At 32.7% G+C, this 72,089-nt stretch overlaps 1 protein-coding gene across 2 annotated transcripts; it reads left to right on the plus strand.

The window, feature by feature from the left end:
• Positions 1-1,249: 1,249 nt before the first annotated feature.
• Positions 1,250-60,201, plus strand: Mtx2 (metaxin 2). Of its 2 annotated transcripts, XM_047546704.1 has the most exons (10): positions 1,251-1,491; positions 26,286-26,333; positions 27,314-27,360; positions 44,778-44,850; positions 49,318-49,394; positions 50,599-50,691; positions 51,191-51,229; positions 51,616-51,741; positions 52,722-52,798; positions 57,883-60,201. In XM_047546704.1, exons 1-10 carry the CDS (start codon positions 1,452-1,454, stop codon positions 58,052-58,054), a joined length of 792 nt encoding a protein of 263 aa, XP_047402660.1. In that variant the 5' UTR covers positions 1,251-1,451; the 3' UTR covers positions 58,055-60,201. The 2 variants fall into 2 exon arrangements, with proteins under 2 accessions (XP_047402661.1, XP_047402660.1); XM_047546705.1 differs by lacking the exons at positions 44,778-44,850; positions 49,318-49,394 and having other exon boundaries at positions 1,250-1,491.
• The last annotated feature ends 11,888 nt before the right edge of the window (positions 60,202-72,089 follow it).

The raw sequence follows: 72,089 nt of genomic DNA on the forward strand, positions 1-72,089 counted from the left end.
AAAAAGAGGGAAACTTGGACACAAAGACTCATAGGGAGAATGCTATGTGATGATGGAATCAGAGACCAGAAAGATGAGTTTATAAGTCAAAAAGTGCCAGCAATCCCCAGAAACAATTAAGAGGGAAGGATTCCTCTTTAGAGCCTTGAGAGAAAGGGTGGTCCTACTAATACCTTGATTTCAGACTTAAGGTTTCTAGAACTGGGGAAATAAATATCTGTGGTTTAAAACCATCCAGTTTGTGGTAATCTGTATGGCAGCTTTGGAAAACTAATATACTAGTTACTAAAACCAAAATATGAACAATAAGCTGTGATAGAGGTTCAGAGATACATGGATATGAAGAAAGGAGGCATAGCTTTCTCAATGCCATGGACAGTAATTCTTAGAACACCAGGTTTCCTTTGTACAAACTTAGTAATCTATCTGACTCTTTGATATATGTGTGATTTAAAATGAATCACCTCACCTCTCTGAACCTGTTTTTAATCAGTGAAAGGGGGCTTTGGCTCAACAGATGACTTCTGAAGTCTGCTCCACTTGTAATCTTATATGTTTCTAAATCTGTAGCATATATGATTTTTTTTTTTTTTTTGCCAATAGTGTATATATAATTTAAGCAGTGGCTGGGTTATGGGGGAAGGATTCACTTATGGGATTTAGTGACCCCTCCTTCTCCTGCCCACCTCACTCTCAAGAGGTGAGAAGCCTGTGAAAGCAAAGCATCCTATTCTCCAAGATGAGAGTTGAGTCGAAGCACACACTTTCAAATTACAAGCAGCTTAAACATCCTTCTTTCTGGCAAGCATTTTTGAGTAAAGAAATAATTAACACTAATGTCTGTCTATGGACCAATCAACCCGGCAGTTTAGTGGAATAAAGGGAATTAATTTGGTTTCTGGGCCGTCCCTGAGCAGGCAGTTTAAACTCTCTAAGCTTGTTTCCTTATCCTTAACAGGGCGATAACAATATCATCTTGATGAGTTGTTGAAAGGACGAAATAAATATAAATACACACTTTTTGAAGAGCCTGCTGTCTAATGGGAGCATATAATTGTTATTCCTTGCTTAACAAAATCGTTGCTTGAAGAAAGGACACCGAAACTTCCGGATCCTCCGTCCCACACCAGCTCGCGGGATAAGCAGGAGCCAAGTCCGCATGGTGCTCTCACCCGCCAGGCACTGGCAGGGAGCGTAGCGCAAGCGGGACGGGCGCGGGGGCGAGACGGCGGAAGTACTAGCGCGCCGCTGTCAGCTGCACCGGAAGTTCCTGACCACGTCTGGCGGTAACCTTGGGGGCCTCGCAGCAGCGGCTGCAGTTGCTGGGTGGGTTTAACGAGTCTGCGCCTCAGCTAGGTTAGGCTCGTTAGCTGCCAGAGCCGCGGAGTTGCCTGGGAGTTCGCTGACGGCCGCCGGGAGCAGGCACCCGGGCGCGGGGCTGCCCAGCCGACATGTCTCTGGTGGCGGAAGCTTTCGTCTCCCAGATCGCAGGTAGCACGCGTGGCTGGGGACAGACGCTGGGACCGCGCGGGGCCATTGCGGGAAGCAGCGTGGGATTTAGGGCTGGACAATTTCCAGCCTTGTGGCATTAGATGCCGAACCTCGGCCCCGAGGGTGGAGGTGTCCACCGAGTACTAGTCTCACTTTACGGATGAGAAAACTGAGGAGGGCACAGGGGCCAAGGTCACCCTGCAGGGGCATGAGCCCAATCTGCTTTCCCGGGGCGGTGCTTTGTCCAATTCCCCATTCCTTTGGGAGCGCCTGGGGTGGGTGGAGGAGGCGGTAGGTTGCGCTTTAGTGGGGGGCGTGGTCACAGAGCCGGTTGCCCCGAGGCTTCAAATGGGGGCGGTGTTTTCGGTCGTGGGACCCCAAGTTTAAAGTGACTGTCAGTGAGTTGTTCTTGTTACTTGTTGTCATTGAGCCCCCCCACACCCCGTTCTTACTTCCTCTTCCATAGACACAATACTGCGGTTAAGTCTAAGATCCTTTGAAACAGCTTTAAATCTACATGTACTTTAAAGAAATACCTTTGATTTGTTGGACCGAACGTGACTGCTGTAAATAGATTTATCATATTTATTTTCTTACTGAGGATTTTTATTTATTGTATTGAAAGAAATTAAATATTGTTGAGAAAGTGAGAAGACTAGACATGTGTATGTAGGTGTAGGTTAATGGAATAAACTTTAGCAGTGTTTTCAACTTGACAATAGTAATGAGACAGTTATCAGGATAAATAGTACATTTGAAAGAAGAAAGTAACATTTTGGAAATGGGAAGTAAGAATGCGTTATACTTTGCCAAAGTGTTTTTCTCTGCATTTGTGTGAACATCCGTTTCTTTTTTTTCTTTTCCACTTAAAATGAATACATTGTTTTCTAAGAGAGATAAACACCCAGTAGATGGTAAACGTCATTAAAGCAGAGGTCAGACTGACTTTGATCTCCATTGTATCCAGAACCCCTGTTAAAATATCTGTAACGAATCAATGAATACTCTTGAGATTTCAAGCAAAAATTATTTTATTTTTGCCACTTTAGTTGAAAAAATTAAAAAAATCTGGCTCATATAGTTAGATCAGTGACTTGGATTACTATTATATTAAATCATTTCATAGTGTCTGCTGATATTGATATACTGTATGCACGTATCTCAATATGTGACCACCCCCTGCTATTAAGGATGGAACCCAGGGGCACTCCACTACTGAGCTACATTCCCTTTTACTTTGAGACAGAGTCTCACTAGGTTGCCCAGGCTGACCTTGAACTTGCAATCCTCCTGCCTCAGCCTCCCAAGTAGTAGAGATTGCAGGCATGTGATTGTAGATCACTCCCATCTGTGATTTTTATTTTAAAGAGAAAATGATGAATGTCTTTGAATAAACTTATAGTAAGTGTGAAATTCTTCATCAATTAGTTTAAGAATTACTATGAATTTTGTCTGCCATTTTAAGCTATTTATAGTGATCTATTATCCTAGGAGGAAGCATTTAAAGATGGATAATTCAATAAATGGTGTTGGAACAGCTCCTAAGTCATAGCACCACATAAATAAATTCCAAATGGATTAAAGATTTAAATGTCAAATAGCAACACAAATCAAATTGTAATAATATAATTGGAAGAAAATAAATAGGAGAAAATGCAGGAGATTATTTGGAAAATATTGGATAACAGAAGAGTCCTAAGCAGGTCACAGAGCCAGATTCCATAAGAGAAAAAATTGACAGAGTTGGTTGTGGAAAAGTTTTAATAGCTTTGCATGATGAAGGACATCATAAGTTTCTACAAATTAATAAGAAAACAAATTTAATTGAAAAAAAAAAACTCAGCAAAATCAAGGGCAAGGAACCTGAACAAGCATTTCACAAAAGGGGAAAATCAAGTATATAATGAATAGGTTATCCATCATTAATAGATAATTTTCTCATCTTGTTAGATGAATAAAAATGAGTATGATAATTTCTAATATTGATAAGGGCATGGGGAAAACAGTTACCCCAAAACTGTTGGTGGGTCTAAATTATTATCTTTAGAAACTTAACATAGCAGTATTTATTAAAATGCCATCCTCTGACCCAGAAATCCCCCTTTTGGGAATTTGTGTGATAGAAATCTGAGGACCAGTATGTAAAGAAATATAACTGATACTAATTGTAGCACTGTTGGTACTAGAAGTGTCCTAAATGTATATGAAATTAGGGTACTGATGTAGCATTCACACTTCTGAGTGTCTGTCCAGAGGAATAGAAATTGGTATAATGAAGAGTTATATGTACTCATGTTCATTGCAGTGCTATCGTAATAGGCAAGATAGGGAAGCAATCTAGGTGTCCATCAACAGATAAATGGATAAAGAAATGTGGCATGTTGGAACTAGGACTATAGCTCAATGGTAGTGTGCTTGCCTGTTATGTGTGAGGCCCTCAGTTCAATTCCCAGCATCAGAACATGCGATATAAAAACACAGTGGAATACTGTACAGCCTTCAGAAAGGAAGTGATTCCATGATTTCTGATAACATGGTTGGAATTGGAAGATCTTAGGTTAAGTGAAATCAGGTAAGCACAGAAAGACAGTTACTGTATGATCTCACTTATGTCTGAAATGTAGAAATGCTGATCTTGTAGAAACAGTAGGGAAGTGGTTACCAGAAGTGGGGAAGGGGTGAGGTGTGGGGTAGGAAAGAAGAGATGTTGATCAAAGAGTACATTTAACTGGATGAGTAAGTTTTAGTGATTTATTGTATTGCATGATGACCACCACAGTTAATGTATATTTCAAAATGGCTAAAAATAGATTTTTAATGTTCTCATCACACACAAAAAGTTCATGAGGTGATGGCTATATTCATTTTATTTAATCTTTTTACAATGTATACATAGACCAAAACATCATATTTGTCAGATGCTAAAAATGAAGAGGTACACCCTGTTAAATATAATGACTTCAAGGTTAGAATCATATTAAGTAAAAAGTTCTTCAGTGGTATATATCTTGTATGAACTCATTGTAACTCAAATAAACCTTATGTAGACATGTTTATGTTTACATAAACAGAAAAACTTAGAGAAGAATATTCAACTAATTTTCACTAGGAATTTCAGGGAAATAAAGATAGGCTGTTGATGGAGAGTGTAGGAACTTTATTTCTGAATTGTTTAAATTTCTTTAATAGCATATTTTACTTTTTTATAAGCTAAATGAGTATAATTTTTTAAATTGAAAAAAATTTTTTTTTATTATAAACGAATGGGATACATGTTGTTTCTCTGTATGGCAGACTAAAATAATCATTCATCCAAAATCTTGGGTTTGACTTTTAAGTAAGTGACTTAAATATGACTTAGAAGCAACAACTGTTTACAGTATTCTATTTCTGGTAGTCATATGGTTTTCTTCAAGTTATGAACCTCAAAAAGGTTGAGATATTTAAGTACACATATGTATATATTTATATGTACATATATATACACACATATATACATATGTAAATTAGTTTATATGTATATTTAAAATTAGTTTAGTCCTATTATAACTAAATAAGTCATTAGGAATTGGTTTTGTTTGGTGAACACTAATTTTTAGCATACCTGGCATTTACTTTATTATTCTTTGAATGAACATGAGATAACATGCTTTTTATATTTCTTTTGGAAACATTTAAAGTCATCTTCCATCTATCTGTGATTTTTTTTTAGTGCCTTCCTTGAGAACCTCGTTCATAAAGACATCTTTTTAGAACTGTCATAGTCTGTATCTGAAATGGTCCCCAAAGGTCCACATGTTAAAGCCTTGGTTGATCCTCAGACTTTGTGTTTTGGGAAGTGGTGGAAACTTTAAGAGGTAGGGCCAAGTGGGAGGTCTTCTGGTTATGCCCTCAAAGGGGATTGTGAGAACTTCTCCATCTCTATTTCTGAGATGTTCCCCCAAAGAAGGAATATTCAGAGGTAAAATTATTAGATTATGAGTGCTGTGACCTACTCAATTCATCCAGTTGGAATGGACTGATTGAGTGGTAACTGTAGGCATAGTTGCAGGAGTTGGGTGATTTGGAATGGGCTGTGGGAGTGTGCATCTTCCCTGCAGCCCCTTCTCCTCTCTGTTTCCTGGCTGCTATGAGTTGTTTCCCTACCAGGCCTTCTGCCTTGCTGTCCTGTCTCTTCATAGGCCTAGAGCAATGGTGTTGACCAGCCATGAAATGAACTCTGAAACTGTGAGCCCAAAACAAACTTATCCTCTTTTAAGTTGTCAGGTATTTTGGTCATAGCCATGAAAAACTGACTAACACACACTCTTTTGTCCTGGCCATGAGGTGAATGACTTTGTTCTTTTGTATGTTCCCCACCATGATATATGGCCTTGCTACAGGCCCAGAAGTATTAAGGCTGCCCTACCATGGACTGAAACCTCCAAAACTGTGAGCCAGAATAAGCCTTTTCCTCTTTATAAGTTGATTTTCTCAGGAATTTTGTTGGAGTAATGGAAAGCTGACTAACAAAGAAGCCTTCTTAGCATTCCTCAGTTTAGTGAACCATTTCTGTTTCTTCAGTACCTTCTCAGAATTTCCCAGTTTAGTGAACCATTTCTGGTTCTTTAATACCAGTGCATTCCCTACCAAGTTTTCTTTTCTTTTCTTTTCTTTTCTGGTACCAGGGATTGAACTCAGGAGTGCTTAGCTACTGAGGCACATCCACAGTGTTTTTTGTTTTATTCTGAGACAGAATCTTGCCTAGTTGCTTAGCACCTCGCTAAATTGCTGAGGTTGGCTTTGTACTTAAAATCCTTCTGCCTCTGCCTCCTGAGTCCCTGGGTTTATAGGCATTTTACCACTGTGACTGGCCCTTTACCAAGTTTTCTGTTCTTACTCCTTAGTATGACTTACTTGCTCTATCTCTACTGCTATTACTTTAGTTCAAGGCTTTGTTATTTCTCACTTGGATTTCTGTATTAGTCTCTGAATTGATTTCCTTGTTTTAGGTCTGGCCTCCTTCCTAAAGAGTCTATATTGCAAACCTCAGTGAGTTTTTTTTTTTTTTTTTTTTTTTAATTTGCTTGTTTGTTTTATTTCTATTTTCCTAAAATATTGGTGTAACTTCTCTTGTTTTAATACTTTCATTGATTTCACAGTGTCAGTAGAATGAAGTGGCATATAAAAGTCTCCATTACTAAGTCCTGTTCTATCTCTCTAGCTTCTTCTCTTGTCATTCCTTTCCTTGAACTCTAACCTTCTAAACTATTTGTAGTGTCCAACCTTAGCACATATTGTTCTTTGTCCAAAATGTTTACTTTATTTAGACAATTCCTGTTTCTTAAGATTCTGGACACCATTTGAATGTATAAGTAACATTTTTTCCCCCCTCTCAAATAAGAAAGATTTATAGTTTTTTTCCCCTTGAAAATATCAATATTAAGCCTTTTTTTTTTCAGTACTGGGGATTGAATTCAGGGCCTTGTGTACATTAGGCAAGTGTCATAACGCTGAGCGATAGCCCTACCTCTTACATTAAGATAAAACTTTGGTGAACAAAGCTGTATCATTCCTCAATTAAAAATACACTAACATGGATAATATATAAAGTGAATACCTTTTTTGTAACCTGTTTACCTATTTGTCATATAGCATATTGGGATCTCTTTTTCATGTCTGTGAATGGAATTATACATCATATTTGAATGGTTATATAGTATTTAATTGTAGTGATGGAACTGTAATTTACTAAATGAGGTCATATTAATGTGGGATTTTAGGGTGTTGTATTAGTTAATTCAACCTGAGAAGCAGAAGCAGTAGGTTCTTCATCTCTACTGCCCCATACTCCCTCATTCATACACAAGATATTGGGTCATGCTATTATTGTGCAGCTAGCCAAGTAAGTTCAAAGTGCATAAGGCAGGAAGTCAAGATGGCCCTATTTTAAAGGCTTATAGTGGATAAATCAGGTCACTCAGCATAATCTTCCTTTCGAACAAAGTCAATTAATTAGGACTTTTAATTATGTCAACAAAATTCCTTTATAACAGCATCTACATTTGTGTTAGATTAAGTGGGAGAAAGAGTTTATACGCTACAAAATGACTGTCTCCTCTTGTTTATCTTCCTGACACCTGCTGTAAAATATCCCTTGTGGCTACCTTAACTAGAGACTTATTAGAAAGGGAATTTTGGCAAATATAGCCAGTCTAGTCAACTTGATGTGTGCCAAAGCCATTACCTGTGCATATGATTTTTCTGTTGTAAACAGCACATGCATATACATATTTTTGCAACTATATGATAGCAGTGTGTGTATGGTGTATCCACATGGGGTTCAGGTTCTTGGCATCCTGAACTTAGAATTGAGCAAGACACATGGAAGTAACAGACAGCGTAGATTTATTGAAAATGAAAGTTCCCTCCATAAAGTAAAAGGGAGGCACCCCAGGGAGAGTGACTCAAGGAACCCGTCTCAGTGAGTCTTGTCCTATGTCTCATTTCCTTTCCACAAACCTGATTGAAAACCTTGTACTATTTGCTCCCATTGGTTTTGCCTAATCAGAATACAGAACTTGTGGTGGAAGTAACTATGGTAAGTCATTTATGGTAGGAGTTACCATGGTAATGGAATTATATCATAAATAGGGACATGATGACTCATCTCTTTGTCCTATACTCTGGAGGCATTTTTCTTCCACATTGCTTCTACCGTCTTGACATCCCTAAACTCCTACCTCATATCCAGTAGTTTTTTTGGATAAATTTCTTAAAGTGGAAGAAGAATTTGAATTGTTCTTTTAGCTTTGCAGAATGGAAAGGAATGGTAAATTATGATTTTGAATGAATAGTTTGACTCTCTTGATGATGATAGGCTGAATTTAGAATTTTAAAAGGAGAACAAAAATGGATATTGAATTGTCTTAAATTTTTTTTCTGAACAACCTGTGTATTTTCACTTTCACCTGATTTGTTTTTCTAAGTGGCGAGCTTTTCCAGTAAATAAGTTTTTGTCTTTTGATTTTTTTTCTTTTTACAGTTAGTTGGGTATGAATATGTCCTAGGGGAGGATTGAGTAACACCATTTGGATTTCATGACGACTTCTGGAGCAGCCACTATCCAAAAGGGGTGGAGTATTGTGGTTGACAGACCTGACTTGCCCATCCTGTGCCAGGAGTGGCGCTAGGTATTAGGATTTCACAAGGCCAACAGATATACACGAAAGAAGAGAGAGAGATACTGAAAAATCTCCTGCAATATCAATCACTTCCTTCCCCCCTTTTTTTTGTCCTGGGGATTGAACCCAGGGGGTGCTTAACCACTGAACCGTTTTTATTTTATATTCTGAGAGAGAATCTCGCTAGTTTGCTTACGGCATCACTAAGTTGCTGAAGATGGCCTTGAACTTAGTGATCATCCTGTCTCAGCCTCCTGAGCTGCTGGGATTAAAGGTGTGTGCCACTATGCCTGGGATTTCCTTCACTTTTTGTGTTCCTGGTGGATCATAAAGTGAAAGTCAGATCTGGGTTCTTATTCATTTACTTCCTCTATGACCTTGGGCAAAAGACCTGCCTTTTTAAGCCTTAGTTTTCTCTTATAAAATGGTAAAGATAATAGTATATATATATTTTTAAAGATAAGATGAAGAAATATCTAAAATGCTAGGCATTGTGTCTGGCATATAGGAAGTACCTAATGTTCATGAATATTATTTTTAGCTCTTTCCTGTCATTTTTTTCTTCTTGGTTTTGCCTCCAACTTCCTGTGTATAGATGCAATTTCTGTAAAGCTTTTAAAAGTTATTTGTAAACAGGAAACAATTTATTTCAATAACATGAAACATCGACAGTTATTACGGTTACTAAAGTTGATCTTAGTAATTTATCCTTGGGTAATAAATTACTATGGGATATTTATTTCATGATTTTATATTTGATGTGCTTTAGTCATATTTATCTTCATTATAAAATTGAATCTCGGCATAAGTTGTACTGGAGGCCTGTTAATTAGACATAGCTGGTTACTAATAAGAGTAACCTTCCTTTTTTTTTTAAAGCTACAGTGCTAAAAGATTTATTTTCATGATTGCTAATATTAGCAATTTAATCTTTTAGATAGGTGTTATTCCTTTATAGTTAAGAAAATTGAAATTCAGTTAGATACTAGAGTATAAAGGTTAGGGAACAAAGTCTTTGGAGGAAACTGAGGTCTAAGTTTAGCTTTGCTTCTTGTTCTGTGATATTGGGTAGTCCTTTCTAGTCCTCATTTTCTTCATTTGTATAACGAGGATACTATATCTTATGATGTATATTAATCACCTCGTATAAGGTGATACATAATAAATACTTAGTACATGAAACTTCCTATTATTTCTATTATTGTCCCATAGTAAAGGAGTCTTTTGAGGATGTTACTTTCGAGTGTCTGGTATTCCATTACCATTTTGCATAGCAGGAAATACTCAGAGTATTCTTATTTTTATTTTTTCCTATATCATCTTTTCTGAATTAGTACTTCACCAGTACCTTGCAAATGATTGTCTTTCTATCTATCTATCTATCTATCTATCTATCTATCTAACTAGAGATTTATTAATCTATTTTTACAGTACTAGGGATTGAATCCAGGGGTACTCCACAACTGAGCTATATACCACACCCTCTTTTTGTTTTTATTTTGAAATAGGTTCTCACTAAGTTGCCTAGGCTAGCCTTGAACTTGGGACTCTCCTGCCTTAGCCTCAAGTCACTAGGATTACAGGCATACGCCATTGTGCCCTGCTAGCCTTGCTGTATTTGAAGCCTATCAGTTAAGTTACACTGTAATTTACTAACCTTTTGAAATTTGGACAAATATTTGTTCTGGTTTTGTGTGTGTGTGTGTGTGTGTGTGTGTGTGTGTGTGTGTGTTTAGTTCTTTTTTCTTCTTCTTCTTTTTTTTTTTCCCCCTGTGGTGCTGGGGCTCAAATTCAGGGTGTCATACATGCTAGGCAAGTGCTCTACCACTGAGCTATATACCACAAGTTCATGAATTTTAGATTTAAACTTAAAAGATTTTGGTGATGAGTGCCCTGTAAAATTTGTCAGTTTTACTTTTATGTATACCTTTGAGTTATTTATGTTAGTTCAAGTCTTGCATATTTGAATGAAAATTGAAAGAAAATATGGTCAAACTACTTAACATTTTTCAAACTTTTAAAAATATCTTGATCAGCAGTTAGTTATCAGATAGACTGAAGATAGCAAATAGAGATGAGATCTTGAAAATCCAGGCAGTCATTTTTGTTTAAAGACAGAATTTATAATATTCAGCAATTTAACTATAGACATTTATATGTAGAAGAGAATCGTTTGCCTTGCCAGTAAGAGAAATGCATACTTTAATTTTTTATTGCTTTGTAAATGATCGTCTACACTGTTCTTGAACACTTTTCTTATTTTTGTATGCTCTAAATGAATCATGGGTTTGAACTTTTTTACATCAGTAATAAAAATGAAATTTGATTGGTTAGTAATAAAGAAGGTTCTTTTCATAAAAGCAATCATTTTATCATGACAATTCCCATTTACTGTGACCGAGTTAGCAAAATAGAAACCATAAAATGCGTTTCATTGAGCTTGTTCACTTAGCGGTGTTTTTGTGCTGATTGTATATTTTTATCCTAAGAAATTTTATATGTCAAAAGAAATTTTGGATTTAAAAATAAGACTTTTGTGTTTATGTTTATCCTAGTGGATACAATATTCTTAGATACAATGGAATTTCCCCTCATGTATTATTTTCTTTACGTGGTCAACCTAGAGCACTGACTAGAACTTTACTCAAATAAGTTGTGTCGTTTGTATAACATGAAGAGGACATGATTACCTAAGTATTTGTTTCTGTAAACTAATGAGCAGAACTTTTGTTAACCTTCTTTGTTTCTGATCATTAGTCTTTATCAGAAAGTGTTTTGGCCTTGTGAATTATAAATAATTCCAACTTGTTTATTTTATGAATTTAAAAAAGAATGTCAGTAAGAAACAACAAAAGTAAAAGTTGCTGTCTGTGTTTTCATTAGATATTATTATCATTATTATTTTTACCATTACTATTCATCAATTTAAGATTCTTATTTGGCTAGTGATGAGAACTAGTTACATTAGATTAACTGGTAATTGATCTTTCTTCTTCAGTTGAGATCTGAATTATTCTTTATGTATTTTCTCTCTCTTTTGGCACTGGGGATTAAACCCAGGAGTGCTTTACCACTGAACTACATCCCTAGCCCTTTTAATTTCAATGCAGGGTCTTGCTAAGTTGTTTAGGACCTTGCTGAGTTACTGAGGCTGGACTTGAACTTGTGATCCTTCTGTCTCAGCTACCTGAGTTCTTGGCTGTTTTCTCTCTTTATTAGCAAGGGTTTTCCAGAGAGATTTATTAGGGCAATTGACTAACGTGATTTTAGAGGTTGAGATGTCTACAGTAGGCTGCAAGCTATAGACCTTGGGGTGCTGATAATGTGACTCAGTCTCAAGGCCTCAGAACCATGGTAGCCCATGTTTTAACCTTCAGTCTGAAGATGAAGGAAAGAGGACCCAGCTCCAGGAGAAAGAGGGGCAATGCAGGTGGTAGAGGTGGGAAGAGGGGACCTAACTCTGTCCTCTGTCTTTTTATTTTATCTGACCCTCCAACTGATTGAATGGTGACTGCCCACATTGAAGACAGATCCTCCTTACTCAGTCTTTAGACTCAAACACCAGTCTTCTCTGGAAACACCCTCACAGGTACACCCAGAAATAATGCTTTACCAGGTCTCAATATTCCTTGATCCAGTCAAGTTAACAACTAAAATTAACCATTATACTCCCCAAAGAGATTTCTTCTTGCCATATATTTGTATACTGATTTTCCCATACAGTTGTTTGGTGACTAGAGAATATAAAATTATTTTAGTATTAAAAAACATTTAAAAAGGGAGATATGTTTTAAAAATTGGGGAATACAAATTAAAGACATATTTATGTTTTATTTACTGCTTTGGATTATCTTTATATCATAGGTAATTGGCCTTATTGGTCTGCTTTTTATGAAAAGATGTAAGATTTGAGTTAAGATAATCATTAAATCATATTTTTTATTAAATTGTTTTTTTTCCTTACTCCCTGAGTAATATGGCAACTGCCATTCAGACCAGTTTTTAATGATATAAGTAAGGCATTATAGTCACTGAGTACCAAATTCTGAAGACTAGAGGCCAAGGAGTTTTAGTGATTTGGGTAGGAAGTTAGAAATACATGTTTAAAAATAATGAATTTGTAACATGAAACTGGAGGGAAAGTGGAAATGTCAAAATCATGTCCAAAGCAGCAAAATAGAATTTATAAACATCATGTGGTCAAGAGTTTGATAACATTTAGGTGAACAGGAACTTCTGTGGCTTTAGATGAATCAGCACTTAATTTTATCTTTAGTGATAAACATGTGACTAACAGTAACTATCAAAACTCTTAACTGTTAATTTGCCACTGCAATTTAACAAACCACCCCAAACTTAAGGGTGCAGAACAGCCATTTTATTATATTCATGAATCCTGTAGGTCAGTAATTCAGATAAGACACAGGAAAGAGGTTTACCTCTACCTTAGGATGTCTGGGTTCTCATGTGGAAGACTCAAAGAAGCGATCAGTGGACTGGAAACATCTGGGAGCATCTTCACTTTCATGTCTGACTGTTGATTTTGGTTAGGACTTAAACTGAGGCTGTAATCTAGAATGCCTATACAAGTCTTCTCTCTTTATCTGCTTCCTCATAGCTTGATGGCCTCAGAATAGTCAGACTTTTTATGTGATGATTCAGTTCTGTAAAGGCAAGTGTCCAAGCTAGAAAGATAGAAGCTGCCTTCGTATTTCATGATCTAGCCTTGGAAGTCATTAAAGCATTACTTCCATCAAATCATTGGTGACAGCAGTTACAAGTCTATTCAGATTCAAGGGGAAGAGAATTAGATTTCATCTCTTGATATGGAAGTGGTAAGGTTCTATCTAGAAGGGCTTATAGGACCAGAGAAATGTTGTGGCCATTTTTAAGAAATATAATCTGCTATAGTAAGCAAGGCAGTAATTTACTGGTATAGAGGGCTCAGCTAAACTACTGCTTTATTTAGAGATGGGGGCTGATTAGTCTCATTCATGACAAAATAGAGGTTCTAAAATGGGGTGGGGGTGGATGGGAAGTGAGAATGAATGGAGTATTGTGTATGAGTAGTATTGCCTATTAAAATCAGTTATCTTGAAACTCTCTAAAACTAAAGAGGCCTGCCTTACTTGGTACCCCTGCCCCAACATGTGTGCATGCACGTAATTCACTTTTGTTCTCACCAAAGTCTCCCCCTCCCTCCCTCTTTTTTTCTGTTTTCTTTCTGTTATTGTGCTGAAGATTGATCCCAGGGTCTTATGCATGCTAGGCAAGTGCTCTATGATTGAGTTACATCCCTAGCTCATCAAAGGATTATTATATGGAAAGGTTGAGGGTGGCACTAAGGCAGGTTTATTTTTCAAATATTCCATAGATGAAGAAAGTAAATTCTTGAGTTCATACTATTGAATTTAGTTGTTGAGATATTATCATTTCTTAATTTGTTTCAGTGTTTTTATTTTCAGAGTTATAGCAAATTTTTTCAAGGTTAAGATTGTTTCAGGCTTTAGAGAGAAAAAGACCTGCTTATATTTCCTAGAAAATATATGTATTGAATACCTGATTTGTGGTAGTTGGTTGGCCAGATGTTGGGGCTACAAAATTGAGTGTCACAATTCTTGCTTTGATGAACTTAGAGTCTTGTGTAGGATATATCTATCAAAATAGGTAATTTCAGTATAAAGTGGTGTATTTTGTAGAAATACCTAGAGAATTAATTCAGGAACCTCTGCTGAGCATTTAATTTCTAGAATTAAATTAGGGGTGTTAGGATTTTGGTAAACATCTCAACTCTTGTTCCCACCCCTTACCTCCTGTCTCTAATTCTTCCAATTATTTTTTGGACCCAATTCGGATTTCATCTCCTCTTAGGATTGCATTCCTGTCTTCCTCAGGCAGATGTAGTTATTTCTTCAAGCCCCTATAGGGCTTTATACACATTGCTGGTCTATTGTTTATGTTAATAACTATTGATTGAATACATTCTGTGAGCTGGAGACTGTATAGGGCACTTACATAGTTAATATAATTTTATTCTTTCAATTACCTTAGAAAATATTTCCTCCTTTTATAGTGAGGTTATTGAGGCAAGAAGAGTTTAAGTAACTTTGCCAAAGTCATTCAGATGATGTAGGGAGAACTCATATGTGTGTCTTCAAGACCTCAATTTTCCCCTGTACCACCTGTATTTACCGATTTGTGTTGTAAGTGGTTGTTACCCTTTCTTCCCTTCTCCTTTTCTTGTACTTCACCCACTCAACAAAATTAGCTCATAGAGTATGATGACAGTTTGACATTCACCTTTGTCTATTTCATTATAGTCACAGTACATCTTGGACATTTAATAACCTGTTTGTTCGGTTAAATGCCTTTGAAATTTTTAGGGGGAATCTTTGAGAATTTTCTACCCCTGTTTATGTATTTATGAAGGAACAAATAAGTCAGATCATAAATGACAGGTCATATCCTCTATAGGGGATCATTTCTTTCATACTAGCCTAAGGAGTGAGGGAAGAGGAATAAGTTTTTTGTTACCTAGCTTGAGATTAGATAACAAGTATGTATGTAAAGTACTTAGAACACTGAGCACATAGTAGATACTTAATGAAACAAGGGCTGTTAGTACAATTATTGTATTTAATTTTGAGTAGTGGGGAGAACTACTTAATTTGAGGGATATCTGTTTTCCATTCTCTAGGATTAAATTCAGAGAACCACAGAACTGTATCACTGTGAAGGTTAAGATTGTTGTAGATGTGTGGATCTGGTTTTTTTAATGTCTTTTTTTGACCAGATATTGTACTTTTAATCCTAACCAGCTGTTTTTGTGTAGTTCTGCTATTGATTTCATACTATTTTCGACTTCTGAGAGAGCTCAGTAATGGTGTCTTAACAATTACTTTTTTGAATTTCAGATTTTATTTTAAAAAAGAGAATTCAGATTTTAAGACCTAGCTTCAAGGTTCTTACTTTCTAACTGAAGATGAACTATATCTGCAGGCATTTTTTTAATTTTTTTATTTTGAGACAGGATTTTGATAAGTTGCTCAGGCTGTCCTTACACTTATGATCCTCCTGCCTCAGCCTCCCAGATCCCTGGGATTATAGGTGTGTACCACTCTACTGACCAACTTAGGACCTTTTTATGCTGAAATAAAGTCTAAACATAACCATTTGAGAACATGATATTCATACTTTCTAAAAAAGAATGGAAGACTTTAAATTTGGCTCTGGCCTGAATTATTGTCTTATTGATACTATGAATTTGTTTTCCTGATCCTGTTAACCTCCAGAAGTTTGTCAATATTATTAAATTGATCCTTGAATACCGTTTGGAAATTGATCTCTACTTTCACTTAAATAGGTTTAGATGGCTCATGTTCAAGTCTTACACTTATTATTTTTACTTTGCTTATTGATTATATGTAATATAAAAAACTCATTTAGTCACTTTGGTTCTAAAATCTTTGTAGGTACAGTTCATTAATCTTAAAAGCTTAATCTTGAAGACTACAAACTAACAACATGTTTTTGAAGTTTTCTTAAAGCACACCTTTAAACCACATCCACAAATAAAAGTCAGAAACCTTTTGAATAAAATTTATCTACACATTAATCTACACTTTCTTCTTTTAGCCAAATGAATGAAAGAAATGAAAAGAACTTAAATCTTATTTCAAGTGCTATCTGTGTCTCTTGGACAGTCCCCCCCACCCCGCCACATATGCGGTTCACAGACCATCTGTATCAAATTTACTGGGAATGATTGCTACAGTATGATTCTCTGTCCTGATGTCTACAGTATCAGAGTCTCCTGAGTTTTGGGTTTGGTGGGAATATATGACTTATTAAGTTCCTCAGGTGGTTCTTACACAGTGAGAACTGAAAACTGTTGGAATATGATTTCAATTGCTTTAATTTTAGTAATGATGACCCAAGAGTTTGTTAGTTTGTATGTTCACTGATCCTGGAGCCAGGCTACTTAAATTTAAATCCTGTCATTCATTAGCACTGACTTGTCAAATTACTTGTGTTTCAGTTTTCTCTTTGTAAAATAGAGATGATGACAATAATAATAGGGTCTACATTATGAAGTTGTTATAGTTCTTACGTGTCCAGCACTTCAGTATATTATAAATGCAGAAAGTTCTGTTTATCTCAGCTTTATTGTGGTATCATTTTCATACCCTTCAGTGTATTATTTAATGATTTTTTAAAGTTTATTTACATTGTTATCTGTTTCCACAATTTAATTTTAGATTTCCATCACCTCCAAAAGAAATTCCTTGGCCATTTATAATAACCGAGCTCCACCCCCCATTTCCATTTTTAGCCTGAGTCAACTAGTAATCACCTTTCTGTTTCTATAAGTTTGCCTATTTTGGATATGTCATATAAATTAAATCATATTTTATATGTGTATATGTACTTTTTTTGTCACTGGCTGTTTTATGGGCATAATGTTTTTGAAGTTTTTCATGTTTCAGCATGTATCATTGTTGTAGCATGTTCATTTTTGTAGCATGGATGTCATGTTTTGTATATTTATTCAGCAGTTGACTGACGTTTTGGTTGCTTCCACTTTTTGGCTATTGTTACTAACAGTGTTGTGAACATTCATGTATGTGTTTGTGTGAATATGCTTTCATTTTTCCTGAATGAATAGTTATGAGTGGAATTGTTGAGTTATATAATAATTCTGTTTAACATTTTGAAAACTTTTTATGGTCCAAACAGCATTATGAGTTCAGCTTTCTCCACATCCTCTAAACATTTGCTATTGTCTGTGTGGTTGATTCTGCTCCTCCTAATGGGTGCAAAGTGGTATGCCATTGTGGTTTTGATTTGCATTTCCCTAATAAATAATGTTGAATATCTTTCCTGTGCTTATTAGCATTCATGCATCTTCTTTGAAGAAATATCTATTCATATTCTCTGCCCAGTTTTAAAATATGGGTTACGTTGTCTTTTTATCATTTTGTATAAGTTCTTTTTATGTTTTTTGAATAAACTGTAATGAGTCTTGAGGAATCCTATGTCCTTTTGTTGTCATCATTAGCCCTGCCTATATAGAATTCTAGGAAGTATTTGATCATAAGGAAATTGATCTTTATTCTTACCTAGTTTTATTTGGCCTCTAGCTTGGGTTGTGAAGGGGAAGTTCTGCCCTGTACTAGTTTTCTTGCATGTTTAGTCTGTTTTGCTTTGTGTCTTCTGCTTCCAGAGGGGCAGGGTATTTGGACCCATCTGTCCTGGTTATTAATTTGCTGTATCATTCATTCATGTGACTTGCTTTGGATCATTCTAACCTTTTGTTTATTATTTTTTCTAAATGAATGGGTGGTTGGAGATATTGATGAGTGATTTGAGGAATATTATTTGAGTTACTTGCCAGTAAAGTGACATTCATTTGATATTTTGGAGATTGTGCTCTGTGGGATATATTTTTCTTTGTTCTTATGTTAATGTGTAATCCAAACAAGCCTTCTTATAGGTATGCTGAGAATATTTTTTGTTGTAATGAGACAGACTACAGTACTGTTAAGAGTTTTTAAGTTGAGACATTATAAAGGTAACATGTGGAGACAGGTTTCTAATTATAAGTTCCTTAAGGGCAATTTGTTGTTTTTTTTTTTTTTTTAATAAATTGTATCTTTAGCACTTAGAATGGTGTGTGGCACATGACATGCAGTGACTATATATTGAATGAGTGATAAAATTGATTTGAGACTGGCTAAATTTATTTTCTGAAATGAGAGCTATGTATAATATACTATATGTATTTATGTATAACAAGCCATAATGGTTCTGCAGTGGACTCTGATGTCAGCCAACAAATTTCTTCTTCTTAAGAACTTAGAATAACTTGTAGCCAAGGGAATAGATCTGATCTGAATCTTCTTCCAGAAGAATCTTCTTTCAGAGTTAGGAATCCTTTTGGATTATGCTTCTCCAGATTGTCTTAGAATGTCACCTTCTAGCTCGAGGGACCCGCCCTCACCCGTTTTAACCTAATGTAGTTTTTTATCTTTGAATCTACACTTAATTGCACTACATTAAGTTGTCTGATCACTGTGCTGCATAAGACTACCTGCCTGTTTGGTAAGGTTTATGGAAATGACAGTGTGACACTGTATTTCTCCATTCTCCATCATGAGCCACTTTCTGACAAACTGATCTCTGTTGAGGTGATGGGAGAATGATGATGAACTCCTTTTGTGGGAAAAGTCACTTTTTCTTAAGCATCCTATATAATATCTTTAAACATCCCCTATGAAACAGTAGCTTTGGCATTATTATTTAATCATTTCATGATTATTAGTATCTGGAACACAGTGTTATCTTTGATTTCTACTGTAGTTTGCAGGTTAAATTATTGAATCTAATACATAGTTCCTAAAATTCCAATTTTGATGGTCCTGTATCATATTTTAAGCCTAAACATCTTAAAAATTTATTTTAAATGGTGTCTTAATATTATAATTGCCTAAAACTTGGTGGGTTTTAGAGTTATCGTCTATGTTGATATCATTGAGATCATCAGTATAGTATCTGTGTCAAGTTAGCAAATTTATTTCCTTCTTGTGTGTCTTGCAGTAACTTGTTCATGTTTAAGAGCTGCCAAATGCTCTTTGAGCATTTTGTTATATTAGTAGTATTTGCATTTACACCTTTGGCAAAAAGCCATCTAAATTTGAAGATAGGTTACGCATGTTTCTTATTCTTTTTATATAACACTGTCTAAATAGTCTTGCTAGGCTGAAGAGATGACATCTATGAGCTTTTAGAATCTAGTTGCCTAAGGATAAACTGAGTTTGACTTCATTAGTGCACAAATGATAGGTTTGTGTAGAGTTATTATAGCATTAATCAATTTGATGGATTGGAAAAATGACAGAACTGAAGCAGCGTGTAATATTAGTGCCTATTATTCTACAAATTATGTCTTCACCTACATTCATATGCCAGAGGAGTCATGTTGTACATTAAAAATGCAGAACTTAAAAAAAAAAAAAAAAGAAGGTAACAACAGAGGGCACCTCTTTTCATGGCCCTTCTCTTGTCTTCTTAGATTAGATCATCAAGAAATAGACTTTGAATCTAGACTTGTATATTAGGTCATAGCACTTTCATACTATGACCTAATAGTTGAGTGGGATAGAACATCTGCTACCAAAATGACTCATCATCTAACTGGATACGGAAGAGTATATTGCAAGTAATATATAGTCTTTCAGAGATGCTGGGGGGTAAACATGTATAAATTCATTAACTAGCAGTCATTTCACTAAAAAATATAATATATAGTAATAAAAAACATATGTTTGTGTTATTATTGGTTGATGAAGTTTTAAAATCGGCCTAAAGACAGTTAAAAGGAATGAGACAGTATTTCCTGCAATCAGTATATCCTCTTTACTGCTTTGTATTTGTAGTAGCACACATTTAAACTTCTTTTTGTAATAAAAGTAACTTGTACTTACTTATAGATTACTTAAACCATCATATAAAAAGAACATTTGTAAATAAGAGTCACAGTTTTGTAATTGCTAGTGTTGGGGAATCTGCCTATCCTTTAGAAAGATAATCTTTTTCTGGATACTATTCAAATACAGCAGATATTTTCATGTGGGAAACAAGGAATGAGAAATGTATGTATTTGGGTTGTGAGTGTTGCTTTACCATGCATGCGTTTCTAATTACGCATTATTTTTTTTGTCTTACAACTTTTCAAAAGTCAAAGAGTTTATGTCCCCTTTTAAATTTTACTTTGTTTCCTTAACATAAATACTTAAAAGAATATACAAAGTTTCTTTGAAAGGTTTAAGAATTACTCACTTGGTTAAAAGAACTCTTTATCTCGCTAAAGACTGAAACCTAAAGAGGTATCTCTTTTGCATCTGGTAAAGAAGACACCAAATGTAAAATAATCAGGGTATAGGTGTAGGCAAAATTAGAAAGTAGGTCAAGGACTAACTGGATTTTTAATAACAATTGGATTTGTACTTAAGGTTTTAAGGTGCTCCGATATTTATTTTGAGGTATTCTTTGTGGAAATGATAGAAATTGAATGCATGTTTTGCTAGTGAATACTATTAGAATAGTAACTGATTTTAAAGAGTGAATTAATATGTCAGAGTATCTTAGAGTAAGTTACTGCTTTGACATGGAAAGTATTGGTAGTTTTCTGTATCACAGATGAATTAATTTCTGAAAGGTAGGCTATTTTAATTTGGAATTCTTGCAATAATGATATTAGCACATGATAATTAGATAAAACATTTAAAGTTGATTAATTTAGATTTCACATTTTGGCATATGTTATAATTTAAATGCCATCTTCAGTTTGGAGCAATTGAGAAGCAAAGATTTTAATAAATAACTTCAGGACTATAGAAATTTTCACATTCTAGGAATTTACCTCCTAGAAAAAGAGATAAGAAGTCAACAATATGATAGAGTAGAAAATAATATATGGCATAAGACAAGTACAAACTGCTATGGACTAGTATAGATAAAAGAGAAATTAGATTCATTATAAAAACCTTCTTGATGGAAGTGGCATTTAAACTTGGTCTTAAAAAGGTGTAGGGTTTGGGTATGTGGTTGTAAAGGAGTATTCCAGAGGGAATAATTTGAGCAAAATCACAAAGTTGAGGAAATATTAAATGTGCACATGAAATTTGATATACTCTGATTGGATAAAAGGATCTTTCTGTTAGGAAGGTAGGTCTGTGTGGATCTTCTCACTAATTTTTTTTTTTTTTAATTTTTAGTTGTAGATGGACACAATACCTTTATTTTATTTATTTTTATATGGTGCTGAGGATTGAACCCAGTGCCTCAAACATGCTAGGCAAGCACTCTACCCTGGAGTTATAGCCCCAGCCTCTCCTCAGTAACTCTTGTATATTCTTTCCCCCTGTTTTTTTTCCTTGGTCAACAAAGATAAATTTTACCAGGAGAGAGGAGGATTTTTCCTTTTTCGAGAGTATATAATGTCTGGTTCCATGCTCCAAATAAGTTGTTATTTAATTAGACCAGTATTCTCCAAATTGGTGCTGCATATGTGTACCCTATAATATGCAAGACAATCCTTTGAAGTATAGGAAGAAATTATCTATAAATTAGTAATATATTTCTAACCCTAAAACTGAAATTTTCTTTCTATTTGGTGTTTTGTATCAAATATATAGTTTTCATTAGATATTATTGTTGGACCACTTCTAAGCCATTAGGCTCTAAACTTGACAAACCATCCCAGTGTCCTCCTTTCTATATTCTCTGACTCTAACTTAAGGTTCACCATTTTTAAAAATTTCATGTCCCTATTAATAAAGTATTTGAGCATGCAGGCCCAAGTACATTTAGAAATCATATGACTGCTAATTCCTGAGTATTAAAAAATTAGACCAAAAAAGAAAATTGGAAGTTAAAAAAAAGAAATTGAAATCTTAAGTTCCAGCTGTTTTTAGGCAGCTGTTTGTATTGTTGGTTGTAGTATTAAACTTGTCTGGGGAAAGTTTATTTTGATTTTTATGTTTTGCCTTGCAGTATATTTTTCTTATCTTCCCTGCTGCATTCCCAGACTAAATCGTAGGGAGCATTAACAATAATGATAGTGATAATAATAAAAATGAACATTTATTCAGTCAGTATTTACTAATTACCTGTTGTGTTCTAGGTTATAGGGATGATGTGGTAAGTAAAACTTCAGATATGAAGGCAGAATTCATAGTGCTTATTTTCTGGTGGCAGAGAAAAGCAATCACTCATTTCATAAAAATGTTGACTGAGATAAGTGGTGTGTGTGTGTGTGTGTATGTATGTGTAAAGGGAATATTTGGACCATTCAGGGAGGTCAGTGAAAACTTTCTGGGCATGGGACCAGCTGCATAATTTTGTAGGACCTAGTGCAAGATGAAAATTTGAGGCCCCTTGTCCAAAAAATTACTAAGACTTTCTAGACCGACAGCAGAACACTTTACAAGCATGGAATCGTTTTAAGTGCTGGTTCTGTGAACTGTACAGGTTACTCGTCCATGAACCTGGCTCTCCCTGAAGAAGTGATGCTTGAACTGAGATGTGATGAAACAAGGAGAAGATTGCTCTAGGCAAAGGAAATAACATGAGTCTCAGGGCGGGAAGGATTGTGGTGTTTTCAGAAATTGGATGAAGGCCAGTGTGGTTGGAGTGTAGAGTGGAGGGTTGAGGAATTGTGTGTGAGATGAAGTAGAAAGGGTGATGTGTAAGGCCAAGTAGAACTTGATAGACTATGTTCAAGGAGTTGGTCTTTATTCCAAGAACCACATATAATTATCAGTGTGTCTTAAGCATAAAATTTACTTGTAATGTGCTAATAGTACCAGTAACTTGGATCTTGATAGTATTGGACAACTTTCTCCCTCAACTTCATTTCTTACCAACCTCTTTTTCAGAAAATTTCAGCCTGACTTGCTGTGATTATTCTAAGGCTGTGTCTTCCCTAAGTCGTGTTTGAAACAGCATTCACATCAGGGAGTTCTTTTGGTAGAAGTTGAAAATTGATAGGGTAGGGTGAATCCTGAAATTTTATTTACTATTGAAGTAGTTTGTGGTCTAAAACATTTCAGGTCAGCTGAAAAAAAAAAAAGATGAAAATTTTCTTTTATTGTTTGAAAATGACTTTTCTTTTTAAATGCTACAGATATTTTAAATGGCTGTTGTCAGAACCATGATTAAAAAGTTTGAATCTCCCTTTTATATATGCTAAAGAGCAAGGAGTGGGGGTATTTACTTGTTTTACCTTGGGAAAGAGAGGAAGGGGAAGAAGTTGTCATTTTGGACTTCATCTTTTTCTAATAGGTATTCACAATAAAAGACTTTCATTAGTATTACCCAAACCAAGAGTAGGCCTTGTATTTTGTTTCGTGTGGATAAAAATGTTTATGATTCATGCTTCTGAAGACAGAGTTTATTTTCTAGAATGATAACTTCATAGGTGATTTGCAGATCCATTGCCAGGCCACTCAACTAGGGATTTTCACTTTTGGCACTCTTACAAAATAACATACTAACCATTTCTTTTCCCATGTCATGCTTTAGATGTAATTATTTAAGTTTTACACATAGACAGTGTTGTAAAAATCATTGATATTGTATACTCCGAGCTGCTTATGGGTGAGATGGGCAGCTGGCCATTTTCTTCATACACTGTCATTTATTATCTCTGATCCATGATACTCTAGAATTTCTAACTAGTAAAGTAACATGATTATATAGGTTTTTATCAGTCTTCTTGCCTTCTCTTTTAAAATATAGGTTCTATTTATAAAGAAAACACCAAATTTTTTGGTGGGGTTGCTTTCTGAAAATCTATTTTCAGTAATTTATGAGTGAAAACATAGTTTATATCTTGGATCAAGTGAAACATTTACCCCCTTTACCCTATTTTCCAGCTTTAGGTTCTTAAAAACAGTTTTTGGTATTTGTAGGCAACTTCTTTAGTTTGATTTGCAATCATGTTGCAAAATTTCTGTTACTTTGATATCTGTTGTTGGATTAGATTTGAAGAATTCATGGGAATGATGATGAATTAACTTTTTTTTTTTTTTTTTTTGCTGTTCATATGAGAGCTTCTGTTACAAAGTACTGGAGTAGCTTCTTATTTATCAAAGAACACTTAGATTATATTTACCATGCTAAGTGTATCTTATTACATTGTTTTGAAAATTTGTAATCCATCCTTACATCTACACAAAATGGATAAACAAAAGTTAAAATTACCAGAGTATTTAAAGAACACCGCATTAATAACAAAGATGATAAAATTAAACTTTGTAAAACTTTGAATAGTCAAAATGTTTAGGAAATGAAATGGTAGCTTTAATCAAATATTCCTTTTTCTTTCTTTCCACATACAATTAATGAACACCAACTATATGCAAAGTAGGTACACTGTGCCTTACACAGATACATAGGACACATGTATTCCCTCAAGGAAATTAGTTTTAATATTCATTCTTTGAAATTTTTATAAATTTCTATACTTTATTGTTTTAATAAGATTAATATAATGCATATAATTGAATTTTTGAGGATTTAGGAACTTATAATGAATGAACCTCATTGTTTTGTTTCTAGTAGAAATGTAAATGGTGGAGGTATGCTGACCATACAATTTATCCTAAAAGGTTACTTTTGAGTAATTTGCTGATATCAGCTTGTTTTTGTTTCCCTGACTTTTATTTTAAAACCTGTGTTATACAGGTTAATTAGGTTCTTATTGAAATTTACTTTGTTAAAATGTTTACAGTAAAATTAATATTTAGTTTCACTGCCTTTGGTTTGTGTGTTGATGTCCAGTAACCTTTACATATATGTGTAATGTGTAGGTAATAGCATATAGAACTATGTATGGTTCATTTTTTGCTTGATGATTTCATGGTATTATTGTTAAGTACGAACTTAATTTTGTGCAGCTCAAACCAAACCAAAAGTAAGATTTTGAGTATTTTAATAATATTACTGCTTTTCTTTTCATTCTTAAACATAATGAAAGCAAATTAAGGGATTTCTCTCCTACCTCCTCTTCAGTGAACAATATTAAGAAAAAAATGCTTTACAAATTACTTTTAAAAAATCAACCATAATTATATATGAAAAATCATTTGTTGTTATGCCACAGATTGGATTAGTATAAGCATAAGAAAGATATCCATTATTATCAAGTTACATATATTTAATTTACTTTCTTGCTGAGGACAAATGTAGTTGCTCTATTAGAATTGGTTATTTTGTTGTTTTATGGCCTTTTACAATTTCAGCAAATGTTGTCCTTGTATAATAATCTTGTATATTCTATCAGTGGAACCACTGCTTCTTAAGTGCAGTTGATGGGACAAAATTCAAGTCCAGTGCTTTTCCTAAGCACTGGTAGGTTACTTATATTTTCTTTGTAACTGGAATCTTAGAGTCTTCTCTAAATGAAAGACTAAGGGTCAAGGTCCAGCTTTACTTCAGACCTAAAATTAGCTTTATTGGCTTTATTTCACATTGTAGGTGCTTCCTGCTTCATCACACAACTCTGCTTTGTTTTTGTGGGGCGGTGGTGGTAGAAGCAAAGCAATGAAATGTTCTAGTTAAAAGAGGGTTCCTTTGTATTTTTAAATACTACCAGCTTAAAAGAAGAAATAGACAACCTGATAAAGATGTATTTGATTCATATAGTGTTGTTTGAAAATTCACTTTGTAAATTATCATAAATATTGTTTCACTATCTTTTTTTTGTAGTGGGTCAGACATCAGTATCTTTTTATATGTTTGAGCAACATTTTAGGTGTAATTGTTCAAAGGAGGGTAAAGGAATTAATTTTTCAAATTCCTTTTTGGTTGGGCATGATGTCTATTTGTTTCTCCCCATAAAAAACAAGTTATCACCAAACAATAAGCAAACATGAATTTAAAACAGTCTCACCTACTTAAACAGGTACCATAGACTCTAAGATAGTGTGATTAGGTGCCATATATAAGGTAGACTTACTTAGCAATTGACTTTAAATGCTATAGACCAATGTACATACCTAATAATTTGTTAGATTGTTGTTATTTTTTTGCCCTATGTGCCTAATTACCATTGCTTTGTTTCTGCAGCTACAGAACCTTGGCCAGAAAATGCTACATTATATCAGCAACTGAAAGGTAGGTTCTTATTCACAATTAAGAGTGATTTGTATCCAAATATATTTATTACAAAAAAATTCTCACTAATATAATTCACTGCAAGGAGAACATGAAACATAAAGGAGGGATTCCCTTGTACAATTTGTCTAGTAGGTTTTACCTAAACTTGTATCTGCCAGTGTAAACCAACTATTCATGGCCTATAAGGTTCTTGGTTTATTATTGACTCATTATATTGGCTGCTCTAGGCAATGTAAAATGATGTGGTTGCAGGAGCAGTTGGCAGATTTACTGCACCAATAGCTGAGACAGCAGTTTTTTGAAGTCCTGTGGTAAAGTGGGCTCTCAGTAAAAAGGAACTGTTAAAATGTATAGGCTAGGATGGTTCAGGCTCCCTTTAGCAGCTCTTCATATATCATCAGATCACATTATGGACCCCATTTGGGGCTCAGCAGCCTGCTACAGTTGTCAGAAGACTGCAAAGTAATGAAGACTAATAGGCAGCAGCCCTAGTCTTCTAAGCATGGAATTTTTATTGCAGCGAACTTGTCATCTTTCTTTTGTGTGACAGACCTAGACACACTGTGCAATATTAACTGCAAGCTGGTTTTATATGATTGTGAATGCTTTTACTTTTAACTAGAGAGATTTGAATAGATAACTATTTTACTTAATTTTAATGAAAAGAAGGGTAATATTTCTTGAATACTTAGAAATGAATTTATTCTTAAAGGAGCTATTTTAATTACATATTGCTGATAAAATGAGATGTGATCATATAGTTCAGAGGAAATAGTTCTATTTTATTATTATTTGCACAGTATAATAATAAAAATTGTGATTATACAACATTGATAGAGAACTTCATAATCACTTTAGTGTAGGCTATACCTTTTCTTTTTAAAATAGGAATAGATCTTAAAAATAAGAATATTGTAGGTATTCTTTGCTTGTTTAGCAGTTAATTTTGAATGAGATCTTTCATTGTATTTCCACAGGAGAGCAAATTTTGCTTTCTGACAATGCAGCTTCTCTTGCTGTGCAGGTAAATATAAATAATACATATTTTATTTATATAATTTGAAGTTGCAATTACTTTTTACCCTCCAGAAAATCTAGTATTAAATACTTGGAATTTTTCTGTGTGATTTATTCTTATCAATATATCATTGCTTTTCTGTGAAGTGTCATTTTATTATGTAATATTAATCAGTTAATTGTTCATATATAAAATAGAAATCTTAATTACTTATTCTTTTAAACAAAAAAACTCTTAAGTGTTAGTAACATTCTGTGTCTTAAGCAGTTGTTTTGCTTTGGGTTAGATATGATGGTATTGACTATTTGGGGAAAGAGTTTCATTTAGGAACTCAGAATTATTTTCTAACATATTTGTAAAGATTTATTTACTACATATTTTAAGCATCATTCTGCTCTTTGCACTCATTCTGGCCTTAATCTGTCTGGTAATCCTAAAGCACATGAGTTCTTTTCTAGCTGCTCCTTATATACTTATGGATTACAAGTGTGTTTATTATCCCAGACCACTTACTGAATGCAGTTGCTCTTCAGGTTGTATAATCACAGTTGTGTAATCCAAAAAAGATTAGTGACCCTGTAAACTTTATACTATAGGAAGAATAGGATCTTGGGAGATTATTTACTTAATAAGAAGAATTGCTGTGTAGATTATAGTTATAAAAACATTTTACACATTTATCTACTTAGTTTATGTAGTTTGAATCACAAAGAGGATTTTATTGTGTGACACCTAAAAGATAATTCAACGGAAATCTAAGAGGTGACATTTATTGGAAGTGAGACTGAGCCTCCTCGAGGACAGAAAAAAAGGGTAGGAAAATAACTGTCAAGCTTTTCTTGTGTTCTAGACATAATGCTAAGCATTTAATTTTAGGTTATCTCATTTGTATTTTTTATTCAACTTCATATCCTCTAGGCTTAATAACAGTGTCATTCAGTATGACAGGATAATAGTATGGCATTCAGTACATCTTTGTTTTAAAGCAGGGAAGGAAGGGAAAGTTGGAAAGAAATGTGGCTGGACAGTATTACTATGAGTATTTTAAGTATCTTTGTTTCTTTTTGATTTGTTTTTTTTTTTTTACTGGAAATATACATTATGTTCATTTACCTTTGTCTTTAGATACTAGTATTATAACTAGTTTTTATTTCTTTATGTTAACTTTTGATAAACAAATTCTCAACTATATGCAGATTTATAGATTTTATATTGCTGCTTATTACCCCCACCCTTTTGTTGTTGTTGTTAGATGGGATTTTAAGTTGAACTCTCATGTGTTAGCAACAGTTGCCTGTACTCAGTAAATGTTTGTTGTGTGAATGGTTTTTAAGTGTGGTGAAAGCACTCTTGCCTGATAAGTGACAGCACAAATAATTATTTGATTTGTGTAAAATAGTATTTTTCAATGTTTGTATTTTTGAAAAATTTTAGGGAAGTGGATATTTTAGTTGAAGCACTGATTCTTAACCCTTTTTTAATTTCCATTTTGCGGTGTAACTCTTTCAGGATTTGACAGAAGTTATAGAACATTTTCCCAGAAAACATTATACTGTACACATAGAAATAAAAATATGACCAGGTTATTCTACATGTGGTTTCATAGGTTTATGATCTCCCTTCTCAAGCTCTTGGGGGATCTTTATGAAGAGCCCTAAAACTAATAGTAATTTAAGAAATACTGAAGTAATTTTCACCAAAAGGAAGACATTTTAGGTAGGAATAGACTAATAATGCTTCTCAACTGGGGAGATTTTTACCCCCCCGCAAAGACATGTGACAGTGTTTAGACATTTTTAGTTGTTAAAACTGGCATCTACTGGGGAGACATGAGGGTTGCGGCTAACCATCCTGCAGTGCACAACCTCAGATGTAAATAATGTCAGGGTTGAGGAACCCTAGAATAAATGTTTTAGCCAGTTTCTAGTACAAAGCAGATATAAGTATGTTATCACTTTAAAAAAAATTAACATTTTAAGTATTCCAAGGAAGGGGAGGAAAAAAGACATCTAGTGTGTACTTCATCAATTCTGTTTTTATAGTTTCTATTAATTTGCTTTCTCACTGTAGTCTAATCAGTTGCAATTAAAAACAAAACCAGAAAAAGGATCTTTTAAAATGCAGACTTTTGCTTAACCATTACATTTTTTTATCCTATATATGTCACTTAGATGATAAATTAACCAGCATATATTAAAAATTCTTGGTTTTCTTCAATATTCTTTGACTTGACAGCTGATAGTAGCCATGACTATAAATGTGACTTTTTCACATATCTGATGTAAACGCTATAGAGTAATTTTCTTCTATATAGTGGATCAACATCCATTTAGAAGAATCATTTAAAGGCGTCTTGCTTGATGTATAAAACTGATCAACACAGTGTGACAGGTATCCATAAACTGGATATTTTCTATAAGATACCAAATATCAAACAGATACTTTAATAGTCTGCCAGTTAAGACATCAGGGAATTTAAATTTTGTTTACTACATATACTTGGTATTCATTATGTCCCTGAAGCTAAGTGGTTAGCTCTTTTTTGGTTAAAGGAACCTTATGTTTTCAGTTTAAAAGAAAAAAAATTTTCCCCTGTGACTATTTCCCTTAGATTTTCTTTCCTTCCTCATCTACAAAGTATTGGTTTTATCTGAAATGTTTATATGGTCGTATCACCTAGTACGCTGAATATAGTGAAATATTAATATAGTATATTCCTGTGGTTCCTGTGAGCTCTGTGCATGTGTGTATGTGTAATAAATACTATATACATGCACACATACACACAAGAAGGAACAAGAAGTTTTTCATCCTATAATTTGACTTTGAAACTTATATTGACTGGAAAAACAACTTTGATAATAATTTACTACTCTCAACAGAAAATTAAAAAAAAATTTTAAGTAACCTCATTTAATAAAGTAAAAGAAACAGGTGAGGTTAATTTTAATAATGTATTTTACTTAACTCATTTCATCAAAATAATATTATCATTAATCCAAAATTTATATTTTATACTTTTTCATATAAAGTTAAAAATCTGATGGAATATGTGTGTCCTAGCCACATTGCAAGTGCTCAATAGCCACATGTAGCTGATCGCTCTTGTACTAAAGAGTGCAGGTGTAAAGAGCAAATACATGTGAACTTTGTAAAGTTTTCTGCAAAAAAAATTTTTTAAGAATTTTTTGAAGTTGGTATATGCTTTTATAGCAGATTCCACAAATGAAATATAGGCAATTGGTCTTTTTTCCAAATACAGCAGACCTGAAATAAGACTCTTTATTTCAGGTTTTCTAATCTATAAAATAGAGATAATAGATGCTGTTCCATTGGGCTATGAGGATTAAATATGCAATGTGTAAAACACTTAGAAAAATGCCTGGTATATTATAAATACACAAGAATGTGGGTCGTTATTTCCTTTTCTCTTAATTTTTGTCAGAAATACCACATAATTAATTTCAGTAAGAGGAATGGAAGCTCATAGGCTTGATAATTCCTAAAAAAAAAAAAAAAGAAAGCCCACTAAAGTAATTGAGAGCAAATATCATATGTAAGATTTCTGGGGCACATATTTGTATTTGTAAGAGCATTACAAATTTTTGTAATCATTCTTTTATGCCATACCTAAAAAATGTTAATATTGAATGCTTTAATTCAAGTATCATGTTATTTTAATAATATTGAATAAGATTTGTTATTTAAAGTTAATATTTACTAATTGCTTTTATTATAAAACATAGTCTACTGAGATCATTAATGTAGAGTATTGCATCCAATTCTTACCAGAATCCTACTGTAGAGTAACATTCTTAATTTCATTTTAAAGATGTATAAACTAAAACTCAGAGGTGCTCTGCCCAAGACCATAGAGCCCACAAATTGTGGAGTTAAACAGAAAACAACAGCATTGGTGAATGCTACATATGCTTGTTACTATACTGAGCACCTAATTCTTATTAATTTATTTAATCCTTACAACAACTGTATGAAGTAGGTGGTATATAAGGTAAGTATCATGATAGTCCTCTCCCACAGTCACCCTATGAGTTAGGTGCTTTTATTATTCCAGTGTCCCCACACATTAGGAAGGTAAGGTGGAGAGGTGAAATGATTTGCCCAAAGTTACATGGGCTGTACTGGCAGAGGTAGAATACAAATCTAGGGAGTCTTGAGTTGACAGCACAAATGCAGAACACTTTGCTGAATGTTAGTCTAGTCCAGTGATGAAGATCTTTGGATTTTTACCTAGTAATAAATGAACATTTAATCACATTATTTTTGCCATTTCTTAACAAAGTATGTCTTAAATTTTATAGTTTTTATTAAGATATAAATGATAACATGTCTCAGCTTTTGTATTTTTGAAATGAGATAAAGGCAGTCTTATCTGTATTATGTTATTTTGAAGTTTATGTTGGGTAATAAAGGAGAAATTCTTTAGAAAGAAGTGAAACCTGTAGAAATGTAAGATGATGTTGAATGAATTTTAGTACCTATTTTTACATATTTTGTGAACATCTTTAATAAAATGTTACTTTCTAATAAGTTTGAAAAAGAATGTTATATATTATATATATGAAACCAATTAAAACCTTTTTCTTTTTGATTGGCTTAATTTAGATTAAAAAATTTCAGTGTAGTTTTTAGACAGTCTCAAACTAATGATCATTACTAGAAGGCTGCATGAAAAATATTACTTTTTACTTCAAAAATAACATTTAAGCTCAGATTAAAGGGAGTTATATTTAGTATTTTTATTTTTCCTTACCCTTTTTGAATAAATATTCCATCCCTAAAAATGAAAGATGACAACAGGGGGAAAAAAAAATCCTTACTTGATGTTCAAAGTATTATATCATTTTTAACTTTTTAAAAAGTCAGCATTTTTGAAGGCCCCATTAATGCTGGACTATAACACTTACATGTCAGGTCTGCTGATAAATATTTAGCTGACCCTTGCTTTTCCCTTTTAGCAAGTGGTGCTTTTTAGGTGGACGTATTAATTAGTGGTTAAATGGTAATATCCTAATGTAGTGTTTGGAATGAGCAGAGAAGGAGCATCTCTCCTTTGGGCCTGCAGTTGTTATATTGGAGAAATAACTGAGTATGAAAATACAACTGCTGTCAACTTGTCATTGTCATTCAGATGGTCACAGTAGACAGCCTACCTGCAAATTTTAGAGGAAAGGATTTTGAGTTTTCAATTTGGTTGTGTACAATTTTCCTTTAAAAGAAGTTGTTTAGGATTATATGTAATTTAAAGCATCAGTTTAAACCTGACATAAATACAGGTAGGATGATACTAATGGATATATTATAATAGAGAATTAATAGAGTAGTATTTTGTTGAAAATATTTAAAATATCAATAGAACTTCCTTAAAATTTTATAAACTGTGAAATTTTAGTTTTTTAAAATTTTTATTCACGCTCTAACTATAAAATGAGGCATCAGTGTTTGAGAGTTGGGAGGAGGAAAGGGAAACGAAGAGGAAAAAGAATTTGGTGAACATTTTTTAAATAGGGTACTTTAAAAATCTTTTTAGTATTCTAAAATGAGCAAAATGGAGACTTCTATCACTGAATTTAAAATCTTCTAATTGTCTCATTTTATATTATTGTTTTTATACCAGAAGTATTAAAGCATTTTGGTAGTTATGCTTCTAGCAAATGGCATGGTATAATATATAAAATTTGTTTATAAAAAATAATTGAACTTAAATTGAAATCAGAATTTAGTAGGTTAAAATAATTCTCAGGGGCTGGGGTTGTGGCTCAGTGAAGCGCTTGCCTGGCATGCGTGAGGCATTGGGTTCAATCTTCAGCACCACATAAAAACAAATAAATAAAATAAAGGTAATATGTCCATCTACAACTAAAACATTTTTTAAAAAAAATCTTAGCATTAATATTAGTCCCTCCATACATTAACAATATGATATATGTAAAACGTTTAAACTTGTCTTGTAGAATTTGAGGAAATGAAGTATTTTCTATTCAAAATAGAAACAGGTGGTTGAGTTGTCATTTTACTAATTAGTGAAATAATGCAAAATAGTTACACAGGGTAATAGTCTGCTAATATAAATATTTATTTAACTTAGCAAAAATTCACATTCCTGTAATTCTGAAAGATCACAAATTAAAATGTCAGCTGTAGACTTTTTTAAAAAGTAAATAACAAGCAGAATTTTAAAATTGGTTGCTGTTAAACAGAATAATAAAGACATAGTGGTAAGATGAAAAAAATACAATTGTTCAGAAAAAGCCTAGAATTCTTCATTATTATAGTGTGAACATAATCGATCTAGCAGCATTATATTTGAGCTGAAAATACACTTAAATTTGAGGCCATACACTACCCTGTGTGAGTGAAACATCTTTCATATAGTTCTAAGATGAAATTACCCTTGAATGAATAGCATCTTCATTTATCTTCAAACCTCTTCTGTGCGTTTAGTGAATCTACTCTTTCAACATTCTACAAGAATTACATTATGCCATTATACCAGAGTACTTCTGCAGTGTGAAATAGATTGGTTTGGAAAATGAACCTGGCTTTGCTATAAATTACATTCACAGGTACAAAGGAATTTGTTATTTTGTTTAAAATAGTCACAAATATAATTAAGGTCTTAATTTATGTTAAACTACAAATATGGCTATTACTGTAACTGGATTAGGAACTTAATCTGTCACTTCAAGAATGATACCTAACACTTTTCATTTGTAACCTTAGATACATTATTTCAATTATAGGGCCTGCAGCTGTTTGATATAAAAATGAATTATTTTGCAGATAGATTTGTTCATGGTTTTTAATTTTAAAACATGCTTCTTCAGTAAGCTGGAAAATAATTCTTCAGTTGTCACAGATTTTCTTTTGTGTCCTGGTGAAACAGGATATGAATTAAAATTCAGAATCATTTTCATTTTTTACCCTGAGAATGGCATTGCATGCTTGACAATTGTCCTTAGTGAATTTTTACATAAAATGTTTCTGATTAAATTATGAAATGAATAGAAGCTTTGTCCAAAAAGAAGAAAACCTGAGTTTAAGTATAGCTTTACCTGGTTGACTGCAAATGGATTGTATCCTATCTAGAATTCTGATAACTTTATTAATTATTAATTAATTATTAATTTATTAATTTATTAACATCAATTTAGAAGCTATATTTATAACCCCTTGAATTCCATAGTATTAGTAAAGCATCCAGTCTTTTAAAATTTTATTAAGGATGATTTCTAAAAATGTTGAATTATTTTAATACTTTTATTGGGACATTGTGCTGGTTTTATTGCTTATGTGCTATAAGAGAGAGAATTGTTATGTATTTAACTTGTAAGACAATTGTTGATTTGTTTTTGAAATAAAGAAGAGGAAAGAAAGGACTGGGTGTTTAGCTCATTAGAGCACTTGCTTAGCAGGCTGAGGCCCTGGGTTCCATCCCCAGCATCGAAAAGAAAAGAAAAAGAGGAAAGAAGATAGTTGGTGTTGCTTATTCATAAATGGTTTAATATTGGGTTTCTGTTAGTTAACACAGATGAAATGACTAAATTTTGTGTCCCTGTCATGTATTATTTAGCTTATCATAAGAATTAAATTTTTTTGCTGCTGTTTTTCTTAGTTGGTAATATTATTTTAGTCTATAAATAACAACTTTAAAAACTAATTATAGAGCTTAGGAAAAAAGATTTTTTCCTTTAATCTCCAGTTATTCTCTGAGCACCAATCCTACTCCTGGTAATTGTATTAGAGTCTTGGGTTATAAGCATTATTCTTTCTGTACCTTTGATTATTTCATAAATCTTTTGCTTAATTTTTATCCCCAAGTTTTAATTATATGTAATTCGTACAGGAAAAGCTTATATCTTTTCCTGTTCTGATTGTCTTTTTTGTTGCTTTCAGAAAGAATTTGATTTTTTTTTTTTTTTCTATAGCGGTCAGATGTCAGTGTATCTAAAACTGAGTCATGTTCCAGGAGTAGTTTTCAGGCGAGAGTTGTACCAAGGCAAGTTCCATTCTGTGATGTTATCTGTCTCGGTATGTGCTCTCCAATAGCATTTCATGATTTTGGTAACAGAAGGTTTTCTTGCTTTTCGAATTGTGGTTTCTGATTATTGCATAAGTAATTATTTTTTCTTTAAGTTGAATTCCTGTACAGTTTTATAAAGCAGTGTTTGCTCATTGATATTTACAAGTTTTATTTTTTAAAACATCTCTTAATTTATTAGGAATTATGTTTATTTTAAAACAGTTTTGGATCTATAACATGCTCATCTTTATTATTGTAGCATATGAACTTAGATTTGTATTTGTAATTGAGTATTTATGACTCGTTCATTAAGCAATTGTTTATCAAGAACCTATGCTGAAAGACAGGGTTGTGAATAAGATAGTCTGTATTTATTAATAGGGCTTATCAGTTTATCAGTTTTATCAGTGTGTATGACTTTGAAAAATTATAAAGAATTTATGTATTGATTCCTTTCCTTTATTCCCTTGTTTTTGCTTTGTGAGAAAATATTTCTTATTGTAAAATCATATACTGAAAACATGCTTAGTGGTTATATTATTTTTAAAAATGCTCTTGGTTCTTTTATTTATTCTTTCTGTATCTATTTAGATATTTTTATTTTATTATTTTTATTTTTTTATATTTTTTAGTTGTAGATGAACACAATACCTTTATTTTATTTATTTTTATGTGGTGCTGAGGATCGAATCCAGTGCCTCACACATGCTAGGCAAGCTCTCTACCACTGAGCTACAACCCCAGCCCAGATATTTTTATTTTAGTGCACAATTTTGCTACTTTGTTTTTATAGAAATAAATACAATTAAATTATAGCATATACTAAATTTTTACCCCTTTCTCGTAAGTAGGCATTAAACAAGCAAGTCAGCTATCTTTTAAAGTTACCAAGGTTTGTTTTTCTCCCTTTGCAGGTGTGCAAATGAGTATTTATTATTACTAATGCTATTACTACTAATATTAATAATAATACCTTGTGCTTATTGAACTGTGCTGTGCCTGATGGTGTATAAGGTGTTTTACCTATAGCACCTCAATCTGCTAACAATTGTTTTCATTCTAAAAATGAGAAAGTTTATGAGGTAAACAACTTTCTCAAGCTGACAGTCATCAAGATTTCCCCCAGAAGGCTCTCACTCAGAGGCTTCTGGTCTATTAACTTCTTGCTGTCTATATTGACTCCCAAGCCTGCCATTGAGGATTCCCATTTTTCAAGTGTTTGTACAGTCTAGTCTTAGAGTTAGGCAACTTGCTTTTTGTCTGTTCTCTCTTAAGATCCATTAGATTCATCTAGAGTACTTAACCAGTGGGAGTTAAAGAGTAGGAATTGCTCATGGTTGTCCAGTCATGAGTGGTATATCTGAGGACTTGGCAACAAAAAGTAAAGTTACTCTAAGTGATGGTTAAGGACAGCAGTGCCAGCGAGAGCATTCCCTGGGCAAAGGTGGTAACCAAGGCAGACCTACTGTTGGCTGTCTGTTTCTATGTCAAGCCCTTCTCACCATTTTCTGCACTGAGTATTGCCCCTGTCTCCCTTTAACTTTCTGCAACTAAAACAAAGAATATTTTGATGTTTTAAGGTGTATGTTCCTCATGTCAGAAACCATCATTTATTGTTTTCTGATTTTTAATTTGATTTCCCTCAGATTTCTTTCTAGAATATTACTACTGTATTGGGGAATAAAAGACTTGAAATTTGATGTGTGTAATATTTGTGATATTTTGTTTTGTTTGATTTGCTCATTAATGTTATTCTGTTTATGTCTATTAATTAGAAGACTTGCATGCTTATTTTGATGGCCTCAAGATTAGACTATAGTTGATGTTAAAGACTTGCTAATAATACTTCCTTATTATATTACTTCTTAGTAAATTTTCAGAAGATTCTACTGCTTTTATGAGATGGCTTCTTAGCTTCTAAATCTTCTTATATTGCTAATAAGTTAAATTGACTTTTTCAGTTTTTTAACTTGGTGGGCTATGGATGTAGGAAACAGAAAAGACTGAAGATAAAAACTATTCTTGATTGTGTTTTTTTTATTTCAAAATGTCTGTGGTTCTACTTATTTCTTAACACCTTGATAGTACCATGCCTGCAGGATAGTGCTGAAAGAATTATATTGGTTTGTAGGTACTTTGGTCAACTGTGCTCATAAACGATGGGACAGGGGTGGCCCTTAAGATTGCGCTTCTCAACTTTCTGATAGAACCTACTTACTTAGTTTTCAGAGCATGCAGCTCTCTCCTAGTTAGCAACTCTGGGTCTTAGAAAAAAGAGAATAGTTGTCTGCTATTCATTTCCTATCAGAAGTCTAGTAGAGAGGTGATGTTTAGCAAAGACCACCTAAAGACTCCTTAGCTCTCCTCTTCCCACCCAAATCTGCTTCTCTCACGGTTTTTCCTATCTTGGTAAGAGAAAATTTCATCTTTCTGTTTGTGTAAGCCAGAAATTCTGAATTATGTTGGAGTTCTTTCTTTTTCCTGTGTACACATCAAGTTACCAATAAATCCTTGTGGCCTTCCCTTAAAGTTATCATCAGAATTTGAAGTCCTATCATTCCTGTCGTTCCCATCCTGGTTCAGACCACAGTTGTTTCTTGCATAATTCTTATCCTTTGTCCCTCTCTTCCTTCATTCCTTCTTTTAGTCATATCTTTTACCTCTCTGTACCTCTGTTTTCTTTTTTTAAAATAGGGATACTTATTGTATAGATCTCTATCATAGGTAAAGCTCTTATGCAAGTATCTGGCATATACTAATCTTTCAATTAATATTATCCATTGTAATTTTTCTTGGAATTTGCATCGTGCTCTCTGAATTTTGTTTCCTCCCAGTTCCTTTTTCTTTTCTTTTTTTTTTTTTAGATATACATGACAGTAGGGTGTATTTTGACGTATTATACCTACTTGGGGTGCAACCCATTACAACTTTGATCCCATTCTTGTGGTTGAACATGATATGGAGATATACTGGTCATGTATTCATATATGCACTTAGAAAAGTTATGTCCAGTTCATTCTACTGTCTTTCCTATTCCCACCCGCTCTCCCTTCCCTTCATTCCCTTTTGTCTAATCCAATGAACTTCTATACTTCCCCTCCCTACCCTTTATTCTTATAGGTTAGCATCCACATATCAGAGAGAACATTTGAGCTTTAGATTTTGGGGACTGACTTATTTCACTTAGCACAATAGTCTCCAGTTCCATCCATTTACCAGCAAATACCATAATTTCATTCTTTTTTTATAGCTGAATAATATTCCCCTTTCTTTATCCATCTGTTGAAGTGCACCTAGTAGCTATTGTGAATTGAGCTACTATAAACATCAATGTGGCTGCATCACTGTAGTATGCTGATTTTAAGTCTTTTGGGTATAATCTGAAGAGTGAAATTACAGGACCAAATTGTGGTTCCATTCCAAGTGTTCTAAGGAATCTCCATACTGCTCTCCAGAGTGGTTGCACCAATTTGCAGTCGCCCAGTTCATTCTTCTGTATTTTGGTTCTTTATTTAATTTTGAGTCTTTTCTCAAGTATGTATTGATCTCTGCTAACTTAAGAGTGAGGCACTAAAAAATTGATGGGGCGATAAGGAGTATTTGGGCATGTGGTGTCACTGAGACTGATTAAACATTGAGCTGCCATTTTTGTTGTCTACTCCCACCCTCACCCGCACTAAAACTGTCAGTATTTAAGTGTTTAGTGTCTATCTGCCCCTCCAGAGAGATACCCTGTGTTTGGGAGCTGAAAAGGGAGAGTGGTAACTAGAATCTCTTCAGTTAATATGTACACTTAGGCTTGACCTTTGTCTTTTCTGTGTGACACTTTACCCAGTACCTTATTCTGTGTTTGGATTCCTGAATTAGGAGTCTCTGATTCAGTTTCTCCAAAGAATAAACCTCTGTCTCCTGCGTAGATTAGGGGAGGGCTGATCACTGACACTTAAACAGATCTTCCTCCAGTTCTTGTGTTTGTAGTTCCATGCCTTTCCTCTGCCTTCTGTGCTGGTTGGTGCCTCCAAGTGTGTAACTTTATTTCTGTGATGTCAATGTGTTGATTTTTCTCCTCTGCAAGCTCTTAGGTTTCAGTTTCCTTTGCCCCACTAAATCTGCTTTCCATCTTACAAAAATGCGTTGACATCTCTAGTCTGTTTTTGTTTTTTTTTCTGCCATTCTTTGTATCTTTCTGGGTTTATACCATTTGTTTCTTCACTGTCATTTCAATAGTTTTTTTAAAGATTGCCAAGGTAAGTTGTAACTTCATTCCTTAATATTTAACCAGTTATTGATGATTTGGTATTACTTTTTTCTTTATTTTTTTTAAGTAAAAAATATCCTGACACCCTATCCCTTTAGTGAATTTTTTGACATTAAGAATTCAATTAATTTATTAAAAGTGTTGAAACTACCTCAAGCTTATTATATTTCACGGTCTTAAAAGTCAGGTTCTGTGTACATTCATGTGTGTCTATTTGTGTGTGTGTATGTGTGTTTAAATATTCCCTACCACATCTTATGCTTAGATACTTAGTATATTTATATTTTAAAAATAAATATATTTATTGACTGTAGTTTTAATTAATTTTTTAGTTCTTAGTTTTTTAAAAATTTATTTTTATTGTAAACAAATGGGACATATGTTTTTTCTCTGTTTGTACATGAAGTAGAGGCATACCATTTGTGTAATCATACATTTACATAGGGTAATGGTGTTTGATTCATTCTGTTATTTTTTCTTCCCCCACCCCTCCCACCCCTCTTTTCCCTCTATACAGTCCCTTCTTCCTCTATTCTTGCCCCCCAAACCCCCCACTATGTGTCATCATCCGCTTATCAATGAGATCATTTGTCCTTTGGTTTTTTGAGATTGTAGTTCTTAGTTTTTACATGTTAATTTGCTTGATCATTTTACCAGTTATTCAATAGATGAGTAACCCTATATTAATTCCCTCTGAAATTAGAAATATTGTGACATTTAGTGTGTCACTAGCATCAAAAGTTGATTAGTTGCTTATTTTTATGCACTGTATTATTGTGAAGATTGTTTTTAAAATAATATTTAGCTTAATTACTTCCAGGTGGTGTCAGTCTCTCATACAGGACTTCTTTTATGTGTTGATTGCTATTGTTACAGACTCATGCTGTCCTATAGACATCCAGAAAACATCACCACATCACACTGTGATGAAGGAAGGGTTTTGTATGTGTGCTAGTGTAGTAGCCACTAGCCACAGGTGCCTATTGAGTTCTTGAAATATGGCTAGTTTGGGAAACTGAGTTTAAAATTTTATTCAACTTTAATAAATTTAAATTTAACCTAAATAGCAACATGTAATTGGTGGTTACCATATTGAACAGCATACTTATAAAACATTATTCTGATAGGATGTGCTGTTTTCTTTCTAATTATTTTATGTTGCCATTCATTTGAGTTGGTTTGGAATAAAGTATCCAACTGGAGAATGAGTTAAGTGAGTTATCCTAAGTTTACTATAATTAGAGCTACGTTTTTCTTTGGATTTACATAAGAATAAAAATATGCAGATTGTTACTTGAAAACCAAAAATAAAAATGTGTTTTGGGCCTATTATTTGGAGGGTATTTTTTTGCGCTGATAAGATTGAAAATAACGGTGAAGAGTATTTAAAAATAAAGAAAACAATGAAAGGTGAAAGTACTGTTTTGGAACTTCTCAAACTTTTTTTCCATCCTAGGAGAGAAAGGAGAAATACTGTTTAAAGCTTGCTTTGTTTTAAGTTTTTACATTATTGAAAACAGTCATGGTTTTGGATTTTTTATGTTTAGATAAAAATGCTATTTGTACCATCAGACTTATTTGTAATCTACAGATTAATGTGGAAAATTTCTTGATGAAGAGTAATTGTAGTAAATGCTGTAAAATTAAGGCTAGCGAGAATTATGCCATCTCTTGAGGTCTGTGGTAAGTGAAGTGTTGTTAAATTAGTCAAAATTAAGTCAGTTATAGTTCATAAAGGAGTAAAAAATCATGGGACTGATTATGAAATATAGGAGTGGTTTTACTGTTTAATTTTTTTTCTAGTGAAATACAACTTTATAGATTATTGATTAGTATAGTTATCACTATGCCTGTAGTCTAGCAACGTAACGTATTTAATATTTTATATAGTTTTATAATTGTCAACTAGCATTGAATGTTATTCAGACCTTTGAGAAGGTATAGTAAACAGTTCTTTCATACTCCTTTGCTCTCCAAAAGACCTTCAACTCTCTTAGCCTCTTATTCTCAACTGAATCCTCTTCCCATTCCACTGAATGTGAACAAGCACTCATTTTCTTTTCCTCTCCTATCAAATTACAGTCAACATCATTGATCCTCAACATCCTTGCATTGCAGTGGAAAAAAATGTCCTGTTTCCTGAAAAAAACTCATCACTCCAGCTGTGTTCTTACTCTATCCCTGTTGACCTCCTTGTGGATCTTGTTTCTTATAATTTCAGCTTATCTCTTATGGTGTGTGTGTGTGTGTGTGTGTGTGTGTGTGTGTGTGTGTGTCTCCTTCTCTTGCAGTGCTGGGAATTGAACCCAGGCCTGGCACATGCTAGGTAGGCAAGTGCTGCATCACTGAGTCCACCTCTACCTTTTTGTCCCCTCTCTGTGAAGAACTCTACTTTTAATCACCAGTATAGATACATAAGTAATAGAAGGGAATCAATTTTTCTACTCCCTTCTTCCTACTGATCCAACTTTTAAAATGAACTGTCCGTATTTATTTTAATTCTTTCCTTCCTAGTAAGCCTTCCACATGATTTTGATGAAGTTTGAGAACTGCTATCCTAGCCTAATATTTGGGGGTTAACAATAAGCTATTACTGTAAATTGGGATCACAGGTAATAGTATTAAGAAGACTGTTTACACTTAGAGGTAGAAGAATCAACTTTTAGTCAGGTGAGGTGGTATTTAAACCTAGGAACAGTAATTGTAGGTGAATAAGTTAGGATTAGGGTTGGCAGTGAGTGACAGAAACCCAAAATAGTAGCAGTGTAAAAAGAAGCTGATGTCTTTCTTTTATAAAAGCAGGTAATTCAGGTTTAGTGACTATGATTATCAAAACCTAGACTCCTTTACTTGTGTTGCTTTATCATCCCTGGCATTCAGCTTCTATTTCATGGTTTAGTTTGGCTATACCTATAATACTTATAATCATCCTTTTCACATTCCAGTCAGCCAGGAGGAAAAATGAAGACATATCCCCTTCTTTTAAAGAAACTTCCCAGTAGTTATGTAGAACTTCAAGTTCCACTGACCAATTGAGACATTCCGTTATAAGGTGACTGGGAATACAGGTTTTTAATATCAGGCACCATCTGTGTGCAGATATAATTCCAAGTTCATTCACTATAGGGAAAGGGGAGAACAACCATGGGGGTAAAGGGGGGGTTGGCTGACAGACTCTACAGTAAACTTTTGGGAACTTGGTTGGCCCATCAGCAGTGTTGAATGCTTCATAAGTACTGTACTATCTTAGGCTAGCTGTGGGAAAATGGAGTCTTTAGGGAGGGTGACAGAAATACAAAAATGGTAAAACCTACTACCTAACTTTCTAAAAATTGTCACACACCTGGGGAGATCTGATGTGTATATAAAAGTTATAGAGCAATGTAGCAATCAGAGACTTAAGTAGTAAGGGTTCAGACTTGGGATTTATTTTTATAGGAAAGCATTCTTTAGAGGACTAGAATTTTGGGAAGATGTATTCGAAGAAGGGAACTGACATAATTTTGGGTAAATGGAATTCTTTGTACAAAGTAGTAATCATTATTCAGTACTCTCTTTTTTTTTTTTTTTTGTGGTACTGGGGATCGAACTCAGGGCCTCGTGCTTGTGAGGCAAGCACTCTACCAGCTGAGCTATCTCCCCAGCCCTATTCAGTACTCTTAACTACTTTATGTGTCTTAAGACTGATTTTTGATCCAGAACTAAGGAATTATAATAACTCTATGAGAAATCTCTATTGGGTGGGAGTAAGCTGTTCTGTTCATAATCTTAATGTATGATAAGTAATAGCCTTGTTAATTTATTAATTTATCTCAAATTACATTTGACTGATATTTATAATAGTTTCCTTAGTTTCAAAGAAGATAAAAGGTTTGTTTTCTAACTTGTGTGTGGAAATAGAACCATCATAATGCATGATGTCCCAGTTGAATAAACAGTTTTATAGAGAGAACATAGGTAAATTTTGTGTGTAGAGAAAAAGAATCCAAAAAGTCACAGAAGAGAAACAAGGAGAGTAAACTTTGATTATCATAAGAAATAGAAGATTTGGTAGAGTTCACTGATGTCTTAACAGGTAAAAGTGAATTAGTATTCTGTAGTAATGCAACTTTGTAATTTTTTACATAATATTGTAATGTATACATTCGTTCTTTTTTGTGTATGTTTTTTATACATGGATAGGCCTTTATTCATTTATTTTTATGTGGTGATGAGAATCGAACCCAGTGCTTCACACATGCTAGGCAAGTGCTCTACCACTGAGCCACAACCCCAGCCCAACATTTGTTCTTTATCACAAAATATTCTTCAAAAGCATGAGCTTTTAAATTGATTGTATAATATTCTGTGGTTTGGAATTCCTATAATGATTTACTTGTACCCTTATTATTAAGACATTTAAGTTGCTTGTAAAATTTTTGTTCTTATAAACCAACAGTTTAAACCTTTAAAATGTGAATTAGTGACCATAGAACTACCTAGTTAGGATTTTGAGTATTACTGGAGAGAATGTTGAAGTAGCAGATGAACGAGATGGTGATCCTGCAGAGAGTAGTGGAATTAAGCAATCAGTACCTTATAAAATTTGGACTTCAGTCATCTATTAAAGTAAAACAACGTATAGGATTGCTTACTTACCTAAACTAATATAGTAAAACAAGTAGGGATAATTTATATGATTCCTTGAGTATATATATTTTAAGTTAGATTTTATTTATTTATGGTTCTGGGTATTGAATCCACAGGTGCTTTACCACTAAGCCACATTCCCAGTTTTTTTTTACTTGTTTTATTTTAAGACCAAGGTCTCACTAAATTGCTGAGGGTCTCACTTAATGGCTGAGGCTGGCCTCAGCCTCCACAGCCTCCTGTGATAACAGGTGTGCACCACTACACCCAGCTGTTTCATACATTTGTTAATGTCTAAGTCGTATTGACTTTTTAGTAGTGAAATGATGTTTTATTTTTGTTTAGAAAACAAATCCTTAATTTTAAATCAATTTATTCTTTTCTAGGAAGCTACTGCTGTATGGACTATTAAGTTTATGAAAGAAATAAAAAAGTTCTGTTCAAATATACATATGCTTTCACTAGGTTTATTGTATTTCTTCTTATTTATAGGCATTTTTGCAAATGTGTAATCTGCCTGTCAAAGTGGTTTGTAGGGCAAATGCAGAATATATGTCTCCATCTGGTAAGAATGTTCTTTTCTTCTCTGTTTACATTCTGGATTGATAAAATTGTAGCTTGTGTCTGAATGTTAAAAATGCTTGATTTTTGATATTGTTTACTTTTGAAGAATTTTCCCATTGTTTTATAAAGTAATAATTGTAATCTTAATAATCTTGGAATCAGTCTGTAGATTTCAACTCTGGTCAGAGATGGTTGCTGATATGTTATGAAAATTATTTTAAATAAGTAAATATTAAGAAAATACATCATCTCAGATTTTCCTAGTTTTACTTATACAGGTATTCCTCTTCAGAAAACAGATTCTAATATTAATTAATCTATTCATTATTGAACACACTTGTCTAAATTATCTTGTCCCATAATACTAGGGAGAAGAAGAGAGATCATGGAATAATTAACTTGTTACTAGATCTTAGTTAAAATCATTGTTGACATTTTTTAGTTTCTTACTTATTTATTTACTTATTTATTTATTGTAGTAGATAACCCAAAAGATTGATTTTGTAAATTTATATGATGGTGGGAAGAATGTGATGGAGCAGACCTATTCACATGGTAGCCAGAAAGGAGGAGGTGGGGAAGGAAAGAGAAGGAGAGGGAGAGAGGGAAGGAGGGAAAGAGGGAAGGAGGGAAGAAGGGAGGGAGGGAAACAGAGAAAGAGGAAGGAAGATTATAATGTTTTATTTTAACAGATTTTAAGATATTATTTATTAAATAAAATGTTACTTTTTATGTTTTATGATCAGTATTTTGTTTCTGTATTTCATACTTTAGTTGATTCAAGTACCATTTTAAGTAGATATGATTCAAATTATTTTCACTATAAAAATATCACAAAACTGATAAAAAATGGTAAATGTAATTGACATGGATTATTTTAATTGTGGTTTTGCTGGAGCAGTAGTAGCATGTAGGATCACTCCTTTATGAATAAATTGTTGAATATAACTATATTGCTTTTTTAGGAAGATACTTACCAATCTTTTCATTGTGATATGGTAACTTAGGAATGACTTGTTAAGCTTTTTTTTTTTTTTTTTCCACCTTAAGTTCTTATGGGAAGTGGTAATTGTCAAAAGACATAAAGATACCCGTCATAAACACACTGAAGATTCTGTATGAATACTTACGCATTTATTAGACTTATGAATATACATTTAGAAAACATTTCCAAAAGAATTTTTTAGACTTCTAAATGTAAATATATTTTAGATTCATAGAGGCCATTCATTGACTCATTTTTAGGCTGATTTTATAGATAAAAAATGAATTGAGGTAATAAGGGCAAAGTTTTTTATAAACTTTACTGAATTCTGGTGAATACACAATATTCTTTCCATCTTTTCCTCTCTGTAGTCATACTGAAAGACTATACACAGAAAAAGATAAGTAATCTAATACCAAAATTAAAATCTTTGGAAAAATAATAAGTCATGATTTATCCACCTGTTACTATTTTTAGTATCATTTAGGTAGATGTTTGTCTTCTTTTTATACTCCATGAAAGACAACAGGGAGACATGCAATACATTTATATATATATATATATATTTTTTTTCCACTCATAGGTGGAGTCTCTTGTAGGTATTTGAAAATGGCACTTTCTACTAAGATATTTACATTTAATCATATTTCTTATTAGTATTCCCCTTCCTCATATGAGATGAGGTGATAAGGGCAATGCTTAAAATTTTTATTTACTTATTTGACCTTTGAGATAAATATATATATGTATATATATTATATATATATTTATTTATTTTTCAGTGCATAGGTCAGTTTATTTTTTTCAAAGTTGCAAAGGAAGTCCATGGAGAAAGGAAGTCCATGGTGTTGGATCAATTGGTTATCCATAGTCAAAGAATAGTAAAAAAGAACTTCAATTTATACATTGCACCATATACAGAAATTAAAATTCATAATAGCCAAACTATGAAACCATGGTAGTTGTCCATCAGTGGATGAATGGATAAAGAAAATGGAATTTAATTCAGCCATGAAGAAAAATGAAATTATGTCATTTGCAGGAAAACAGATGGAACTTGAGAATATTCTGTTAAATGAAGTAAACCAAACTCAGAAAGTCAAGAGTTGTGTGTTTTTCTCATATGTGGAAGCTAGAGAGGAAGAAAGAAAAGAAAGGTGGGAAAATCAAAGGAAGATCAGTAGAGTAAATGGATCTATGGAAATGCACCAGGGGATAGGAGAAGGGAAGAGAAAGGGGAAACACTGAAGAATGATGACTGACCAAATTATATTGTATGCATGTACAAATATGTAACAACAAATCCCACTATTATGTACAACTATAAGGCACTAATTAAAAAATATAGAAAAATTTTTTAGCCATTCTGATATATGTGTGTAGGAGTTTCCCATGGTGGTTTTAGTTTGCCTTCCTGAGTGACCGATGATATTGAGTATCTTTTCATGTTTCTTTGACATTTACATATCTTCTTCTTCTATTCAAATCTTTTTCCCATTTAAAAAATATGATTATTTTCTTATTGAGTTGTGATAGATTTTTAAAGCACAAAACAAAAATAGAAAACTGTCTTAAGAGTTAAATCTTTAATCCGTGACTGTCACCTACTAAACAATTCCTTGGAAAATTTGACTTCTCTTTCTTGAGCCTCAGTATCTTTCTCTGTAATATGAGTTGTCAGATTAGATGACATCCAATGTCCTTTCCGTTTTCTAACATTCTCTGAATCTACAAACTTGATTGGCAATACGTTCTTGCTTTCTTGCAGAAATAAAAGTTCTAAAAGTGACTATTCTACCTAAAATGAAAAACAACCTTCAGTTTTCTTTTATGACCTTTGGTGCCAGAGAATAACTATCACTGTGCTTTTTGCCTGATAACCTGCAATAATAACCATTTAACGTTGGCTCCATTTTAAGTCAAGTGACAGAAAACATTGTTCACTTCTAATCTGTTGCCTTGATTTTTATCTATCTCTTTATGATTAGATACAAGAGTACTCAGTTTAGTATCCAAACTGCTTCCCTGCTTCAGAATCTACAATGCTCAGCATATTTTTGTTTTGTTTTGTTTTTTTGCGGTGCTGGGGATTGAACCCAGGGCCTTGTGCTTGCAAGGCAAGCACTTTACTGACTGAGCTATCTCCCCAGCCCTCAGCATATTTTTAAGAAAAGAAATAAAATATTATATTTCCAAGAACCTGAAACTAGTTATTAAAAAGGAGAAATATACTTTCCTCTCAAAATGTCATACCCCCAAACACCCTTTAGTCTAGGCATTAGTTTTGTTTTGTTTCTTAAATCTCAGATGACCTGTACTCGTTGAAATAATACAATAGTTACAAAGATTTTAGTCAAGTTAAAAAACTATGGGTTAATGCTTGCCCTGATAAGAATTTTTTTTTTTTAAACAAGATTTATAAAACAACAGAAGGAAGGAATGTACACTTGGTAACAGAGGGAAATGTTCTCTGGAAGGAAGGAATGCACAGTTGTTAACAGGGAAGTGTCTTCTAAATACATCTATTGAGTTGTTGTATTCGAAAAGGCCTGCCTTTCCTTTGTAATGCATGTTATCCTGTGGCTGCAGATGACGCTTTTGTTGGTGCTGTGCACCTCATCCATTACCCCCAGGCTGACTGAGCCAAGAAGTGAGTCCATTGAAAGGGAGCAGGAAGGAGCCTGCTGTTAGTGTGAACTCTATTTGAACTAGATTTGACAGCAGGTTTCATCCTTTAGTGTTTGGAGTAGTCCCTACTATTTGGAGATTGATTTTGTTCTCTTTTCGGACAATATCATCAAATATTAGTATTTATTAAAATGAACTATTATATTTAAAATGTGGCCTTTATTTAAAGTAGTCCGTTTTTAGAAGCATACTATTCCTTTTGCCCTTATCTTGGGAACATACTTTGTGTTATAACTCAAAAACTAGCATACCTTCAGAGATTGTTAATTCTTTTAATTCCTGATATTTTAAGTGAGAGACATTTAGTAATGCATCATTATGTACTCAAAATGTTGACCTTCATGGGTATCAGAGATTTAAAATTCGAAAACGTAAAAAGAAGGCTTCTTAGATGTAGTTCACAATATAGATTGATTCATTGTACAGTTAAATTTCTTTGAACTTTGTCAGTTCATGAATCATGTCCTGGCTTAGTTTGGATGATTAGTATTTGCTGTTTTATAGTGATTTGTTAGGGTTACTGAAAAGAGAATATTGTGATCTGTTATTATATCCAGGTGAGAACTCTAGAAATGAATTTACTTGTTCTTTTTTCTTTTGTTTTAAAATTGATTAGTAATCAGTCTATAAACATTTGTAGAGTTTAATACATATCTGACTATAATATTTAAAAATTACATATAACTATAAAATCTTTGCATTCATAAAACATGCCTCAGTTTTTTATTGTTTTTTTATTAGCACAAACTAATTTACTGAGAGTGATTCACACATTTTTTTTTTTTCCCTCAACAGGTAAAGTACCTTTTATTCATGTGGGAAATCAAGTAGTCTCAGAACTTGGTCCAATAGTTCAATTTGTTAAAGCTAAGGTAATAAAAAAGATACTAAATATATATTTACCACACTTTAAATAAGTCATCCATCATTCTTTAGCATGTCTTAATGTTTACATTAATTTTAACTTAGTTTTATAAAATGATATAAACTACAAGGAAATATTTCTAAAATATAAGTTGATGTTTTTTCATAATATAAATCAGTGGCAAAAGAGGTATTTTGATCTTTATAAGAGGGTAGATAATTTTCTAACATGCTAGTAAAAATTTTGATCATAAATGAAAACTTTTAGGTTCTTATAAAGTATCTGGTTACCTTTAAGAAGGGAGATACAGGATGTGTTTAGAAGTTGAAAGCATTAGTTTATTTGAATGATTCTACTTTTCATTTATTTAGTTTAGATTTTAATAGTTACCTGGGAACGATGCCCATTAACATTTTGGACAACTTTCGTCCAGACTTTTCTTTTTGCATATATAGAAAAACATAGATCACATTATCATGTTATTTTGCAGCATACGTTTCAGATCACCAATATGTTTATAAATTCTGTCTTGTTAATGACTGTGGATGTATAGATATCCATCATCCTTTTGAATTGTTGTATGGTATTCTGTTGGATTGGATGTATTATACTTTTATTTACTCAAGTCTTTATTGATTGGCATTTAGGTTGTGGTAAAGGTTTTTTGCTATTACGTTCTTTTGTACATACAACTTTTTTACAATTGTCTCATTAGAATAAAGCCTACAAGTGGTATTGGGGTGTCATGCGGTATGCTTTTTAAAAATTTTATGACATATTGAAGATTGAACTAAAATTATATCATTTTAGTATACATTCATTACTATATTCTTTTAGAATGTTGAAATTAGTGTCTTTTCCCCTATATCTTTACTAACATTTTTTTCATCTTTAATCACTTTATAAGCAGCATGTCAATCATCTAGCATTTTTAAAAATTAATGGTTGATCTCTTAAAAAAACAATGTTTACTAACCATTCTGTTTTATTTCTTTGTGATAACCCATAATTTTGTCCACTGAAAGATACATTTGTATAATGACAAATAAATACTACTTATTTTAAAATGTTTTCATATAAAATTATTTTAGGAGGCCTTTTAGAATTAATCCATTGGACACTTGCATGTTTTATTACTTGTTAGTATGATAACTGTAAGTTTTTGTATATTTAATATGATGCTCTTTCAGATTTTTTTAAATTCCCTTTAGGGCCATTCTCTTAGCGATGGGTTGGATGAAGTCCAAAAAGCGGAAATGAAAGCTTACATGGAATTAGTCAACAATATGCTCTTGACTGCAGAGGTATAAGATAAGCTAATAGGGCTATAAATAAAATATTTTATAATCTTTATTCTCTCATAAAATATAAACTTTTTACGTCTTATTTTAAAGTTGTTAAGAAATGGGAAAACAGTCAAGTAAGATGGCTGCTTAAATTATTTAATCATTATCTTCAAATAAGTTACTTTATATTTTCAGTTCTAGTTTTTCCTAAATGTAAGCAGTGGTGATTCTTGCTTACTCATTGTTTTATTTTGGCCTTTTAAATTTTATTTAAGTAATATCTGTAAAGTTCTTTAATGATATTTAGAGAGGTATTATGTGAATAAGAAATATTTTTATAAAGTACCACCATTAAATTAAATAATTCTGTACAGCAACATTAGCTAAGAAAAAAAAAACCCTCACATATGTGACTTATAAAATTGATTTATAAAAATTACTATAGTAAGAAATAACTTTCTTTATCTTTTTTCTCTTTGGTATTCTAAAGTTTTAGTGACTGTTCTTTTGTTCCTAGTTGTATCTTCAGTGGTGTGATGAAGCTACAGTAGGGGAGGTGAGTGGTTCTGCAGCATTTATCTTAATTAAAATTTAATGAGAAAACACTTTTGCTCAGAATTGCAAGTCCCTGCTCATAAATGAAACATTGTGGTTTATACCATTAGTGATATAGTTTTTCACTTACTTTAATTTTGCTTGCACATACATTTTAGGGAAGCTATGTGTCATTGTTTGATATAACTGGTTGTAAAGTACATAAAAGTTTATATATTTTTAAAGGGAATGGTTTAAAATTTTAATTTTTTAGATTGCAAGCTATGTTTTTTCCCCCTCAGATTGCTTTATGTTCTTGGAGAATCTGTTTCTTTAGAATTCTGCTTATAAAAACAAGCATTGTTTTTAGGAATGATCATGCTTTTTTACAAAATCTTTTTGCTTTAGATCACTCATGCTAGGTATGGATCTCCTTACCCTTGGCCTCTGAATCATATTTTGGCCTATCAGAAACAATGGGAAGTAAAACGTAAGATGAAAGCCATTGGATGGGGTAACAAGACTCTGGACCAGGTCAGTTCAGGTTATGCATTGAGAAGGATACTTCTTTAAAAGAATTGCAACATAATATAATATTAGCAAACATTTGCTGTAGTTTTCTCTCATGAAGTAGTTATGTTTTATATAAGTCACACATGCTTATTGTCAAAAAGTTATGTAATTCAGAACAGTGCAAAAAAAAATAAAAATTGTCTGAAATCCTGCCACCTCAAAATTGTCACTCTTAATTATTTGGAGAACATTCTTCTTGATGTCTTTTAGTAATATTTTCCTTAAATGGGATCATATTATGCCTACCACGCTATAATCTGATTTTTTTTTTCTGTTGAACAGTACATTGTGGGCGTCTTTATGTCAACAAATATAGATATGCAGTATCAGGACTTTAAATGAAATACATAACTTTATATATCTGTTTTTCTTGGGTCTTAAATTTACTAAAGTAGCAGAATTAAAAAATATAATATTTTGTCAAGGTCACGAGTTTGAGCATCATTAAGTTAATATTCTTTCTGCCAAGTCTCCCCCTGATCTAGCTAACCATCTCACTGATATGTGCCACAAGGGGGATTAAGCAAATGAATAGGAATGGAGTAAATAAAGTCCATCTCCACTAGCAGGAAAACAACTTAAATGCTTTTACTTATGGTGGGTCAGCAGTATCATTTTTAATGGGTATATTTTTAACATATGCAAAATAATATGAATATATGGATTCAGGGAAACTTTTCAGGGAGCAGTTTTGAGAAAAAAAAATTGATAGTAATCCTTATCAGTAACTTAAATGTACTTGTATTTAAAGGAAATTCATTCTCAAATTTTCTTCCTTTTTTTATAGGAAACATTACTAATATCATGTATGTGGTCTGTAGTCTTATTTAAATATAAAAAGTAAACTAAATGTATACTTTTGTTATAAGCTGTGATACAAATTAAGTTTTGTTTTTTTGTTAATCTAAATATTTTTCTTTGGGTTCCATTGTGTATGATAGGTCTTAGAAGATGTAGACCAGTGCTGTCAGGCTCTTTCTCAAAGACTGGGAACACAACCATATTTCTTCAATAAACAGTAAGACATTTGTCATTATCATTATTATTATTACTGTTAATTTCTTTTCTATATTGTTAGGTTGTAGATTTCTTGTATCATAAGGAATTGCTTTTTCAAGAAATATTAGGGACTGGGGTTGTGGCTCAGTGGTAGAGTACTTGCCTAGCATGTATGAGGTACTGGGTTTGATCCTCAGCACCACATAAAAATAAATAAAGGCATTGTGTCCATATATGACTAAAAAAATTTTTTTTTATTAATTAGTAAAAAGATATTTTTAAAATTCATTTTTTATGTTCATTAGATATTTAGCATTTGACTCTCTGGTATATTGCTAGGCTCTGGGGAACTAAGATTTCTAAAGGTGGTCCTATCATTAGGAAATTTCCGTAAGAGTACTCATGTAAGTCAGTCATTATTGTTTGATATGATAAAGTTTTAATAGAGGGAGTTCAAGGTTCTATGTATAGAACTGCAAAATCTTAAAATCTATTATTATGAAAAACATGAAGATGCTCTTCATACAACCATTATCTATGTGGGTTCCTGAGGACTAGAAGAGTCAGTAACTAAATAATAATATTGTTGGATAGACAAGTACTATTATTAATTTTTTTATAATCTATGAAAGTATTTGTAAAACATAAAATTAATATTTAAGTATATAGATCCAATATATGTATGCATATAAATTGAGTAATTCATGTTTCACTGACTTTTTGCAATTCTGAAAAAAAATCACTAATGTAGGCAAAGAACGACTTCACCTTTTATTAGAAAATTACAGTTTTAATATATCAAAAGTGACTCTTTAACTGGGCGCAGTGGTGCACATCTGTAATCCCAGTGACTTGAAAGGCTGAGGCAGGAGAATCACGAGTTCAAAGCCAGCCTCAGCAGAAGTGAGGTGTTAAGCAACTCAGTGAGACCCTGTCTGTCTCTGAATAAAATACAAAATAGGACTGGGATGTGGCTCAGTGGTCAAGTGCCCTGAAGTTCAGCCCCCTGTACCTCCTCCCTCTGCCAAAAAAAGTGGCACTTCAGTGATTCAGAATTAAATGTGCTTAACCAAGCATTTTAATCCCAGTGATTTGCTTAGAAAGTCTAACCTTTAATTGGCTTTCTGGAAAAAGTATTTCTTGCTTTTTAGATTGATAATTTTTGAAAGGCTTTTTTTTAATGCTACTTTATATGTTCATAGGCATTCATCTATAGCCATGTCAAATATCTTTTGGTAAAGATATTTATATTTGTTGTAAAAATGATTATGATGACAGCTTGGGAACATTCAAATTATATTACTTTATAATACAAGTGATGTTTGTTATATATAACATATTAAGATAAAGCTTGGAACTTCTCGATTTCTGATGCAGAAAGGTTATACAGTTAAAACCGAGAAGTCATGGTAGGCAAAGCTTCAACTATATTCATATTTCTGTTATTTAGTCCCTAAAAGAAAGAAATGTATGAAATGTTTATAATATGTAGTACCTTTAGGTGTTCAAAAGCTCACAAGGAATGTGTTTTATTGTTGAAGGGCATTATTCTGTTTTACTAGTGAGTTAGTTTTGTTATGCATACTATCTTTAGGGGAGGCCTAGAGAATATATGTAACTTAGTTTTCTTCTCAGTTAAATTTATTGTCAAAGTGTTAGTTATCACAGATCTTTTGGCATGTGATTCAGAGAGGCTATCAAAATATTATTTTCCTTCATAAAAGTACATTATATTTAAGCTCATACTAAGAAATTCAAATTTAGAATAGTTATAAAACCAAAACCTTGCATTTAGGAACTGTTTAATAGATATTAAAATGTAGGTAACATGTAAATGATACTTAAACAGGTAAAACAGATTTTTCCCTAACCAATAATAATGACTAATGAATAAATTTAATTTTAAAATTTTAGTTTTAGCCAATCATTTAATTAATATTAAAATGCAAATAAAGTACATTTAGGAAAATTGTAACTTGCATTTTCATTTTGCTGTGGCAAAATTTTTCTTTTTCCTTTATCTGTACCAAGAGTCCTTTGTGAGACACTCACTATACCTTAGCTAATGGAGTGCTAGTTTAAGATATGTAAGTTAGACTCCAAGTCAGAGTACTGAATTCTGTTCTTGGCTCTAACATGCTCTTACATCTGTTGAGTTTAGACAGGTTCTTTTAATTTCTCTATGTATCCTTCCTCTCCCTAAAATTAAAATCAACTTTCTTCCTAGCTTACCTACTAGGGATGTTGAGAGAACACTCATGAAAGAACCAAATGGCTTTACTTGATGAGACAAAAGAAAAAGGATAGTTAAGGGAGATCTTGCAACAAGAATAGTAATTGCGAAAAGAATACGTTGAAGCAACGGGCCTAATTTATAAACTTAAGTCATACTTTTAAAGATATAGAAAGAATATGTAGCTTATTTCTAGTGTGTATAGAGGTGAGAAATTAATATTATATTAGAAAAAGAAACCAGGGAAACACCTAGACAAAATAAATGTTTTTGACTAGGTATTAAAAAAGGTATCAGAGAGAAAGCAAAAAATGTGAAATACAAATAAATACACAAACAAAAATATGAGTGCTACAAAAATTTGAAATGGGAAAGGTCAGGAAAATGGTCACATTTATTGTACTGTTTTTATTTTGATATTCAAATGAAAGAACAGTAGATGACCAACAGAAATGTGGGAAAACTGATAGTGTAAGACAAGGCAACAAATTTCTCAGGACTTTTAAAATATTTTTTGTCATCTTAAAATATCTTTCTAATAAAAAGTCTATAAAGATAAATGTGACAATATGTTTGAAAATATCTTAGAGCTCTTAGGAGGAGAATTGCTATTGAAATTCCAATTATAAAACACAAACAAATCCGTTGGTGAGCATAAGATTGGCAAGTTTATTTTCTCTTAATATAGTATATCAAGGAAACTAAATGGGAGATACACTCTAAATTGAGCATACATTCATATTTGAACTCATTCATTTATTGATAAAGAGGGCCCAGCTATGCCACCGGAAGGAGCATCAGTGAATGTATTCATGGTTTTTAAACTTTGGTACAAGAAGCAAAGGGTAGTTGGCACTAAACAAGGATTGGGGTTGGGGGGAAAGTCCCCTGCTGGTAAGACAAGATATAAATTTTAAGAAATATGTTTAGGGATGTTGAAGAGTTGGTGTTTATATTACTTCTCACAGTGTACCTCAGCTGTATGTGTATTCAATGTCCATCCTTGGTTCCTTGCAGGGATTTGTGTTGTTATTGAGTCTTCAGCTGTGATGAAAAGATTATGCTATTGAGTCCAAGGACACTTGTGGTTTTAAAAAGCTATGCTAGTGATTGCCCTCTTAAACATGACCATAGACTGCACATCTTTAATTAGTACCTCATGAATGTGTCAAAAGAGGGAAGACTTTGAAAGAATGTGAATAACTACTATCAAAAAATAAATTATCCCACACTCCTTAGGCAAGATGCTCTCTTATCTGTTTCATGCATTCACTTAGCAAATGCTGTTTCAGATCCTTAGATGTTGTGCTACAAACTGGGGCTATATAAATATGTGCAATGTTGTCTGTCTTTAAAGAACTTAGAGTATGGTGAGGGATGAAGTTTAGCAAATGCAGTTATAGTACAATATGAGAAGTGTGTCAACCCATGTTGAGAACCTACTTTGTGCCAGGCACTATTTTAAGTATTGGGAATACAGCAGGAAAGAAGTAGACAAAGTCCTTCCTCTCTTAGAACCTTCATTCTGATAGAGGAGATGTATAATACACAATAAATATTGGATGGTATTAAATGCTACTTGGAGAATTAAAAGACAATCATGTGACAGTAAGTAACTGTGGGTCCACTTTAGTTTGGTCAGGAGAGGCTTTAACATTTGAGAGACATTTGAGTGTTATTCTGAAAAATATGGAACCAATAATGTGAAGTCAGAGGAAGAATATTCCAGGCAGCAGGAATAATTGGTGTTAAGGCCCTAAGATTGGTTTGAGTGTTTCATAATCAAATAAAAAAAGCAAGACCAGTTTTGATTATATGTTGAAAATGGTAGATGAAGCCAAAGAGGTGGGCAGAGGCCAGCCCTTGTACACTTAGAGTAGGTAGTTTGCCATTTTAGTAAAAGTGAACTAGAAATGGAATATTAATTTATGATGGCATTTTTTTTCTTTAATAATATTGCATTAGTAATTATTTTAGTATAGTGTAGATTGGTAATGCTCTGGTCATAGAACATTAGTTCTGGGGTAAATTTTATTTTGTTGTACTATATGATTAAAGAGAAAAAAAACAGCATATTTTATGTTGAGACCTTAAGATTATCACCTCCAAAAATCTAAGTTGCTTTAAAAGCAGTATAATTAAATTTATATCATGTTGTTGATGCTTGATTGGGTAATTAGATATCATTTTTTTCCTTCCAGCACCACAGTGAAACCTGGCAAGATTTTTGCTGGTATTTTGTTTATAAATCTATTAAAACATTTTAAAATTATGTCGTAGTAATCTATATTTTTTGTCAATGTGTTAGAGTATCTCTCTTTTTAAAAAATAATCTCTAATACCTGGCATTTTCTGACACATTGAAGATCTGCTGTATGTATTTGGTGACTAACAATGAATAAAATTTTGATCTATTATATTTGTGTATTTTTAACATATTTAAGTAATACTACTTCAAAAAGCAAATCATATAACTAGCAAGTCATAGTTAAAAGTCTTTCTAACAGAAACTTTAAGTTACAATGAAATAAATTCCATCAAGTCATAGTAGGATTCTTTACATTTTCTTCTTCTTTTTTTGTTTTTAATATCAGGGATTGAACCCAGGGGCGTTTAACAGCTGAGCCACATCCCCAGCCTTTTTTATTTTTTAGAATTTTGAGACAGGGTCTAGCTTAGTTGCTTAGGGTATTGCTAAGTTGCTGAGTCTGGCTTTGAACTTGTGATCCTCCTGTCTCAACCTTTCCGCCACTGGGATTACAAGCACGTGCCACCACTACATTTTTCTTTTAAATTGATGTATAAAATGTTTTTAAAAACAATAAATGGTAGCATCACTCATATTACTCTCATTTTTACCTTTGTTTTAGGCCTACTGAACTTGATGCATTGGTATTTGGCCATCTATATACCATTCTTACCACACAGTTGACCAATGATGAACTGTCTGAGAAGGTCAAAAACTATAGCAACCTCCTTGCTTTCTGTAGAAGAATTGAACAGCACTATTTTGAAGATCGTGGTAAAGGCAGGCTGTCTTAGAGATATATGTTCATTTAGTTATTATTTTTTAAAAAATCTAACTTTTGAAATATGTGTTACTTGACTGTTATAATAGGTATTGGTATCAGAATTTTAAAACCAAAATCAGTTTTTCGAAACCTTAAAACAAATTATATGATGTATCCTGTACATGTTCTTTATACTGTTCTTTGTGTACACATTAGTTTTGAAATATTTCATTTGTCATATTGTACTCCACATCTTGAAGTTTTTGTTTCCTTATAAACATAAAAATAAAGCTTAAACAACTGTATGGATGTTATATTTACTTTCTTTTGATCTTTCTGAAGCTACTCACTGGGCTTTATACATATGGAATAGTGTCTTCTACAGCAAGTATTTGGTGTTACATATTCTGAGATTACTTCACTAGATACATGATGAAACTGATCATGTGAAAAATTTTCTTATCTTCACATCCAATTTGAATTGAATTAAAGAACATTTCATCACAGCAGCTATGATGTAATTTCATAAAAAATGGATTAAAGGACCTTATTTCTTTTGAGACAAGAGGATTTTAATGCTCTTTTATTCCTTTTTTGGAAAAGGAAGGGTAGTTTTCACAGAAGTATTAGTGAGGATTTATATATAGACAGTAAGAATTACATGTTGTGCTTGCTCAAATTTTGTGATATTTTGTTTTTGATAAAACCAGTGATGCTAATAAAGAATCAGATGTAGGGCTGGGGTTGTGGCTCAGTGATAGAGTGCTTGCCTACCATGCATGAGGCACTGGGCTCAATCCCCAGCACCATATAAAAAAACTAAACAAAATAAATGTATTGTGTCCATCTACAACGAAAAGTATTTTTTTAAAAAAGAATCAGATGTAAAAAAAATGTTGTTAAAAATGTCTAAATAATGGTACTGTCATATTTTCTTTTTTATGTATCAGGGATTTTTGACTCATTTAATCCTTACAAAAACACTATCATGGTTACCCCCAGTTTACAAATAAGGAAATGGAGACACAGACAGGATAATACCTTGCCCAAAGATACAGAATTAGTAAGTGGTAGAATTGGAATTCAAACCCAGACAGTCTTATATCAATTTGACCCTTTTTGCTTTTTTTTTTTTCTCTTAAAATTATAAATTTATACCATATCAATTTCAAACCTCACATAAACTTTGAGTACTCTTTGTGCACAGTAGTGCTATTACTGTCTTTTCTGGAATAATTTTGTAATGTGTAATATTAAAAATCCCTTGTTATCTGTGTTATTGCACAATTTTTATAACTGGTCTTTGTTTATATGTTTTGCATATAATGCATTTCTTTTACTATTGCCATCACATTCATTTAATTGAACCAATATTATTTATACCTTAGTATGCAGAGTTTAGCTTTTTTTCCTTTGAGTTTTTTTGCATAATGATACCACATCAACATGGGTTGTGATATTTTAATCTTAATAATTACACTTGGGTATTCTTATTGTAATATGAGGAACATTGGGAGACATTGGCTTTTTATTCCAAGGTAAGATATTTATACTTAATATATGTGGATTACTCTCAGGGCTTAATTTTTTCTAGTATTAAAGTGAATCACTGTCAAAATCAAATGCATTAGAAAGTAGAAACTTTTATATCCCATTTCGATGATTTAGTTTTTTGCCTTTGTCCTTTAAATCCTTTAAGTCTATAAATCCAAGTAATAGTAGCTAAAAATTATTATTGAAAAGCCACTGTGGGACAAGAGTTCACTGTTGTTTTATTGTCGAAGTACTTGTGTATATGTTGTACATCTCAAAATAAGTAGAATGTTAAGGATGTCAGTCTGAGAAATTCACTTTGTTAATGCTTTCTTGATGAATGGATACTACGTAGTGTTTTTCTTACTCTCCTCTTGTATATCGTTGTCATTTAATGATATGACCATTATAGGAAGGCATATCAAAATATTACATTCTATAAAATTTATATAATTTTTTTGAACTTATTATAATTTCTTGTTTTAAAGTATTATGGATCTGGAGTGTACAGCTTAGTGATAGAGCCCTTGTCTAGCATGCATAAGGACCTGTGTTTGATGTCCAGCTTGAAAAAAAAAAAAAAAGTATTAACCAGTTACTAGAAGCAACTAGAAGCTATTTTGTGGCATGTTATATCCATTTATATTGACAAATGTGAAATAATTTGTAAATTTTATTGACCCTTCAATAAAAGAAAATATGAAAAAAGTTTGATTATAAGTGGACTGATGTAAACGTTTTCCTAATTTATTTTTATATTCCTAAGAATTGGTATCAAATTTGTATTTTTTAAAAATGTTTTATTATAGTAATTGAATTTTTTTTTTTTTTTTTTTTTTTTTTTTTGGTACCGGGGATTGAACCCATGGGTACTTAACCACTGAGCTACATCCCCAGCCCTTTTATGTATATTATTTAGAGACAGTGTCTCACTGAGTTGCTTAGGACCTCAGTAAGTTGCTGAGGTTGTCTTTGAATTTGCAGTTCTCCTGCTTCAGCCTCTTGAGCCACTGGGATTATAGGCATGAACCATTGTTTCTGACTAGTAATTGAATTTGTGATAAGACTGTAATAGATTCTCTGGGATTTTCTACTTGGATAGTCCTGTTTTCTGTGAATAGAAAGTTTTTTTCACCCTTTCCAGTCTGTATTGCTTTTATTATTTTGTCTTTATTTTGCATTAATGCACTATTACTTCCAGTACAGTGTTGAGTAGGAATCCTGAGAGTGGAAATCCTTCTCTTCTTAGTGATCTTAGGGGGAAAATATTTAGTTTTTCACCATATAAGTACAAGGTACATTTTCATAGATACCCCTTATAAGGCTGAGTATAAACTTTTAAAAATTTCACTTCCTTTAAGTTTGTTAAGGTTTTCATTATAGTGTAGAATGTGATATCTTGGTGAATATTTCATGTGCAATTTGAGAGGAATGTGTATTCTGCTATTGTTGGGTGGAATATATTTTAAATGTTAAGTTGGAAAAGTTGGTTGATAGTGCTTTTTAGGTCTTGTATATTTTTATTGATTTTCTTTCTCCTACTCTTCATTACTGAGAGTAGTAGTGTGTACCTTCTTTTTCTCCTGTCATTTCTATCAGTTTGATTCAAGCATTTTGAAAATCTCATGTTAGATGCGTATGCACTTAGGATTATCATTTATTCTTGAAAAATTGATCCCTTTATTGATATGTACTGTCCTTTGTACCTGACAATATTTCTTGTTCTAGAGTAATTTTTCTGATACTAATTTAACTCTTCCACTTAATTTAGTTATTTGTTTGATATAGCTCCTTTAGATTTCTTTAGATTAATAGTTGTAAGATTTATATATTTTTGCTGATTTCTTTTTGGCCTACTTAAGTTTTCTCATTTAAAATATTTTGTATAAACAGTCTATAATTGGGTCTTGGGTTATCTTGATAATCTCTTTTAATTTGTATCCATAGAGTGTTGCCATTTAATGTAATTATTGATGCAGAGGGATTAAAATACATCATCTTGCCAGATTTCCTATTTGTTTTTCTTAATCCTTGTTTCTTTGAACCCTTTATTCTTTTGGATTGAGTGTTTTCGATGAGCCACTTTGTCCAGTTTGTCTCTGTTATTTGCTATTTAAAACTTTTTTTCTTTTTCTTTCTTTTTTTTTTTTTTTTTAAAGATAGGATTTTGCTATATTGCCTAGGCTGGTCTTCAGCTCATGGGCTTAAGCCATCTTCCTGCCCTAGCTTCTTTAGTGACTGGTACTACTGGTGCATACCACCACACCTGGCTATATTTATACCTTAAAAATTTTTTTTTTTTTAAGTAGTGGCCTATGTTTATAATATGTATCTTTAATCACAGCTTATGTTCAAATAATATATATAGACAGAGGTGCCCAACTTATAATGACTTGACAGGGTTTTTTTTGGTTTTGTTTTTGTTTTTTACTTTATCATGGTTCAAGAAAGTGATATGCATTCAGTAGAAACCACATTTCAAATTTAGAATTTTGATCTTTTCCTGGGCTCTATTGATACATAGTATGATACTCTCGTGGTACTAGGCAGTGGCAGTTCCCAGTCAGACATGTGGTCATAAGGGTAAATCAATACTCTGTGCTGTACTGTGTTGTTAAACTATGATCTACAGTAGATCATAAATGTTTTTTCAGTTTGTGTTATTTTCAGTTTCTAATGAACTTATCAGGATATAACCCATTGTAAATTTAGGAGCATCTCTACTGCTTTATTCCTTGTCTATGGCTTGTTTTTACATTTTTTTCAGTGATGTCTTGGGAGGAGCAGGGGTTTTCTATTTTGATGAATTCCAGTTTATAATTTTTCTTTTATGAATTGCACTTTTGTTGTCATATCTAAGAAATCTTTGCCTAATCCAGTGTCACAAAGATTTTCTTAAATGTTTTCTGTTAGAAGATATATTATTTTGGCTCTTTAGATCTATGATTCATTTTGAGTTCATTTCAATGTATGGTGTATTATAAGACTTCAGGCGTCTTTCTTGCATATGACTATACCATTGATTTTTTCCTTGCCACCTTTTGTTGCATATGAGAGATACAGAAAAAAGACCAGGTCGGGGATCTTTTTACCTTTTCCTACAGCTATTTCTGTTCTTCTATGTAAGGAACCAGAAGGGTTACTTTCCCAGGATTCATACAATGTCTCTAATTTTTTTCTTTTTTTCCTTTTTTTGAGTAAACTACTTGTAAAAGTTCCTGGAACGACCTATGAATGAATATGGGTTCCCCTTCTGTCTGGGGACCCCAGGGTTTTTATAATCTCTTGTTAGCCCACAATCAGCCTTTACTATTTAGTTAAAAATTTTAGCTTGGTTCTTCTTATCATTGTCCTGTAATATCTGTTTCAGGTAAACAAGTATGTATGTCCCTTCTCCCCTTAGATTTTTAATTAATTGCCCTGTGGCCTCTGCTCTCTGATGGGTTTAAGAACCTAAATGAATTTGCAGATGTTTGTGATTATTGTTAAGGGTAGGATCAATGTTCTTTAAATTTTCTTCAGTCTAAAGAGAATTTGGAAATCTAGGTTGCTTTTTATTCTTGTGATTAAAAAAAAAAGACTCACTTTGAATTAAGGGTGCTAAATTTTTAAAAAGAGGTTTTATTATGTTCAATTTCAAGCATACAAAAAGTAGAGAAAGTAATAACAAGAACTTCCATTATCAGCCTTATTTCAGCAGTTACCAGCTCAATGCCAATCTATACTCTCATTCTTTTTTGTCTTCTTTATTCACTCAGTAATAAGTGTTTCATGTCAGTTTGTTTGTTTTCTTATGGAAATATAATATACAAACATGTTCTTTTTCCTTAATATTTTGTTATTATATACATCATATTCATACCTAAGGGGGGAAAAAGAATATTACTAGTATCTTTTAGAATTCTAATCTGACACTTAATAATTTTATCCAATCCCAGCTCCCTTCCATGTCAGAAGTTGATATTATCCTGAATTTTGTTAATCATTCCCATGATTTAATTTTTTTGTTTTTAATCTTTATGTAAATGGGATTACTCTGTATGTTTTCTGTGTTTGGCTTTTTTCACACAGTATTGCATTTTGAATTTCATTCATTTTATTGAACTTAGTGATGGTTAACTTTCACTATTGCCTAGTAATCTTTTGTATGCAAATGTATACTTTATTTCTGGGTTCTTTTGTTGGTGGACTTTTGGGTTGTATCTGGAGGAGTTTTGTTTTTATAAACATAGCTGCTTATGAACAAACCTCTGCACATCTCCTGGTACTAATGTGCAAGGGTTTTTTCAGGGTATGTACTTAGAGTGTAATTGCTGAGTTGTAAAATGTATGTGTATTTCACATTAGTAGATAATTCCAAATTGTTTTCCTGTATGTTTGTATCATTTTTCATACTTAAACTTATCCACTCCTTTGCCAACATTTGGAATTATTAGATGTAAAAATCTTTGAATGTGGTTTTAATTTGTGTTTTCCAGAGTATTGTTGAGCTGATTATATTTTTATTGGCTATTTCATTCTTTCTTCTGTGTGTGTGTCTGGGGGGATAGCTATTCATAATGGCCTTTCCTATTTTTCTGCTGGGTTATTTGTCTATTCTTGGTTTCTGGAAATCCCAATTGTATTACAGATATTAATATTAATTCCTAATTGGTTGTAGGTGTTCTTAATGTCTTCTTCTAGTTTGTGGTTTCTCTTTTTACTCCCTTTAAGGTGTCTTTGGATGTCTAGAAGTTCTTACTTTTAATATAGTCAAAGTAGTGATTGATCTTTTTCCTTAAGATTTGAGCTTTTTTGTGTTTTAAGACATCCTTCTCAGTCCTCACATGTAAGTCACTGATGGAACTCTAAATTAAGAAGGCCATACTGGCTTTTATTGGAAGTGACTCCAGAGCTCTATGGCTCATTCATCTTTAACCTATTGGGTGGACAAAATCTTGGGAACCACTTTGGTTCTTGTGGAACCTGAAAAGGCTTATGTGAAGTCCAGGCAAGGTGGCACATGTCTGTAATCCCAGCTACTGGGGAGGCTGAGGCAGGAGGATCTCAGGTTCAAAACTAGCCTCAGCAACTTAGTGAGGCCTTAAGCAACTCAGTGAGACTCTGTCTCAAATAAAATATAGAAAAAGACTGGGGATGTGGTTTGGTGGTTTAGTGCCCCTGGATTCAATTGCTAGTACCAAAAAGAAGAAAGAAAAAAAAGGCCTATGTGCCTGTTTTTCTTTTTGTTATTGTGGCTGTCATATGTGAGACTTCATGCACACTAGGCAGGAGCTTTACCACTAAAACACATCACCAGCAGCAAAGCTAGTGACTAAATACCAGGCAGTATCTCTGCTGATATTGCTGTAGGAGGAAAGAAAAACCAAACATCAAAGTCTGTATGCTAATGCTTTCCATTAGAAGTGGTAGAATTATACCCTCTGCTTCATTTTTGCTTTTCACATCTTTCATGAATTTATCTGACTGAACACTGAACATAAGTAACATACAGAACCCTATTTGTAGAGTCTGGAAAATGCAGGTTTTAACTTTCCAGCTCCTGCAGGAGAGGAAAGTGCCCTAAAAGGATAAGGCAACGGATGTTGGACATTAATCCACTATATTCATTACTCCTGAAGTCATAAAGCTATTCCATTATTTTGTGTGCAAGTTTTGCCTTTGATCTTAAAGCTTCTATCTAATTTACATGGAATATATTTTTTTAAAATTATTTTGCCATCTTTTTATTTGCTGTTTTTCTTTATTTTTTATTTATTTGTTTTTTTATGTGATGCTAAGGATTGACCCAGTGCCTCACTTATTGCTAGGCAAGCACTCTACCACTGAGCTACAATCCCAGCCCAGGTTTTTGCAATTTTTATTTCAGATCCCCTTCTGATTAGGGGATATTACTTGGAAGTTGTTTAAAAAACAGCTGAATGTCTTTGTAATATACCTCCTTATCTATATATTCATGCAAAGTTTCCTAATGTTCTTGTCTAGAAAAACAAAGTAGAAATGTAAGTGAGGCTGAATCCTGTCTCCTTAGAGGAGAGTCCTGATTGTTGGTTACCAGAACAAATTGGTTGGAAAAACTGCTTTACTCACCTCATTAAGAGATGCATTTTCAATGAAGTTTTGCCTTCATGTAGTAGTTATCAATGTAATATATTCATATTTTTTGAAAAATTGTGAACTCATAGTACTTTGAAAACAATCTGGGAGAGATTATTAACAAAGTCTTGGTCACAGAAATAAATTTAAAAATTTTGATTCTTAGAAAATTTTTTGTTATGAAGAAATAGAACTGAGTGAACATGAAAGACTGAGACATAAAAGTAATTCCACAGGATCAGACTCTGAGAGAAGTGGAATAGAGTTCAGGGAAGGTGTAAATGTTCTGGGGGACAAAGGCCTCATTTGCGTGTCTATTGGATATGGAATAGCTTTCTTTATGTGAGGTAGTTGCTTAATTTCTTTTCTCAAATGGATAATTTCCCCAATACTGTTGATTAGCTGATTGGACCTTTTCCTGCTGATTTGCAATCCCAATTCATATTTGTCCAGTTGCCATATATTTATAGGATTTCTTCTTGGCCCTCTCATTACCCTGGCCTATTACATTAGCTATCTTATTTTGCATCAAAATCAAATTCTTTTAATTCCAATAGTTTATAACAAGTTTTGATATCAAACAATCCCCATCTTATTCTTTACCTGTAGAAAATTGAAGTTGACTTTTTGCACTTCCATGTAAATTTAGAATAAGCTTTTAAATTTTAGGATTCACCATCATTTTGGATAGCTTCTTTTGCTGTGTCTTATCTGCCATGGATCCCATTTATTGTATTCTTTATCTCATTTATTATAGTTTTTATATCTAGAAGTTTGATTTTTTTTCCCCCAATAATTTATGTCTTCAACTTGCTTTATCTTTCCTCTTATATTTTACATATTTGGATATAGTTAGAGCTATAGCTGTAATGTCTTTGTGTCTGTTGTAGGTTGTATTTTTGTAACATTTGTGTCATTTTGGGGTTGGTTTCTATTTACTGATTTTTCTCCTTATTATAAGTTGTATTTTCCTGTTTCTTTGCATGTCTCACTTTTCTCACTTTTTTTTTTTTAATCTAATGCTAGATACTGTGATTTTTTTTCTTTTGATGGGCTGTATATTTTTCTATTCCTGTGAATATTCTTGAGCTTCATTCTGGGATATTGTTAAATTTCTAGAAATTATTTTAACTTTTTGCATCTTGTGACTATGATTTGTAGTAATAATTCTGTAAGGGGTAACAGAACGATGTTTATTCTAAGCCTAATTATTTTCTAAGATAAAACCCTTCTTAATATTTAACACCCTATCAATTTTGAGGTTTTTGAGTCTCACTGGTGGGAACAGACACTGTTCTTTCCCTGTGTGATCTGTCAGTACCACGCCCTCTAATTCATTCAGGTGTTTGCTGGCCTCAGCTTCCTCATACAACTTCATTTTTCTAGAAATAAATTTAAATGTTTTTAATGAATCAAGTTGTATCTGTGTTATGGTTTGGATCTTCAAGGACCCCTAAAGGCTCATGTGTTAAAGGCCTGGTCCACAGCTGTTGGGACTGTTGGGGGAGGGGTGGAAACTTTGGGACTTGGGACATAGTGGAAGTTGAGTCATTGAATGTGTGCCCTCTAAGGGGATGTGGAAACCCTGAACTCTTCCTTTCTTTTGTTTCTGATCCACCATGAAGTGAGTGTGTGTTCCCCCTCATGATGTTTTGCCTTGCCACAGGCCCCAAAACACAGAGCCTACTGACCATGGACTGAAACCTCTGAAATCATGAGCCAAAATAAATCTTTCCTTCATTTAAGTTGATTTCTCAGGTATTTTGTCACAGTGATAAAAAGCTGACTAACACAATCACTCTTTTCCATTATGGTTTTCTGATTCGTGTACTTGTTTTGGTCTATTTGATAGTAATTTTGAGGGGAAAAAATAAGGGAGCTAAGGATTTTGGTTTATTATTTGTATGTTTGTTTACTTATGTATATAAGCGACTAACCAGTTAATCCTAACACTATTTTATGAATTCAGTGATTAGAAATTCCATATTTGTCATGGTAAATTCCAACTTGAAATTTTTGTTCAGAAGTGTTGCTATAAGTTCAGTTACTATAAAAAGTTGTAGAACTTCTTAGCTGGTGGTATGCACCTATAATTCCAGCAACTCAGGAGGCTGAGGTTAGAGGATTGCAAATTTGAGAACAGCAATTTAGCAAGACCCTAAGCTACTTAGGGAGATCCTAAGCAACTTAAAAGACTAGGCATGTAGCTCAGTGTAAAGGGCTTCTGGATTTAATTCCCACAACCCCCCAAAGTTGTAGTATTTCTTTTATATGAATTATCAATTTTCAAATCATAATGCAATATGGTATAATTAGTAGTGAAATTACATGAATGGTATGAATCTACATCGTGCACAACCATAGAAATGAAAAGATAGACCCTATTTGTGTACAATGAATCAAAATGCAGTCTGTAAAAATAAAAAAAGAATTAAAAAAAGAATTTTAAAAAAATTTTAGTGAATCAAAAACTATTCTAGAGAATGAAATTATGGCATTTGCTGGTAAATGGATGGAACTAGAGACTGTCATGCTTAGTGAAATAAGCCAATCCCAAAAAACCAATGACTAAATATTCTCTCTGATATGTGAATGCTAACACACAATAAGGAGAGAAGAGAGAAGAAAAGAAGTTCATTGGATTATACAAAGGGGAACGAAGGGAAGGGAGGGGGTATGGGCATAGGAAAGGCAGAATAAATTAGAATAACTTCTATGTTCGTATATGAATACATGAGTAGTGTAACTCCACATCATGTTCAAACACAAGAATGGGATCCCAATTAGGGTAAGTTTTACTCCATGTATGTGTATGTCAAAATACACTGTATATCTTCAAAGAACAAAGAAAAAACTATTCTAGGATATTGTAATTCTTTGGGGGTGGTTCTTATTAAAATTAGTTGTAATTAGAATGATAAGTTTTAGTTCCAATTTATTAATATATCTTCTTGTTAGAAAGCTAGATTCATGTTTCCACCATAATCATTAATATTTCTTTATAAAATTCTAAAACATGGTTGATTCAATTGCACCTTGTTTTTTTTAATCTTGTTTAAATACTAAAAATATGTAGGATTCATTTTATCTTCACCTACTTTCTGATCGAGACGCACTGGAAGAAAATATTATTGATTCCAATTTGAAAAGCAATGTTTCTCTGTCCTGTCTCCTACTCCACTCATTAGTGAGGGACAGCCAAAGAGTATACCTTAAAATACAAAGAAGAAAACCAACCAACCTGTTGTACTTACTAAATATTTTGAAAACTTTATAAAATATATCAGATTTTTAAAATATTAACTTAGATGGTGGATAAATTTAATCAGACTATTAAGATCAATGTCTCAATTTATGTATTAGATACTACTTGGGTACTTTTCTGCTTTTCACAACTAATTACTTAATATATGAAGTTTCAGTGATCACTGAGTTGAAATGTACATGTTCCTAAGGAGAGAGCAAACTTAAATCTCTGTTCTCAAATAATGTGTATTTTATTAATGTTGAACATGTAATTTTATTTTGGTTTAATTATATATTCAAAGAAATACCATTCCTGGTAGGCCATAATGTTGTTTCTGGAGGATTAGTTCCTTATACCGTTTTTCACTGTCTAGGGTTTAAAATTAAATTTAACAAAAGTAGTTTAAAATAATATGTAAAAAAAACCCTGTATTATAATTCAGGCCAGAAAAACTAATAGTTTTGTAATGATCTTTTCCTTTAAATCAGAAATGTTGGCTTACCAAGTTTAGTGCAAAACACTTTCATAAGTGTAAGATTTCACTCCTATAAAACTGCTGGAGATAATTAAAAATAAAACATTAAAAAATATTGCTATTTTTAGATTTTTGTTTTACACATTTAATTTGAATTCCTTGTTTTTTTTTTCAGCTGGAGCAAAAAAGTTATGTATTTAAGGATATTATTGAAAACTTGTACAGCAGATGGAGAAACTGAAAGACAAGGTGAAAATGTTATGAAGAAAAACATAAAAGAATCTTTTGACTGTACATGGAATCCCAAAGTAAAAAGGCAAAGCTAATAATGAAATTAAGGCAATTAATGAATTTTTTTAAATGTCTAGACTTTTAAATCAGAAAGTTCACTCTTTGTCTAGATGTTTATCATAATAAATAGCTGATGTTTTAAATAAACTTAAAAATTAGCAGCCTGAAATATCCCTTGATATAACACCATCATGTGTAATCATAACACATTATTCATACAAATCCATTGTATCATTAGCAATCATTAGACTTTATAATATTAAAAGTTAATATTCAAACTGATTCAAACTGATTATGCTTCCATTATCTGTTCCTTTGAAGAATTTAGAAATGCTGAATTTCTCACTGAACAGCACAAGAGGAATTGCTTTAGCAAATATGAATATTCATGTAGTCTTTGTTTCTCAGTATCACTTTCTTATTTCATTTTCAGACTAATCACTTTTGAGAGCTAAGTTCCAATCAGGTTTCATGTTTATATCTTTCAAAGTTCTAATTCATTCATTCAATAAATAATGTTAGTTGGTCAGGGATTGTGTGGGGTAAATACTCTGGATAAAAGAATGCTGACTAATTCACTGCCTCTTATCTCTAGGAGCCTACTTGATGAACATATAATAGGTATGCTACAAATAGCTACTAAGTGAATTCAGATTATGGAAAACCCCTAAATATTCAAGAATTAAATAACACACTTCAAAAATAGCCCAGGACCAAATATGAGATCACAAAGGAAACTAGAAAATATTTTGAATTTAGTAATAATGAAAATACATATATATAAGTTTGTGGGATTCAACCAAAAGAGTGCCTCGAGGGAGACATATAGCTAGCTTTCCATGTTCATATTAGAAAAGAACAAGACCACTACCATCAAGTTCTGTTTCTATTTTTTAAAATCTAGAAAAAGGACAATTCTAAATAAGTACTATGAAGGAAATAGTAAAAAATGAAAATCAAAAACAAGGTAAATGTACAAGCAATAGAGATAATAAACCCAAATAACATAGAAAATAAACATTAGAGAAAATCAATAAAGCCCTATGTAATTCAAGGAGCAGTTGTAGGGGAGGGGGAATAATCTTTCAGGAAGATACTTTTGGAAGAACTTGGTAGCACTATAGAAACAATGAACTCCAACCCTTAACCATACACAAAAAAAATCTACTCAAAATATATTGTAGATCTAATTGTAAAAGTTAAAACTTTGTGATCTTAGAGTTGACAAAGATTTCACAGAAAACATTTACAAAAAAAAATTGAAAAATTGAACTTAAAAACTTCTCTTTCAAAGACCCATCATAAAATGAAGAAACCACAGCAAGAATAAAATTGTTGCAGACTATATCTGATATCGGTCTTTCTGCAGAACATTCTTAGAACTTAATAAAAAAAAAAAAAAAAAAAACACGCTACTTTTAGTGAGCAAAAGTCTTACCTTATACGAAAGAAAACATATAAGTACTTAAAACTTAATGTCATTATCAGGGAAATGTAGAACCACAGTGATGCCAGCATATACCTGGTAAAGTGGCTAAAATTGAAAAACTTGGCAATATCAAGTGTTGACAAGAACATAGAACAATTGAAATTCTCATACACTGCTAGTGGAAGCATAAATTGCTGCATACACTTTGGAAAACTGACAGTTTCTTAAGCACACATTTACTATGTATTAGATTCCACTCCTAAGTATTCACCTTAGAGGAATGAAATCATGTCCCTGCAAAGATTTATACCCTAGTGTTCACAGCACTTAAGAGCCCAGAATTTGAAAAAAAAAAAAAAAAAAAAAATTCAAAAGTCAGTCTAAGGGTGAACAGATAAGTGATGGTAAATTTAAACAATAGAAGAAGAAAAAAAGGAATACAGTATTATTTGCAATAAGCTAAGTGAATCTCAAAATCATTACATATGGTAAGACTAAGAGGCCAAACATGAAAGTACATGCTCTACATATGTGAAATTTTTAGAACAGACAAAGTTAGTCTATAGTGATAGCAAATCAATAGTTGCCTAAAGTCTTTTTTTTTTTTTTTTTATTGTTTGGATTGAATGCAGAAGGGCACTTTTTGGGATAATAAAAATTCTGTATTTTGAAGATTTTAAAATGTATAATTTGTCAAACTCATCAAACTACATTTTATTGTGTATAATTTATACCTTAGTAAAGTTCATTTAAATAAATAAATTGTGTGATACCTCCTCTATGTTAATCTCTGAAAAATATAAGGTAGGGCTTATTCTTCAAAAGTCAGTGACTTTGGGGAGGAGTAGGTTTTTGACTGCCAATTCAATTTATTTTTTGGTTGTAAATTTATTCAGATTCTCTGTTTCCTCCTAATTTAAGGAGTGAATCTGATAAATTAGTAGCCTAGAATTTCAATTTAAGGTTACTCACTTTTTATTAAGAATTATGATTGA

The sequence above is a fragment of the Sciurus carolinensis genome, chromosome 3, assembly GCF_902686445.1.
Source record: "Sciurus carolinensis chromosome 3, mSciCar1.2, whole genome shotgun sequence".
NCBI classification, from domain to species: Eukaryota; Metazoa; Chordata; class Mammalia; order Rodentia; family Sciuridae; genus Sciurus; species Sciurus carolinensis.

Coding starts and splice junctions, on each gene's coding strand:
- Mtx2 (XM_047546704.1), top strand. CDS start 1,452: ATGTCTCTGGTGGCGGAAGCTTTCGTCTCCCAGATCGCAG. Junction 49,395..50,598: donor TTCAATTTGTTAAAGCTAAG/GTAATAAAAAAG, acceptor AATTCCCTTTAG/GGCCATTCTCTTAGCGATGG. Junction 51,230..51,615: donor ATGAAGCTACAGTAGGGGAG/GTGAGTGGTTCT, acceptor TTTTTGCTTTAG/ATCACTCATGCTAGGTATGG.